The 71,541-nt window shown below is 37.2% G+C and overlaps 6 protein-coding genes and 1 non-coding gene across 22 annotated transcripts in view; 4 read left to right on the top strand and 3 right to left on the bottom strand.

The window, feature by feature from the left end:
• The window catches only part of LOC103948497, a 1,841-nt gene extending 1,309 nt beyond the window's left edge, over positions 1-532 (bottom strand). The window contains exon 1 of one of the 2 annotated variants that reach the window (XM_048566461.1): positions 1-532. This exon is cut by the window's left edge and continues 857 nt beyond it. The gene's annotated coding sequence lies outside the window, so the exon portion shown is untranslated. The other variant, XM_048566460.1, reaches the window with a different exon arrangement.
• A 5,298-nt stretch (positions 533-5,830) lies between these two features.
• On the bottom strand, positions 5,831-10,249 carry LOC103948496 (armadillo repeat-containing protein 7). 14 transcript variants are annotated; one of them, XR_007251613.1, is made up of 10 exons: positions 10,105-10,243; positions 9,299-9,593; positions 9,145-9,184; positions 8,709-8,782; positions 8,481-8,574; positions 8,258-8,340; positions 7,714-7,921; positions 7,270-7,339; positions 6,653-6,731; positions 6,100-6,162 (listed from the first exon to the last, which is right to left on the bottom strand). XR_007251613.1 is itself a non-coding variant. In XM_048566403.1 (8 exons), the coding sequence occupies exons 2-8, from the start codon at positions 9,368-9,370 to the stop codon at positions 6,106-6,108; spliced, it is 537 nt and encodes a 178-aa protein (XP_048422360.1). In that variant the 5' UTR covers positions 9,371-9,593; positions 10,105-10,249; the 3' UTR covers positions 5,831-6,105. The 14 variants fall into 14 exon arrangements, 7 of the variants coding, with proteins under 7 accessions (XP_048422360.1, XP_048422362.1, XP_048422361.1 ...); XR_007251618.1 differs by lacking the exon at positions 7,270-7,339 and having other exon boundaries at positions 5,831-6,162; positions 7,805-7,921; positions 10,105-10,247; XR_007251617.1 differs by lacking the exon at positions 6,653-6,731 and having other exon boundaries at positions 5,831-6,162; positions 7,805-7,921; positions 10,105-10,247.
• Positions 10,250-10,339: 90 nt separating this feature from the next.
• LOC103948498 lies at positions 10,340-16,130 on the top strand. Its single transcript, XR_007251611.1, has 10 exons — positions 10,340-10,579; positions 11,527-11,622; positions 13,860-13,944; positions 14,463-14,585; positions 14,711-14,735; positions 14,828-14,911; positions 15,033-15,062; positions 15,155-15,260; positions 15,386-15,450; positions 15,891-16,130. It is a non-coding gene; the product is annotated as an uncharacterized LOC103948498 (transcript).
• Positions 16,131-26,225: 10,095 nt separating this feature from the next.
• Positions 26,226-30,266, top strand: LOC103948500 (mannose-6-phosphate isomerase 1). The gene is given in 6 exon segments (XM_009359535.3): positions 26,226-26,879; positions 27,025-27,192; positions 29,069-29,281; positions 29,370-29,636; positions 29,749-30,003; positions 30,005-30,266. Coding segments are annotated over 6 exon segments (1,329 nt in total). The 5' UTR covers positions 26,226-26,516; the 3' UTR covers positions 30,068-30,266.
• A 749-nt stretch (positions 30,267-31,015) lies between these two features.
• LOC103948499 (protein ABA DEFICIENT 4, chloroplastic) lies at positions 31,016-34,062 on the bottom strand. Of its 2 annotated transcripts, XM_009359534.3 has the most exons (7): positions 33,988-34,062; positions 33,812-33,878; positions 32,918-33,146; positions 32,372-32,472; positions 32,107-32,235; positions 31,919-32,007; positions 31,016-31,813 (listed from the first exon to the last, which is right to left on the bottom strand). In XM_009359534.3, the coding sequence occupies exons 2-7, from the start codon at positions 33,854-33,856 to the stop codon at positions 31,660-31,662; spliced, it is 747 nt and encodes a 248-aa protein (XP_009357809.2). In that variant the 5' UTR covers positions 33,857-33,878; positions 33,988-34,062; the 3' UTR covers positions 31,016-31,659. The 2 variants fall into 2 exon arrangements, with proteins under 2 accessions (XP_009357809.2, XP_009357808.2); XM_009359533.3 differs by lacking the exon at positions 33,988-34,062 and having other exon boundaries at positions 33,812-33,968.
• Positions 34,063-57,396: 23,334 nt separating this feature from the next.
• LOC103948503 (ribulose bisphosphate carboxylase small subunit, chloroplastic-like) lies at positions 57,397-61,101 on the top strand. Its single transcript, XM_048566368.1, has 3 exons — positions 57,397-57,616; positions 60,453-60,584; positions 60,688-61,101. Exons 1-3 carry the CDS (start codon positions 57,437-57,439, stop codon positions 60,907-60,909), a joined length of 534 nt encoding a protein of 177 aa, XP_048422325.1. The 5' UTR covers positions 57,397-57,436; the 3' UTR covers positions 60,910-61,101.
• Positions 61,102-69,669: 8,568 nt separating this feature from the next.
• Positions 69,670-71,277, top strand: LOC103948502 (ribulose bisphosphate carboxylase small subunit, chloroplastic). Its single transcript, XM_009359537.3, is given in 4 exon segments — positions 69,670-69,868; positions 69,871-69,923; positions 70,541-70,675; positions 70,781-71,277. Coding segments are annotated over 4 exon segments (549 nt in total). The 5' UTR covers positions 69,670-69,738; the 3' UTR covers positions 71,012-71,277.
• The last annotated feature ends 264 nt before the right edge of the window (positions 71,278-71,541 follow it).

Genomic DNA, 71,541 nt, shown 5'->3' on the forward strand with positions numbered 1-71,541 from the left:
GAAAATCACTCAGAGAGAACTTAGGATAAGAAAAACCAAGAAAACATGTTGGTTTTGAGGGTTAAAACTTCAAACATGGACATGTCTGGATTTTATAGAACGGGGAATTCAATTCAACCACAGAAAGAGTGATGAATTTAAGATTGTTTTTTGTTGTTGATGGAACCAATGAAGAAGAGAAGCAAGTGATTTGGAGAATAGTGAAGAGAAGAGTGAACTGAAAGACCAAGTCGGTTGGTTGAGAGTTTCAGAGGGAGATAAAAGCAAGCAACCAAGTTAGGCCGGTCTCGTTGGAAGTAGTTGAGGGACTGAAATAATTCTGCTGCTGTCTCAAACAGGTAGGCCATGTTTTTTATTACGTGGGAAAAGGCGTTGATCAATTAGCAATTGTATGCTTACCTAATTTTCTCTTTTTCATTTTATTTTAATTTGTTTATTAACAAGAAAAATCATTTTTTTTTTTTTTTCCAAATCTTAATTGATGAAATAATCATATTTTAAGTATTATGTTGATATCTTATCGCTATTTATTAATGTTTGATCGATATGTCGTAAAAATTTAATTTTGATCAGTTCAGCAATTGAAATTCAATATATAAATCATTTTAGGCATTTTTATGGTAATTTTGGCAAAATTTTGAAGGTCTATATTTGAATTATCACGTTTCAAGAACCATTTTCAATAGGGATAGTGAGCGGAATTTACAGGTTGAGGGATCACGAGTGATTACTTTTAGAAAAAGTTTTGGAATACTAAAGAATTGAGAGAAGCTTTTATTTTAATTGATATAGAATTAAAAGATAACTTAAATATAATTTCAAAAGTTGTTTAAATAGCGCCACAACCCTATAACAACAAAAAGAAATAAAACAAGAAAGTACGTCCGAAAAATATTAAAATATGTTTTTGACCCATTAAATGATCACAAACGTTTGAAATTCATCTTAGGTCGTAGCAAAGCAATGAGTTTGATTCATCTTGTCGTTTCTTTTATAGAAAGAATCGTGGATAGAAAACAAGCTGCAAAAACTCTTAAAACACAATTTATGCTGGAATTCGCCAATCTGAGCTGCAGTCCTAGTCCTGCGTCAGATATGTTGAAATGTTATTTACTAACTATAATCCGTTCGTAAAATAGGAGGCACATAAAACATTATTTATGCAAAGATGTGTACATTGTATACATGGACGGAGGCAGAATATATGCCCACTGCACTCTAACTGTTTTTTTCTATGAAAAATGCTCTATTTAAAACTATAAATTACTTATGTACTTAGAAGTGAAGTCTCAGCCCAAACACTCAAATCAAAATACACTTTTATGTTATATACTTTTCCTACTCTTTCACCCTTCTAAGCCATGTAATTTTTCATTAGCTAATGATTTACAATTTTATTGTTCTAAATACCACTTACCCAAAATCATGTGGTTTGACAATAAGCTAATAGCATTGTACCAAAATTTACTTTAATTTTATCATTTGAAGTTGCCCCCACTAAAAAATGTTTTTGGTTCCGTCACATGTGTATGTGACAAAATTGCTTATTTTAATTCAAAATATATGAAGAAAAAAAAAATATTTCACAAGAACATGTATATATAAGTTTATGATAGTCCAACTTACTAACAAGAATGAGTATGTACATTTCATGGTTTTCATTACCTTAAATGTGGCTTAACTTTGCAGTACGCATGCACGTAAACTACAAGAGCTGCTGTAACCAAAGGCAATTTTTATGGGCAGGGCTCTAACTTCTGGTTTCCCTCATATTATCACGCCAAGAAAAGGACTGGTGACCCTAATCTCAAGCAGCAAAGATGATAATTGGATTTATCAATGTTGTTGACATGACACACATGCAATGATATTACAATCATGCAAGTCACTTACTGCCTACTTTAATTCTCCCTTAGTTTCCCCTTAACATGTTTGAGAAAGCAAGTAACACTACAACATGGGTCTCCATTTCTTTCCTAATGATTTTTTTTGGGTCAACTTCTCAAGACACATTACCAACTATTATCTAATATCAAGGTTCTAAAAGACGTTTGACACTACTCGATCGGCGGACTAGGCTTTAACTCCTAGACGACTAAGCGGGACCTAGACAAACTAGGTGGATTTAAGTAAATTTATTATATAATCGTATAAATGAGTGTTTGTTTATACTTAAAAAATACATAAGTACATTGGGATACATAAATTGCAAAATAAAATGGCATAGATTACAAAGTTTTAGAATATAATGAAACCATGGGGAACCAGTATATACTATGTATTCATCTAAGTATTCAACAAGTTTTTTACAATTTTAAAAATAATACATGCAAAATGAAAGTCAATAATATTCTGTCTAAGTGAGAATTGCAACTTAGGCGGGGGTTTAGGCGGTTCTAAGCGGGCTGGGAAGGTTAGGTGGGCGCCTGGACCATCTTAATTTTCAAATGCCTAAAGATTAATCTGGATGGTGGCTAGCCGCCTAGCGCTTAGACGGGGACTAGCCCGCTCTAGGTAGGGACTTTCAGAACAGTGTCCAATATGCAAAAACTAAAACTATATTCGTTGTACATGATCTCAAAGCGGGTTTTTTTTTTTTACTAGGCTTGAATTGGATTTTTATTTTGTTTTGCCCGAATTATCGTGTTCACTACATTGCCTAGATTTTGTGCTTGAATGATTGATGTCACCTGTGATCCACTTTTTGGTGGTTTCACATGAGGGAGCATGTTGAAGAATACCAAATTTTCATATCAAAAAATTAAATTACAACATATATTGAGTGGTTCCACTTCTAATAGGCAATATTAGGGTTTTTATCACAAATGGTCTTTGGAATTTACACTCACCATCAAGATGGTCCCTGAAATTGAAAATCAACTAATGTAGTCCCTGAAAATAGGTGTCTCAAATCAATGTAATCCTTCCGTCATAATGTTGTTAAAAATTTCGTTAAGTGCTGATGTGGCACATAAATGGGCCTCACAAGATTTACGGGTTTTTATCACAAATGGTCACTGAAATTGACTCATAACATCAAGATGGTCCTTCAAATTGATCCACACCATTAAGATGGTCTCTAATATTGAAAATCGATGAATGTAGTCCTTGAAAATAGGTGTCGCAAATCAATATGATATTTCCGACACAATTCTGTAAAAAAATTTGTTATGTGTTGATGTAGGTTTAATAATTAATTAAAAAGTTGTTTAAATACCTTTTTGCGCAATAGAATTTTTTTTTCTTTCTTATAGTAGAACCTACTCCGAATAGAGTGTTGAAATGTGTCGAAGTGTGTCGATCTAGGTTGCACAATGAAATTGACCCTCACCGAAAGTGATCTCGATCTAAGTTCAATTCAGTGAAGGGTGTTAAAGTGTGTAAAAATGAGTGTATTGAGATTTTTTTTTTTTTAGAGAATAGGCTACGAAGGAAGTAGAGGAATGTGGACTGGGATCGAAGGTGATTGCAGAACTGGGTTTTGGCTTCATAACTTTTTATTAACTATTAAATTATTAAACCTATTTATAATTTTTTTTAATTTAATTAGACTTGTATGATCCATTTATGTGTCACATCAGCACATAATAGAAATTTTAACAGAATTGTGACGGAATAACTACATTAATTTGGGACACGTACTTAAGGGACTACATTGATCAATTTTCAATTTCAATGACTATTTTGGACACCGCAGGTCAATTTTAGGGACTATTTTGATGTCACGGATCAATTTCAAGGGTCATTTGTGAGAAAAAAAAATTACTTATGGGACCCATTTATATGCCACATCAATACTTAGCGGAATTTTTAGCAGAATTGTGATGGAAGAACTACATTGATTTGCGACACCTATTTTCAAGAACTACATTAATTGATTTTCAATTTCAAAGACTATATTGATGATGATAGTCAATTTCAAGAATCATAAAAATCTGACAATATTATTCAAGTCGGTGGCAAGACGCAAGTTAAAAGAACCGCAATTGTGTGGCTAATGGTAAGCCGTTGTACCATCTTTGTAAAACCATTGACATATTTCAGTGACGGTGCCCCATCTTCTTGAGTGTTGCTGCTGAGCTCTAAAGAAACTGCATGTAAAGTCAAAGTAATATAATTATACCGCTTGACTATATTACTTCAATAATATTACTTGACATAAAACGCAAAATATATTTTATTTTGGTAAATACAATAGTGATTGTATTTTATTAAAAACAGTACAATCAACTGGAAGAACATCACCAGAACAAACGCAAAAATATATAATTAAAAAATAATATAATGTCACGCGGTCAAATTTCTCAAGCAAGAAAATTCAGATTTATTTCTTAATCCGTTATCTTTCTATTCTTCTACTTAGGAAAACCTTCACTTGGTTATACGGGTTCATCGACACAGAATTCACATTGTACAAAAAATGAAGACTATACATTATGTAATGGAACAATTATTAGGGAAATGATTTCTGTATCATATCAACTTTTATACGAACAATTATGTTTACATTTGTTCTTCGATTCTTCTTGAATTTATTCAATTATTATTTATTATGTAGTGGAACAATTATTAGGAAAATGATTTCCGTATCATATCAACTTTTTTGTGAACAATTATGTTTATATTTGTCCATTGTTTTTTTTTTTTAATTTATTCAATTTAAATGTCAGAAATAAACAAACACGTAAAAGGAAAAAGTGGGAAAAGGGTGTGCATAATTTCCTAACTATTTTACTCACTCTTATACATGAGATGAGATAAGATGGTTAGCATTTTTCTTCTACCCTTTTTTCTACACGATAAATTCCTGGACATAATCATCAACCCTATGATAACAGTCGGAAGTTAGATTTATCACCTCTTAGATACTCTACTTCACCTACAATTTTAATGTTTAAAATTTCAAATAGAGATCTCAAACACGTTTTTGAATTATTCAACAAATATTGCTTACAGTTTTGTTGCCTTCACTACAAGAAAGTGGACATTTAGATTTAGTCATAATATTTGGTAACGACGTGAAAGTTTTTTTGTAACTAAATGTATATTAGTGACAGTTCGTTACTAAACGTTATTTAGTTTTAATAATGTGTTTGTGGCTGTAACTGAAATAATTTTTAAAAATATTAATAAAAAGGTCGTAATGAACTATCTAAGATATAGTCACGATCATTTACTTGTCATGACCACTTTTTCTTTGGTTTGTTGCTTCTTTTAGCGTTTGCTCACATGGCAGGTGGCTAAAATTAGAAAGTAAATTAAAGATAAACAAATAATTAAAGCCATTTTCTCTCTTGTCACAAAGACAAGGCATTTTATCTTCTTTTTTCTTGATGTTTCTTGCTTGAATAACAAAGCAACTGAAAAGTATGAAGGTGGTTGTTGAGCTAACTCACCTCATTGACCCTACCTTTCGCTGGACCATGACCCACAAAGAGGTGATTAGAATTTGGGGTTTGGTTTTTCTGTCATGTCCAAGAATATAGTATGTATCAGAGTTTTAGACCGTTTATTTTTAATTTTATCTGCTTGGTTATTTGTTTACATGTTCTTATTTTTCCAACAAAATTCATCGTGTGACATACCAACCCAGCACCTAAAACACTGCACTCTTCAATTCTCTATGAAAATCTCTCGGTTACCAGTCACCGAATTTCAATAATTCTGTCCACTCCGTCCATCTCATCCTCGAAGAGAGACATAGCGTGCCGGAAGTTCTCCGATTGCTCTTCGAATTCAAGAAATCTCTAAACACAGATGTACATGGAAAAGCTCAGACTAGCTAACTCTTTACTAAATGCTAATGTTGTATTATCGATAGGCTTTGATATATACGGCAAAAACTAGAACTGTCGATATATACTTATATAGTACTTGTTGTCAATGACACAAATTTGTATTGGTGTCCCAAATAACCAAACAAAAATCACACGAACATGTAAAAATATACAATCTACGATGCTAGTGATATTTCTCGAGATATTCAAAATCATAAGTTAACATCAATGCATGGTTATCGAGCAATTCATCATCACTTCAACTCAAATTTTGTGTTTGTCTCTCTGTATGATTGAATCATTGTTTACCCCTAATCTTCTTTTGGTCCTATTTTCCTTCTTCTCTTCTTATTGGTGGAATCGTTGTTGTATGTGTTCCGAGAACCTGTAGCAAGAAAAGGGCAATCAACTGCATTTGACTTTGCATTTCATTAGATTATAACCAAGAACAATGGTAGAAACAACCAAAGCAATAACACTACCTGACGCAACACAAGAATGAAGAACCATGTGTGAAGTTTTTATAAGAAAATATCAAAACGAAAAAAGAAACCAATCCCAAGCTTCGAACTACAATTTCCTCTTTTGGGGCGTCTAATCTTAAACGTTGGGTGCTTCAGGGCTTTGGACTGCAAAAGAAAAAATCGAAAAACTACTTGGGGTTGACAAAATTCTACCTATTTCGATGGAATTTCAAACCCTAAATTTCCACAATTTCCCCCCTCATCGAATCAGTCATTTCTTGCTCGATATACCTAACAGAGTAAATTGGAGTGTCTCATTCCTCAAATACCAAAAGTTATAATCACTATGTCACATACAATAAGAAAGGTTGATTGGGCACTTAAGAATATCGTCAAAGAAATTAAACGAACCTTGTTTCTTGCATCTTCATATGTTAACTCCACAATGACGACACAACCCTCACCTCAAGCCTTCTATCTAGTCAATATTCTTCAAAGACACTAAAAGTCAGGATAAGAATGGACTACTCGAAGAAGATTAAGTAATTTGGAATGCTGCTCTTGCAAATTTGGATCCACAACTAACCTCAGTAAAGTATTTCTTGTGATGAAACACAAACATTTGGAATAAGAAACAATTGATTCCCAAAACGAATAACCAACAGGGCTCAGAATAAACCAGTCACCCTCACGAAATGTGACTTTTTTTTTTGTCCTCATGATACAAAAATTGTCCTTAATATCTACCATGTTTTTCAATTGAAAAAAAAAAAGAAGAGTTTTGTGAGGGACTTTTTATTAGTTCTATCTTGGAAAAAGGACAGAGTAGGGCAGGGAAAAAAATTAAGAACAATCAGACCAAAAGCATATAAATCAAGCATAATCAATCACAATAACAAACAAAAAAAACAAAAATACAGAGAACCGAATATAAGGATAAACACATCAAACCCTAGAAGAAATCAAACGAGAAAGGAGGAGAATGAAAAATGGAAACTATTAGAAATTAGACTCTAGATTAAACTTACTAAGTCCAGTGGATCCTAAAGAGAGTGGAAGAATATCTTGTCCTGGCCTTCGTCGTCAACAGTGGGATTCCTGATTTGGATGAGAGGAACAAAGTGAAGAACAAAATGAACATCTTCCACTCATCCAAATCTCTATTTGGACAAAATGAACAAATACAAATTCTTTATTGTGCACTCTCCTCAGAAACATTTTTAAAAACAAAACGAACATCTTCCGCGAAAGAGTAAATAAACTCATGAACCGTTTCAGACATGGCGACATGGCTAAAGTTCAAGGGGGTATTGCTTAATACGTTCCACAGTAAAAAAACATACAAGTCCTTAGATAAAGATGCTGAAACCAACTACGCAAAAACAAAAGTAAACAGTTTTCAGGACGACACAAAAAAAACAAAAAAAAAGAAAGAAATGTTAACAAAGACCAATAATCAACATGCATTATACCTTAATCAAATAACAAAAACTACTTAGCCTTCAAGTTGTTTTCAGAAACATGTTTGTCCAAAAATGCCTTGGCTAGATTACTGAAACTGACATTTACTGCTCCAGCTGCAGCATATCTCTTCATGACATCAACCACCTCTGGCTTTATAATCTCCTTCTTGTTAGATGCGTTGCATAGATAATATAGGGATCCAATTGCATAATTCACCTAACAATCAATTCAATTTTCAATATAATGTATCAAAAACTGAGTTTCCTTATAAAACACTAATAACCATGTTGATTGACCTAAACATTGGTGCCGTATAATAGTTTGACCAGCACGGATCACTTTAAACCAGTACAATTAGGAAAAAATACAAGTACAGAATCCCAAGTCACATTGGCATAATTCGATATTCCTCCATTTCTATAAGAATCAATAAGCTCCAACTTAATTGTGTTAGTGTTCCTGTTCTATAAGACTTGATCAGGTCCAACTTTCAAATCACATTCTCAGAACAGAAAATTCACAAACGCGCACAAATTTCAAGCAGCTACTTACAGTGTTTCTGACTGGACTTGATAAACATTGAATAACAAGAGAGATTCCTCCACACTGAGCGATAATTGCAGCATTTGCCGGATCTGCATCTTAAAAAATTTAGTTACAAAACACAAAACTCACACACACTATCGATAGATGCTTCCTAGATGGTTGTCTTAAAAACTAATAGCAGCAGACCAATTATACAGGATCACCATAGGGATTAGATAGGTAGACTTACCAGCACAACAATTGCATATCCCTCCTACACCAAATTCCACCAGCTTCTCATTTGGTTCAGTTATGCAGTCCACAAACAATTCCAACACATTGAGCTGTTTGTAATCATAAAATCCTTATCAGGCCAAAACCGTCATGGAAACATCAGTTAAATTGTCTTTTGTAGACAAATCAACTCAACATCAAAACGGTAACAAAAATCAAAATCAATATCGAATTATTTGTATACCTGGCGCAAAAAGGCATAGTTGTAAGGATCATAAGCAAAGTTTGCCAAATTAGCAACAATTTTCTCTTTTGCCTCTGTAAAGAATTGAACAGATGATAGTTGATAAAATAACCATGAGATGAATCAAATGTCATTGACTCATCAGAAGAATTCTAAAATATAGCCTTGTACTCTTCCTACTAATAACAAATTACTAACAAGCCTAAACAAATATTTCCATGCCAACAACAAAAATTCTACTGCTAGCGTTATCACTTATGAGGATCCACAAACATCCGAGAAGGCACATAAATTATCACTGAAGAAAGTGTGGCGCAACTCAAGAGAACCTAAAGAAAACAAACGCCAATGTATCCAAACTAGAGAGCTAGAAAAAGCATGATAAAGCCTCAAACCATAGGCAAACATGAATTACGAGCAGCAAAGCGTAGCGTACCTTCATCATCAGTTGTACTCTGAAATCGAGTCACCAACTCCTGGAACAAAAAGGAATGAGAGACCTTATGAATGGAGTAAAAAGAACAATAACTAATGCATACACAATTAGATGGGACCATTTCCTTTTAAACAAAGGATTAGTGTTGTTGTACCTGAAGGTATTGCAGCCTTGGAGTTCCAGATCTTCCAGTTCGCTCTTCTTGCCTCCGATCATTCGTAAACATTATAACCCGAGTTTGTTTGTGGTGTGGTACTCAATGGAATGGGAATATAAAGTCCCTGTGTTTTTGAAGGTGACTTGCTAAGTCGTCTAGTGGAACGAGGTACAAGAACCTTGCCACACTGCTGCCGTACCAATATTCGTCCTTGCAGACGAATTCAAAACACTGGAAATCGATTTATCTCAAGGCCTTGAAATTGCAGTTTAATCGAAGGAGATGAATCGGACTAGTGACGGGAAGTCAAGAAAGCAAATGATGAACGAAGATGCCGTTAGAGTTTCATGAATTCACATTCACATCAACAAACCAGAACCTCAAATTGAATACTACTAATAAACTGAATGACATTAGACCTCAAAGCAGCCACAACGCCTAGTCTCCTTCCAACACTCCATCACTCTCATTGAGACACATTTTGTGAGGTCATTTCGTAATATATTTAACAATCAAACAGTCTAAGATCATGGCTACCAAAAATCATCCAAGTCCGAAACCATATGAGTATTAGATTAAAGAGTAATTTTTTAGTGTCTCTGAGCAAAACCGTATTTGTCTATTTTCTTCGGTACTAATGAATGTCTTAATATTTTAAATTTGTCTTATAGTTCAGATTTACGGCGCAAGATTTATGCAATCAGAATCTGAAAGCATGTGACAATAGAACAAAATAAATAAATAAAAAGTGTAATTTGCAGAATACTAGAAGCTCTGGAAACTGGGCGGATATAAAGACGTACCAGGGTGGTTCCGGGACCGTCCGGCGACCTGGAAACTGGCTTGGGAAGTCCTCCGGGGACCCCTCGAACTCGAAGCTCTGGTATAATGGCTGCAGAGGAGGGTTGCGGCGGGCCACGCGGCTGTGGAAAGTAGGGAAGAAGAAGACACGGTTCTTTTACATAAGATAAGTGCTGTACACGCGCTGTACGTCTTTCTACCAATGAGAACATACCAACTGTAGTCTCTGTATATATTAAAATATTGGGATGTAAAAAGGGAAGGGACAAAACAGCCACCTTTATTGTCAACCAAAAAGAAGGACCTTTTCTGCCCGAACGTTCGACTCCCAGCCAACGCTCATCTGAGATTTCTGGGTAGCTGGTTCGGAAGTCTTGGATTTGAAGAATGCCGAATTGGGAGCTGAAGAGCTGTTGCAAGCATGACCAGGTCGTCTTCTTGGCCACCATTGGAGTCTTCACCGTTGTCATCCTCGCGGTAATCGCTCTCTACTTTCTCTTTGTTTTTTCAATTCACACAAACTAAAATTGTAGAAACAAGGCTTACGATTGGTCTTTCCGGTGTATTTGTTATGGTTTCTTGAACTTCAAAGTTAAGCGGGTTGAGTCGACTTGTTGACCAGATTGTTGAATCGGGATTTTGAAAAAAGAGGGAAAAGTTGAGGTCAAAGATATCATTTGTTCTTTTGCTTCTTCTTTTTTTTTTCTGAGCAATTTGTTGTTAGTTTTAATGGTTTTGGACTAATTAAGTTGATTTCCGAAACCCCAATTTTATTTTCCACCGGTGTTTATGCTAACTAGCTTAGAAATATATGAATGAAGCTATGTGTTGGATTAGAATATAGCTTAATAACCATTTGGTTAGGATTTGATGGTAGCTTCCAAAATAAGACATTATTTGTTTTAGAGTAATATTGTTAACATGTTACAAGATTTGTTCTTTTCCTTTCCCTGCAAACCAAATGTCACTTTGGAAATAACATTTTGTGACAAGTTTCTATTTTTTTTCATTAAATGGTCAAACAAGAGCAGAAATATATCTACTTTATATTAGAATCAATGTGTAAATGAGGGATTGGTAATCAGGGAAAGATGAAAACATGCAACCAAGATGGTTTGGTCATGTGTAACTAGAGGCTCTCGTCGATAAAATCATTAGCAATCCACCTAGTGGATTTGGGAAAATTCAGAGTGCTGTTTGAGGTTGTATGAAGAGATTTGATGAATTGGGGAAGGATATAAATATAGCAGAATAACATGGACTCACTTATATGATCTGTAGAAAGGCCATGTTATGTTGGCTAGATATATCTTGCATGATTTTTTGATTTTTTAATTTTAATTTTTAATCAATCTCATTGTTAGTTTGGCACTGACTCGATCCAGTTAGCCTTTTGATCTAAATGTTTGTTCTTACTGTTAAAGCTTTGGAGGACAATATTACTCACGCCTTTTAAGCTCATCACGGTCTTCTTGCATGAAGCAAGCCATGCAATTGCTTGCATACTCACATGTGGCAAGGTAAGAAGAAAGTATTTTTTATCTTCTATTCCTTTCTTGTTTCAGTGATGTGGTCAGATCTGAAAAGGAAAGAATTGTTGCTTTCTTATACAAATATCTATTTTCAAGGACTCCAGTTCATCATTTATATTTCTTTCTTGGTGATAGTTTATACACAAGTGCACAGATATAAAATGTAATTGGTTCACTTGTTCACAACTTCAAGCTAGGTAATAGGGATCTTTAACCGACACAGTATCATGTTGTGACGCCAGTATCCTAGTCAAGGATCCAAGGGCAATCATTTTTTCTGTTTACTTTGTGGAGTTTTCATTAGATCAAAAGAAACTAATCTTCTATAGAAGGTTTCCTTATTGTATTAGGGCTGGAGGATTTTCCGCATGACCCTACTTTGTAGAGAAGCTATGGACAAAGTTTGGACAATCAAATAAGATTTAGTGTTCATTTTCTTTAGCCTTGGTGTTATTTCCTCATTGAATTTCTTTGTGTTGTTCAATGTACCAGGCCTTCTGTTGTTTTATTGAATGACTGGTGGTTCAATGTACCAGGCCTTACATTATATAGTGTTTTCACTGAATTTCTTTATGCAGTTTTGGAGTACTCACTCTCGCTGAGTGAACTCAGCTTTGCTAACCATTAATTTAGAACTCAGATCTTGTAGTTCTTTGACCAGTCCTTGTCCTCTTCATAAAAACCATCATTATGTATCATCACCACAGTCCTCATAAGTCAGGACATCCATTTTAACTTCAAGTGATCAAGTCAGCATCCTTCAATCTGAGACCCAATTTCATTATTCAATAGAATACAGGGTATTAGCCTGTTCTGTTTACTTTGATCGCTGATGCTCTCGGTTGTGATAGAAGTAGAGCATTCAATCCAAACCAATTAGCAACATTTGGAGGGGCCAAAGATCTTATACATTGCTATGCTAGGTTTTAAATTTCTGATGTTGAATTATTACACCATATTTTAGGATATCTTACGTAAATATGTCTACTTTTCCAAGTAAATATGTCTACACCAGCGTATTTTGTTGTTCTCTCCCTATTTTTCTGTGCCCTGTTTTGTCCTTGGGCTCAATTCGCTCATGTGTGTGGAACCATGATAACAAAGCCTTGATGAGGGAGCTGGCCGAAGGAAGTTATAATTTGAAAACATTAGGGCAATGAATGAGTTTGGGGATGGTTAAAAGAGCCCAAGGAAAATCAGATATGATCATAATCTCACAAATTGTTAGACAATGTTGTTGGTCACTAGGCTTTAACAGAGCTTCTCAGCTAAAACGGCATTCAAAAATATCATTTCACACAATCCTTTTCAAGTTCAAAGTTTTCTTAGTCTTCAAGCTTGCAAGGTTCTCACTCATTTTCTGTTATTTTCAAACTTTTTCCAAAGTTGTTTGCTTGTTATGTAAGAATTCACGTCTCATGTTGCATGAGTTTGAGTTTAAACACATGTTCACAATTACACTGAATTCTGTTTTATCAAGTCCTTAATTCATCATGGGATTGAAAAGATCCTTAGCTGAAAATGTTCCTCGCTTGTCTTACAATATTCTCTTTAGAAGGTTGATCAATGGCTCGCAATTTACTTTTCTAGACAAGCTTATCAGCGGACTAAAGCTTGTTCTGCTTTGGCCCAGTCTGTTTGAATCAGCAACAGTTTGAAGCAAAGAATTTTGCTATATCTAGTTTATTTTGAATGTCAGATCATGACTCAGTTGTTTAAATAGTGTAAGAGAAAATTAACAGCTCTAAATTGTTGACAAGGAACATACGATTTATGCTACTCTACAAGTGAGAAAGTCCAAATGTATGTGTCTTGTTGCACTAGCTATTCATTGTCAAAGCTTATAGCAAGTTGGAATGTTGCATGTCTTTAATAGTATTCACTCTCGCTATTACTATTGTTGCTAATATTATTTTAATTCTTATCATCATAATTATTGATTATTATTATTATGCTTTTGTTTTATCATTTTCTTACGGTTTCCTGTATATTTCCTGTGCCTTGGCATCTCATAGGTTTTCTAAATGGTTATACTCTCAATAGTTGAAGCTTTCTGATAGTGAATGTTAAGCACAGCTTACTAAGTGTTTCTGTTTTTGAAGACTGACATACACAAAAACACATGTTGCTAACTTGCTACCACCTACCCCTACATTAAATGCCCTTAGCTTCTATGGCAGTTCCCATGTCACTTAATGGATTTTATAGTTTGAATCAATTTGTAGGTGGAGGGCATCCAGGTTCATGCGAATGAGGGTGGGGTGACACAAACACGTGGTGGTATATATTGGTTGATCTTGCCTGCAGGATGTACTACACCTTGTTCCCTAAACTTTATTTTTCATTGCAATGTATCCTTATTTTTATACTTTACGAGACATAAATAATGGGCTTTGAAATGCAATTTTTGACGTTTTTTAGCATGATATGAGTATCCTTCTGGATTTGAGCATACATAGCTCCTCAGTATAAGTTTCTCACTTTCTCACACTTGCATTTGTCGTTCAGAAACTTTTGTCCCTCCTCAGTTTGTCACTTTGTACTTTGTCTTCATCTTCAATATTTGCATGTCTAAGATGTGTCTCAGTTTATGACACAAGCCGAATTGTGTGTGCTGACACTGAACATGGCATCTGATGCTAAAGTAGGACTGTTTCTCATGGGTTCATATTTCATGCATCCCAGTGTTACATGAAAACCATACTGGCTTCAAAAATATGTATTTTTCTTTTTGGTCTTAATTAAAATTGGCTTTGTAGTAAACTAAATAGTTATGAGTTGTATCCAGATCTCGGTTCTCATTGTTTCGTATTTCTTTCTGCATCCAGATCTGGGTTCATCATTTTGGGGAATGGCTTTAATACTTGCATCGACAAATCTCGTAACTGCATCGAATTGCTGCTGGTTGTCTTGGCGTTGCCCTGCTAGTTGTGCTTTTTGTGGCAAAAAATGTAAGAGAGCTCAGTAAAGTTACGCAGACAATAATGTTTTAGCTCCATTCTCATATTCTTTGATTAGAGCTTTCAGGATCTTAGTTTCTTCACTCTTGCGTTCTAAATTCTATTGTTTTATACAGTGGACACTTCGAGGACTTTGTATTGGTGAGTAGCTTCACATGCGTGCAATATGTATTAGTTTTATATTATTCACATACTTCCAGATGTTACTGATCCTTACTGATGAGTCTTTTCAGGATTTATTGTATTCCTTGCTATAGTATGGGTTCTCCAAGAATTAACTAAAGTCCGTATTCTTCGCTACGTCATTCTCTTTATTGGTATGTTCTTATCTTTTCAAATCTTTACTTTCTGAGATGAAGTTCTTCTTAGTTCTGCATCATTGTCACTTCTCATGTGTGCAAAATAAAATGTTGCTTACATTTTACATTGAAATTGCAGGTGTGATGAACAGTTTGTTCTCAGTTTATGGTAATTCTCAGTGATCATTCGTAACATCTATATGTTAGCTATTCTGAACATTAAATTGCAGATTTTATATCACTTGACTGTAATTGTCGCAGATATATATGATGATTTAATATCTAGGAGGGTCAACTCCAGTGATGCTGAAAAATTTGCAGAAATTTGCCCGTGCCCCTGTACTGGGGTTGGATGGGGAGTGATATGGTAAGCCATATAGCATGACAAGCTCAAAGCAGAAACATGAAATTCCTTATCAAAAAATACGTAATTGTACTGATGATAAAGAATTGACGTTTTTTTTTTCATAACATAATAATCTTTATTTGCAGGGGATTGATATCGTTTATATTTCTTTCTGCATCGGTGTATCTAGGGCTTGTCATTCTATCGTGAGGTACAGTCTCCTTCTTCACGGAATTGATTTTACATGTGTATATTTGAGGAGATTTATTTTATACATAATGAAGGTACAAAGTCATGCATTAGAATTTACACCGAAACAAATCAGGAATAACAAAGGCATTCTTCTCCTTGTAGATTTATATGTATAAACACATAAGAAATAAAAATTAAAAAATAAAAAATAAAAAAGAATTCCGTCATTAGTTTAACGATAAACATAGAAGATAATCCTATTCTAACAAACATTTAGAGAAGCCAACAGCAGACCCCGAAGACAATGGAATGGAGTTCTTTGTGGAAAGCTGCATATGTATGTGCGTATGTGATATTTTTAACAGAGGGCTAGATGAATCGTAGGGAAACATGTTCGTAGACGAATTGTAATTAGAAGGTAGATTTTTTCCAACATCTCTACTGCTCTACAATTTTCAGGTCCTGGAGATTTTGTATCAGTCGTCCCATATCCCCCCGGAGAGTCAGCTCTCACTTATTTTTTTCCACTCTTCCTTGATGAGTAGTTGGTTTCATGGCATTTTAGCCACACCTGATTCTTTCAACCCTGTTATTGTGGGTTACTCTTATACTCTAATAGTTGTTGTAAAGTTTGTACTGGTGTTTTACACTCATAACAAAGATTTAAACATATTGATGTGAAGTTTTTATACCTCTAAACATATAGACCGTCATTTTTTTTTTTGAAATTGGTTTGTTCCAACCCATCTCTTTTTTTTTTTTTTTTGAAATTGGTTTGGCCAATGCTTGATGTTGGAGAATCATTGAAATGGTAAAAAAAAGTTTAGATTTATTGACAACATGATAACCGCCTTTCTTGTACAAATGAGTCTCAAATTAAGGTTGATGTGACGGACTGAATCCCCCGTTCCAAGTACTAGTGAATGACATTAATTAAACAAATTACAGTGAACATGTCTAATCAATTGAGCCATTGGATATCTAATCGGTTCTCCAAGAATTCCAATAATTATATTGGTCATCCCTTTACAAGCCTTTCGATTACTCCGAGATGCTCTCTACCAACTAGTGTAGTTGACCTTGCAAGTGGAGCATAATTGGGTTAACTGCTTTGGATAAAACTGGCCACTAGCAAGTTGACTTTATTGCCATATTTTTACTTTACAGTATGTGAGAGTTTTATTGAATTTAAAAATAAAATAAAATAAAAACCTACGGTTGTTTAGAGGATTCATAAATTAAAAGTGTAAGACAAACTTGTAAACAAAATGCACATATCCAAAATTGGAGCCAAGCAGACCAGGAAAATCCAAGAGCAAAGAAGCTGGAACCGTCTGCAAAAGGGAGCCATGCCACACCAAATTTAAGGAAAACAAGCCATTTTAGATAAATGTAAGAGCAAAAAAAAGTTATCTTGCATATAAGAGCCAAACAAATAAACCCTTGTGTATAAAAAGGTCATGGAGGAACAAAGGCATCAGAATGGACACAAGCAAAAATACTAGAAGAATATGTTCGACAAGGAGCCTTGCCATCCAAGGAAACTGTTCCTTCTTAGGTTTAGGAGTTATTATTATATCCTATTTATGATTGTATACTTGTGTTCTTGTATTCTTATATCCCAACCAAAGTGTTACGCCAACATGAACGCGCCAAAGGATTTAACTAGCGACATTGCTTGGCTCCTCATGTTACATCCCGCCCCGGGGCGGATCACTTCCCGGGCCCGCTCCACCACCGTAGCACGATATTGTCCGCTTTGGGCTTACCATTCCCTCACGGTTTTGTTTTTGGGAACTCACGAGCAACTTCCCAGTGGGTCACCCATCATGGGATTGCTCAAGCCCCCTTCTCGCTTAACTTCGGAGTTCCTACGGAACCCGAAGCCAGTGAGCTCCCAAAAGGCCTCGTGCTAGGTAGGGATGGAAATATACATTTAAGGATCACTACCCTGGGCGATGTGGGATGTCACACCTCACATAGAAGAAGTTATTTCTCATAATGACGATGGATCCTTTTACCATACAACATACATAATACAACTATCGTCTCTACAAAAGTTCATTTAATTTCAAAATTGTTGAACTTTTAATATGAATCAAACAAATTGACTATTCATCATAAATATGTTATCTATTGCCATAGTAGTGAACTTTTATTTCACACGTAAAATTATCTCAAAAAAATCTAACTCATTATTTTTCAAACGACACAAGCACAATACATTATAATTTTCGATGTATCTGTAATCTCTCTATCGATCCCCTCTTTATGGATTACAATCACACGCTGCTCTACAACTGGCTGCATAGAATTAAAAGCACTAAAAGGTGATCATGAACTAAATTCATATCAAATCAAAACTCTGTACATTACGAATATTTAGTGCATTTGATTATCTTCTCTTCAGTAGTCGAATGAATACCCATTTGGATGTAAAGGGGGTGGGACAACATAGGGGACTCTTAAGTGGGATATATAGGGTGTCTCGGATTGGATTCGATAATTCATTATATTCAAGGTGTGTTGAAGGAAAAAATGAAAAAATTATCTTCAATTTGAAGGTAGAAACTGAGTTACTTCATTCCAATCCCCAAAATGGTAAGATTAGAACGAATAAATTCCTTTCATCTATAATGCCCTTCCGATCCCCTCAATATAAAATCATTCACCTACTTTCAAGTTTGATCTACACCAATTTAAAGAATCAATATAACAAAAGCAAGTGCCTTGTATTGACTTTTCATAATGTTTCTTCCTAGGTTTAGTATCTTTAGGCCTCATTTGGAAGCTTGTATAAAAAACCGGATAGTACTAATAATCCGAAGCTAATTGTTTGGTGCGTTTATGTACTAAATAGTCATCGGATAATTAATCTGGACCCACCAGTTTTATACGGCATACGCTTGCTTATCTATCCTCTCCACAACCTTGGTATTATTAGTTGGGTTTTTTATTTTTTGTCCAACAATCTCTCGCTCGTTGTGCATCGTCGTGAGGCCATCTCCAACCGAAGGGTCCAGAGGGTCAGAGGGTCGAAAATAGCCCGAAAAACGTCTCCAATCAAGGGCTAGGCCAGAGGCCTGTGGAATCTAAGAGGGCCCCACAGAATCGGAGAGGACTAGAGGGTTGGAGGGCTGGTTGCAAGTAGCCAGCTAGCCAGCCCAGGGCTGGCCAGAAAATACAGCATTCATGTCGGTTATAACCAACAGGAATATATGTATATTAAAAATTAAATGTATTCTTGTCGGTTATAACCGACAAGATTGCTGGAAAAAAAAAATTTGAATACAACGGCTAGTCAGCTAGCCGTTTTATTCAATTTTTTTTTTTTTTAAATTCTTAAAAATTTTAATTTTTTTTCCTATAAATACCTAAACCATTCATTAAATTGAAGTTCTAATTTTTTTGGTTTTTTGGGCCAGTTATCGGTGTAGTTTTTAAATTTAAGTTGTTGGATTTTAATTTAAGTTGTTGTAGTTTTTAAATTTAAATAATAAATTATGTTTGGCCCTATGACCCTTTAGCCCTCGGTTGGAGATGGTTTTTCGTGACAGGACTAAAACAAGCCATTTGGCCGTCAGTTGAAGACGGAGACAAATATGGCCTCGTACTATTCATTAAAATATTAATATCTTGGAGAATCTTGGAAGGCCAGAGGGCTAAAACGAGTCAGCCATCGGTTGGAGATGGCCTGACGTCCTCCCCATGGACTAGATCTAATCAAAGGACTAACAAGTGTAGCCATGGAAAAAATAAAGACTGGATTGGCCATCCAAAGATTCCATTGCCACCCTTCTCCTTCGTTTCCTCCACCTCTTTGAATTTGGAACTGAAAGTTATGGCAATGATTTGAGATTTCCACCAGCCTTCTCTCTTCTTCACCTTCTGTCTCAATTTGATTTATTGGATTGGCAAAGTTTTTCTTCGTTCTGTTTGGGATGATCAAAGGGTGCGCTGTCGTTAAGAGTAAAAGCCACCAGAGTAAGGGCCGTCGTGGGTGTCAGGTCCCGATCCTACGGAGGGGGCAACCTGGAAAGGGCAACCTTAACGGGACGTCATGGGCGTCGGGTCTTTCGAAGGATGGTGTGATGTTATGATCCCACATCGGCTTCCCTTGGGCTTGAGTACCTAACATAATTCTTATCAATGAATTAATTCTTAGGAATTGAGATTTCCACCATTGTTATCAATAGTATGGTGGCGGTGGTGATCGTTGGGCGACCTAGGTTTGTTTCTTCTTTTCTCTAGTTTTTTTGGTTGGTGTAATGGATGTTTGATTGATTATTTATTATCTTTTTTTTCTTCATTTTATCTTTTATAATTTTTTGAAATTTGATTTTTTATTTTATCATCAAATTTTCATTTTAACATCAATTATTTTGTTAATTTTTTTTTAAATATTATAGTTTGGGATATTATTCGACATATAGATTAATCTGATACAACACCAAACGCTCGACTAATTTAGTTAGTACTATCTGACGGTTATTTATCATATCCGACTGAAATGGTCGGTACAGTCCAAGCTGCCAAACGAGACCTTATCTTCATCAGTTGAAGGTTAAAACTAAATCATATGAAATTATTTCATGGATTCCAAACATAGGTGGATGAGAAAGCCGCAATTCTCTCCTTTTTATTGTGTTTTTCAGGTCTCTAACTATTTCATTTAATTTGGATTGATTCACATGGGCAAATTAAACAGCATTCCATAGCTGTGTGTGCATGTATACAGAAGAAATTCCCATGACCCTTGGGAGAGGGAATGAGTCGACCTTTATTCTCCAAACAACGAATTTTGACTACAGTGATCTAAAAGAAGTCAGTATCCATGAACTGTCGCGAAGTCAAAGGTGTAAAATTTTGCCTGTTTTATATTTTGTTGAGCTGCAACTATTTGTGATTGAGATTTGATACAGCAGAAAGAAAGAAACCTAGCTAGTTATATATATATATTCGTTAAAGATTGGATTCGATTGTCAGCTTTTAAATTTTCAGAAGCAACTTCAGACTTTTCAGTAATATATAAACCCATGGAGTGAAGGTTTGATGTCGAATGGAAATTAGTGAAGTTGATGAGATTGAGTTTATAGGAGAAGTTTTCAATTTCCCTCAAAGGCTTCCAATATTCCATGTCAATACTGTGTCCGATCAACGTCAAGTATGGGAATGTTGGGGGCCTGCGAGGGACTTTGAAGCATTGCTCCTTCATTTTTGCTGCCTCTTACGTTCCTTTTGCTCTTCCTTTTCTCGGAAAACTCTCGCACTTCTTTTTCCGGTATAAACCCTAAGCCCTAATAGATCTTTCTCATCTCTTGTGATTAACACTTTATTTGAATGTGAAGGTTTCTCTACTTAACTCAACTGCTATGACTGTTCCGACTATCTCAGGTTAGTTATCAGTTTGTTTTTTAACGTGTATGAACTAATAAGGATTAGTATCATAGCCTTAGTTATACAATTGAAACTTAATAAGGTTAACGACCGACATCAAAATCTGCGTGTTTCTGTGTTGTAATCGACTTACAAAACTAGGGTTTTCAGTTTTTGTTTTGAATCTTTCATGTTTATTAAAACTTTTGATTTAATTATATGAACTTGAAGCATTACGTCATGATATATATGTCTATTTGCATAGCTGTTGTCATGTAATATCTTATAATTCTTATTACCTTGCTATACAGTTGCTAGTAGATTGTTTCAGATAATCATGGTTTTTGCACTAAAAATTCAATCAAATCTCTTCTTTTTTTTTTTTCCTTTTTTTTTATTTTCTAATTTCAAAAATAATATAATATCAAATCAACCATTCACGTATGAGTGAATTAATTTAATATGGTTTATTCAAGATTGAATGTGTTTCTTGAAGAAATTAAATCTAATCTTAAATCCATGGTTGCATTTCTTTATCATTCATTGTTTCATATGAAGAATCCATAGCGCATGATGAAGATTCGAGTTGATAAAGTGTTGTGCTTGTGATGAATGAACTGAGTGTTGATGAGAAGAAAGAAGGTTGCATTGTGGTATCAAATTGCTGCTTAGACAGATCTAGGTAATTGAATTTGGCTGAGAATTCCTCGATTGGATGTTTAATTTCTCTTAGTGGATTGCCTGGTTAGATAAGGAACTATGATTTTTATCCACACGCAGTATTGGATGTATGCCCTAAAAATCAATCATAGAGATGATAAAGTTTTAGGACGATATTAGTCCATAAACTAATCATTTGAGCAAGACCACTAATTATAGGATTACCAAATAATCCTAAATATTAGGTCACGGATAACAAATTTATAAACATAAGAAGGAGGTATCCTAAAGGGTTAGGAGAAATCTAAATAAGTTAGATTGTAGAGACCTTGTCCTTTACGTGATTATTCAAAAATTGTTCCCGATTTGTGAGATATATGGAGTGGATATATAAAAATACACAATATATATCCACTCATACCAATCCATCAATGTAGGAACACTAAGACAACTGTGTATGTGCATAAAAAAGATTGAGTACGATGAATGCGATCAAGTTCTTGTATAGAGTTTTACTTACATGTGAAGAGTTAACATTAGTTGCACTAATGAAAGTAATCCTCACACTTGAGATATCACTGTTGTCTGATGAGTAGGTTGGTGACTTTGTGATTCTGCACCATATTCAAAAAGGATTGTTCCATTTATCATCCAGATCACTGTGTTACTTACGAGTAGGTTGGCGGACATGTTAATTTGGCATTTTGATTCGAAATGCTATTTTATGTTGATAGTGCTTACAAAGTGGTGAACGGGTTGAATTTTGTTGGTGCTTCTTCCATTTTGTTAGGCTCTATCCCTAGTATATGGCGAGCAACCTAACCTGGTGTGTGAATGATCTTGGCAAGGTCAAAGTCTGTTTGTAGAAAGTTTGCTCGGATATTCTTCCTACCCAATCGAGCAAATTTAGCGAAGAAAGACGTGGTCGTGGATGATTGTTGTATTTCTGTGACTCCTCTCCCGAGACATGCCGCATGTGCTCAAGGAATGTCCATTTACTAAACACGTCTTTTTCATCTTCCCTTCAAATTAACCCTTATAATTTCCTCATATTTTCCATACAAGATTTGTTGCTCCAGGTTGCTAGTGATGATTGGCCTTATGGATGCTTTGATGATGATTGTCCACTTCATCTAGACTGCTAAAAACTCCTTGTGGGAGGGCAAATATGACAACCTAGCTGATCTTCGTAAAGCTGCCAGCCTTCGTCTGCAATTTTTTTTTTTTTTTTCAATTCCAACCTACCGACAAAACCTAGCATTCATCCTCCCCTACTATCTGGACTCCGCCTAAAAGTGAATGTGGAAGCGAGTGGTAAATAGGGCTTTCCTATTCAACCATTGCATCCCATCTTTAAACCCTTTTCATCCCCTTCGGTGTAGCTTAAAGTAGTAATATCACTTCGTCTCCCTTGATTCTTAATGGCGAGGATGTCAATGTTGGTTTTGCTCATTTGCAACTGGCTGATTGGCCAAGTTGGCTTTGTTCTCTGATCATGAGTTTTTGATTTGAAAAATTCTCATATATTATCCATGATTTTCCCCTTGCTGATTGTAATGCTTTATTTCTCAATTAAATTTGCTATCGTTTGCCCTCAGAAAATTTTATACCATAACATGGTGAGACTCATTTACGCGTAGATGTAGAAGTCACAGTTATACCGTTCAAATCTTCTGCATTCATTTTGTGTGTGATCTCTCTGTTGCATCTATCATTAATTGACACATGTTAATAAGCTTAACTTTTTTTTTTTTAAACTTAATACATGTCAATCAATAATAAAAACCACATAAATACCGTATAAAAATAAATACAGAAGATTTAATCTTGAAAAAAAACCAGTCATATAAAGTTTCGACTCGTCCCTTATCAATAGTTTGTATTCCCAAAAACAACCACCTTTTGAACATAAGTCAACATTTTTTTTGTTAAAATGGACATTCGATTTTTAATTCTTGTTGTTGGTTAGGCCCAATTGGCCTGATAAATGGCCAACCCCAATTAAATTCTAACTTGCCCAATACGACTTCAGAGACAAAGTTCATGCGATTCCCGTTCAAAACGCAACAAGTGGAGCCAAAGTTTGCGACCAAAAAGAAAGGGAGCAATGGTGCCCAACTGCTTTGACGTAGAAACGTGAAAGCACACCACGTGACTATACAACTCACATAACAGAGATCACGGCTTCCTTTTAAAATCTCAGAAAAGAAAATCTCAAGAAAATTAAAAGGAAGTCAAGCTTTTATTCATTTGTGTTTTGATCTAAAAAAATCGTTTGCACAAGAATAAATTACATGATACGAATATACTGTTAAGTAACGCCTCTTATCAATGAAAATGACATAATACATAAACTACACATCCTTTTTATTTCCTTAGCATAAGGCGTCGTTGTGATAATAAACTCGTGTCATGTAATCTTTCTCCATTTATAATGTTGAGGAGTGTTAGAAATCTACGTACTTACCTTTTCATTTCAACCTTCTCAGTTTTACTCTTGTCACGTTTCTTTCACTAGCATGCAAAATTAATTTGAGTGCTAGTGAAGTACATTTGACAAGAAGAGAAATGAGAAGGTTGAAATGAAAAGGTAAGCGAGATGTTTGTTGGCATTACTCTTCTCTATAAATGTTAGCATGCTAGAGAGACCATCTTTTGATGTGGCGGCTGATAATTATACTTCTTCCTAAAATCATTAAAAAATGAGTCTAATCATCAACTGTCATATCAAATTTATTAAATAGTCTTAGAAATGAGAATATTCTTGCTCAGCACCCTTTAGTAACGGTGATGCTCACATTCTATTTATTTCTATTGAATGAGTTTAAATTTCGAAACATGTGTAATGATATACACAAATCTCAAATTTTAAAATTATTCAGTGATAATAAGTAGGATGAGCATTATTACCATTTGAGAATAGTAAACAAAAATGCTGCCTAAAAAATAATCTTTCATTTTTCATACTACATTTATACCATCTTTCTAATATATTTTGGTTGACCATATCTATATTAGAAAGATAGCACAATTATAGTATGAAAAATATATGTGCATAAAAAGGCCACGGGTAACATATGGGTGTTTATCAATCATTGTAAAGCATATTATGACGTGGGGCCCAGTATGTCAACATAGAAATCCACCGACGATTGGCTTCTATAACAATAGAGAATTTTTAGTGTGACCGTCACACGAGGCGGTACATTACGTATTTCTATATAAATTATGAGATATGTATGTTAAAAGATTAATAACTTAAAAATTAAAAATTTTCATTACTTACATAAAAAAAACATGATATACCATTTATATTTCCGTAATAACTAAAATTTTTTCTGCGTTCTTGGTTTCGCAACCGTCCTGCGGGAAGTCCAAGTGCTTTTGTTGTTTTGTCGAAATTGGGGTTGTACGATTTGACGCCCTCAGTTGGAATAGTGGCCGTAAGTTAAATATGTCATCGTATTTAACGTGGCTTTCTGCCTACTCTTTTTTTTTCTCTCATACCGACCATCCACTACCAACCTTAGACGTTATCAAAACTATCAATCACATTCCACCTTCATAAATCTCATCCTAATTTCTTCTTAATATTGATAATGAAAATTCTTTTGTTTGTTACGGCTAAAATAAAGTTGTTAAATTTAATGATCGATTTATTTTTGATTGGTTACACTTCTGTGTTACAAGTTAAAGTTATGACTCTTCGATGGATTTATGTTACATTGGATAGTATGAATGAGAATTGATAATGTTAATATCGAAGGAGAATCGAGAAATCTGATCCGGACAAATTTTGGAATATTCTGATTTTTGTAAAACAAAATATCTTGATATTAACTATTTATTTTGAAAAGACAACACCATTTTGGCAATTTTCCAATGGAGGTATCAAGGTAGTGCTTTACTATAGCAAGATCGTTACTATGTTTGGTACATTGAATGATTTTCGTCACTCTTTACTATAACAAGATCATTACCAATAGCGTTTTATTCTTGCACGCATACTTATTGTATTGTTAAATTTACATTGAATGATTTTCGTCACTCTTTACTATAACAAGATCATTACCAATAGCGTTTTTATTCTTGCACGCATACTTGTTGTATTGTTAAATTTTATCAATTAATCGAATCTTTTTATAAGAAAAAATCTAATGAATATTATACAAAATCATTCTTTTTTACCATATATAAACGCAATATATTCCTCCAACAACATATTCCCATAGATCGCCATCAACACATCTAAAATTCATTAAATAATGATAAATATGGAAATTTCATTGAGACATTGTATTGCAGTACAGAACAGAACAGAACATAATAGTTTTTGCCGTCAAATACGTGTAATTGACAAAAGCCAAATACAACAACTATTTCTTGATCTAAATCAATCCAAAACTGTGTAATTGTTTTAAAAAATAATAAAAACTACTTTTACAAAACAAGTGGATATTTTACATTAAGCATGTTAAATTTCGTTCAAATTATTAAAATAAATTAGTATCAAACTCGATAATAATAAGTGTCGAACTTAATACACCGTTTATACGTAAATAAGTACTATTAAACGAGTGATTGACGGTTAAATATCGTAAGAAAAAAGAAGTGTAGGAAGTTTCCTGCAACTGCACAACGCAACAAGTATTTAATCCGACAGGGAAAGAATGACAGAGTATGGGAGAGGAGAACTGGAAACTTTTTGTGGGCAAAGTCATGAGACTTATGGCAGTGTAGGCCCCACTGCCAATTTCCTCATTGATCTCTTTCTCTTAACTTCCCCTTCACTCTCTCTCTCTCTAAGAAATTTCCCTCTCTCTCTCTTCCCTTTTCAACACTTATAAAAGCAGCAACTTCTTCTTCAAATCCCTCCCTCATGGCCACCACCATCTTATGCGCATCTCATTCCCATTCCATTCACTTCTCTTAGCCTTCATTCACACACTCTGTTTCCCCTTTTTCCCTCTTCTTTATAATAGCCCCGAAGGCCGAGGCGAAACGATAGCAGTTTTATTATAACAACTCGACCGAATTGTCCAATCATTCATGGACTCTGTCGGCAAGAAGTCAATGAAGAACCAAAACCAGAGAGCGGGTTTGATTCAGCGGCTGAGATGCTCCGTTCAAAACTACGATTGGGGGAAGAGGGGTCATGATTCCCAAGTGGCCAGGCTCTCTGCTTTCAACTCTGATTCTGGGATTAACCCAGAAAAATCATATGCTGAATTTTGGATGGGAACCCATGAGTCCGGACCTTCTTTTTTGATTCGGAATTCGGATGAGAATAATGGGTTTTTCCCAATTGGGTCCGAGATTACATCTCTCAAAGATTGGGTTTCCAAAAACCCAAATGTGCTTGGTGAGAAGGTGATCCAAAAATGGGGCTCTGACCTCCCTTTTCTGTTCAAGGTACTCCATTTTTATCCCTTAATTTTTTTTTTTTAAATTTAAATTTTTTTTTTTTTGGGATTGCGTTTGTTCCAAAAATTGGGGGTGTGGACTCTGGTGTGGAGTTTTCTTTGTTTGGTGTTTGTGTGTTTATTGTGGTTTTCAGGTGCTTTCTGTGGGAAAGGCATTGTCAATACAGGCACACCCAGATAAGGATTTGGCCAAGATTTTGCACAAGTTGATGCCAAATGTTTACAAGGATGCTAATCACAAGCCTGAGATGGCCCTTGCTACTACACACTTTGAGGCTCTTTGTGGTTTTATCAATCTTAAGGTAATGATTTTCATGTTTTTTTTATTAATTTCAGGTTTGATTCGTGTTTATTTAATTTCGAAAATGACAAGAATCTGAAGATAGCTTTTAACTAACAAACTCTAACATATAATTGACTGTATATTCCAGTCTTATAATCTCTCTAAACACAAGCTGTCTTATTTGTTTGAGCATGAGCGAATGATGAGAGATACTAATAAGGGATATATCTGGGATACATAATTTCCCAAAACATTGGGTCGGCTTGACTCGTTTGGTCGCTGAGTCTTTTCATGACAATCATTAACACTTTTGAGTTTTGAATGTTTGCGTGCCTCCTTTTGTTGGGTTTATTTTGATATTAAACAAAAGAAATGTTATGAAGGTTAATTTTTAAATCGTATTTTGTAATTCATATAATGGGACGGTTGATTATTAAGCTCTTTTTTCAATAATTTAAAAAAAAAAAAAAGTTAAACCATCAACTATCACATTACGTGATTTACAAAAATAATTTAAAATTTTAATCTCGCTGGCATTGTCGTTAAACAAAACGAGTAGTAATCTTGTATGGGGTCCATTGAATAATTGGCCATTTACCTGGTCAAAATTAGAATTATTGAGGACTATAAGGGCAGAGAGTGATATTGTTCCAAATGAGTTGAAAAATTACCTTTTCTCATTCCAACTGTTTAGGAATCAAACCATTTTCGCCTTAATTGGTAAAAACAATTAACAATATTAGAATCACACTCTTTAATATACAATAAAACTTCTTTAAATCAATAATTTGAGGACTAAAAAATTTATTATTTGAAAGAAGTTATTATTATATTGATAAATAAATAATTTATTAACTTATCGATAAATGAATAATTATTAATTTATAAAGAATTTTATTTTTCTTTTTAGATGCATATTTTGAAGAGGAGCTGGACTAAGAAAATAGAAGTTTTTAAGTAAACGATTTCTAAGTATATATTATGAGTATTATTTTATATATTCCCTGGACATTAAAGAATTTTAAGAGAAATTATTATCTTATGTATTTAGCTAGAGTATTATCTTAATACACTAATTTGTTTTTGAAGTAGAAGGAGAGAGAAGAGGGTGATAGATGGGGAGAGGCTTTACTTTTTATTTTTTTATTTTTTTAAGTTTTAAATTAGAGATATGTTAGAATTACATGTAGATCAGACTTTATTAAAAAAAAAAAAGGCAAAATTTTGGTTGTATGAAATTACATTTATACCCGTATTTCTTGTTCATGTTTCATTTTAATTAAATGGTTAAATTGGTAATTTCATATAATTTTGGTTGACAATGAATGTTTTATTACCACGTAGTTTAGATTCGAGTTGGGATCAAAAGATTTTATTATTTAATTGAGGTTATTATTTTATTGAACATTCATTTATCGAGGTTTTACTGTAAAGGAGCCCGTACTATTATATGTGGACATTATCTATATTAAAGAATATGTCAGCAAATCTAAATAGTCATATTACTAGATATTTGTACACACAAGCGACAAAATTGATACATTTACTGACACACTTTCCGACGCTCGTCAAATAAATTAAACCTTCAAATCATAATGCAACTAAAAATTCCACTGCCATAATATTGGATTCCATCATAGTGGACGTTTTAACTGCTATTTCTTTAATTAAACTTAGATTATATTTAATAATTGAGGTCAAGAGCAGGTGTAGTGTTACTTTCTTCTGCCTTTCAGAATTTCCCGCCAGGATACCTTTTTCTTCCCATTTGTTTATCCTCTAAAGGAATATTGCCTTCTCTGCTGGGATCTCTGTGGCAATACCAACTAATTATAATTAATTATAATTACTTATAATTTACAGGTTTAATTACAATTTTCGTTTTTTGTTTCCAGGAACTCAAAGTTGTGCTTGATAATGTCCCTGAGATTGAAGAACTGGTTGGCAGTGAAGAAGCAAAAAAAGTATCCGGAATCACTGATCTAGACGAGGAGGAGAAAGTAAAGTCTGCTCTGCGTTCACTTTTCACCCACCTCATGTTAGCTAGCAAAGAGATGATAACCACAGTAGTTACGAAAATGAAAGATCGTTTACATGTCGAAAGTCAGGTTGGTCGATGTGTTTTTCTTCAATGTAACTGTCAAATTATGTTTTTAAGGGCAAGTTCTTCTGTAACTGTTTTTGCTTTTTTGGCAGGCGAGGCTTTTGACAGAGAAGGAACAGCTGGTGTTGCAGTTGGTCAAGCAATATCCAACTGATGTGGGTGTTATATCTGCCTTCTTCTTGAACCATGTGAAGCTTAATCCCGGCGAAGCGCTGTACATTGGAGCTAATGAACCTCACGCTTACATATTTGGCGAGTGCGTTGAGTGCATGGCAACCTCGGACAATGTAGTGAGGGCTGGCCTTACTCCGAAGCATATGGATGTTCAAACGCTTTGTTCAATGCTGTCATACAAGCAGGTAAAATACAGCATCCTCGCCGTGGAATTCACTCTTAATGTCTACTTGCTCGGTGCGAAGTTTCCTTGCATTTTGCATATATGTCCGAAATTTGATATATTTTCTTTTGCAGGGGTATCCTGACATCCTGCAAGGAGTTGCAATAGGTCCTTATGTGACAAGGTACCTCCCACCTTTCGATGAATTTGAGGTTGATCGCTGTCAACTTCCGCAGGGAGAATCAGCAGAGTTCCCTGCAGTCCCGGGGCCTTCGATTTTTGTGGTCACGTTCGGGGAGGGAATCATGTATGCAAGCAATGTTCAAGGTGATGTAATTACAGAAGGAGACGTTCTTTTCGCACCAGCAAACACTCGGATTCGCATAACATGGCGCATCCGAGTTGCAGATATACCGAGCGGGTGTGAGCAGCATGTTCTTCCAAGCCTCGTGAATTTCGTTACACAGCTGCACACCTTAGCTTTAGTGCAAAGCACATAATTTATGAATTTTGTATTTTTTGATTTTTTTTACAATAAGCGTATGTAATAAATGTAGTAATAATATTAGCACTGTCATGAGAATGCCTGTGCTGGTGTGCAATGAAATGTAGTAAGAAGTATACGGAATAAAAAATGCATCAATTTGAGTCCTTTTTTTATTTATAAAAAGATCCATTTAAATCGTTTGTGACACAATAGACCAGCCACTAAATAAGTATCAAACTCAGCATAAAATTTAATAGTCTTCGTCATCTATGTGAGTCAAAGCTAAGAACTTTAACTTACAAGTGAAAATAGATACCCTTCAACTGTAGTTATTAGTTGGTTAAAGAGAGAACTATTGAAATCAATATTTTTGTCGGTGAAGGTGTCAATAGCTTTGATGGCTATTAGACCCACAATAATTTATAAACGGGCTAAAAAGAAGAAAGTATACGGCCCAACGCTTTGATCTGGTGGGATCATATTGTTTCTCTACATCCCTATTTAATCGTGCATGTTGTTTCTGTTTTGATTTATCCTATTTGATGCCCGAAATAAAGAGGAATGTGTTAAGAATGTGAATGAGTAAATTCTGGTGGAAAAATGGAGCCTTTACTATTGCTTATGTGGGAAGCACTTTTGCGTTTGCTACAAATATCCAAATAATTTCTAGAAACAGTTCCATGTGCTTCCGGAAGAAATGTGTAGAAGGTGTTTCATAAGAAAGCACTTCTACAAACCATAAGCACTTTCACATAAGTTTGCCAGAGCACTTCCATAAACATTCCAACACCATGTCGTGGGCAACCCCTTCAACACCGATAGGAGGGTAAAACCTGCCTGTCACGTTCAGACCATCACCATCCTGGTACATTAGACAAAAAAAAAAAAAAAAAGAGCAGTTTTGAATTCTTGGGTGAATAAAGAACATCTGCTTTTATCCTTGTTCAACTGAAAAATCATGTCTGCATTGTTTTGAATTCCATGCATCTCCTTGAAAGAGATCCAAAGATGTCATGCAAAATAAAAAAGACAAAATTCTCAAGACCTTGGATTGCTGATCCTGGCTGGCAACAGGCAAAGCATTCCTCATACTTTGGATCTTCGCCATCAGATTGAATTGAAAAACAGCAGACGATCCCACTCTGATACCATACGGAACTTACACGAGGTTCGACAATTGGCATATGTCCTCAGTGGTGCTGGAAACTCTTACTGGTCACTAGAACATCAGTACAATACAACAAACCACATCCATCTACCGAGGAGCATGACATTACAGAGAGAACAATCAACAAAGGCTTCCTCCGACATCTATTTATCGAGGTGCAAGAAAGAAGATGAAGAGGTGCCAGAACTAAATTGCTACAATTAGTGCTCTTGGCTCAATACAATGGTAACAACTAACAACAATCATTAAATAACTTAATCATTCCAATAAGATCAGTGATTTAAAGGAATCTATAAAATTAAGCGACTTCATTCAAGTGAAAGTTGTTTTTTTTTTTTTTTTTTTTTCAACTTCCCTAAATTCTTAGATTGTTTCAGCATAGTTTAGTTGTCAATGTATACTGTGACTGCTTAAGCTTCCACCACTTTTAGTAAGTGCTTTGGTAACGACATGAGTCAGTATTCCAATGGGGCAGAAAAACAGGCAAAGAGAAACTGAATGTCGAGTCTCTATTTGGTTTTGCAGACCATCGCTGAAAACCTGCCTGGATCAATGAACATAAAGTGTTAGAACTGTCTTAGCATGCATGCTCGTGTGTGTGTGAGAGAGAGAGAGAGAGAGAGAGAGAGAGAAAGAGAGAGAGAGAGACCTTGCAGCAAAGAGATCAACAACCAACAAGTGAATCCAGGCAGAAGCTAATGTTATCTCATTGGTGAACATCTTTGCTATACCAGTCAGCTGCACATAGTACATAGGTAGGGGGAAAAACTTGTATAAAATTTCGTAACATATGAGAAAGGATTGTTTAACTTGTATATTGCTAATAACTGTACACACCTCAGGCAGCCAGTATTTACTTCCAAAAATCAACCGAAGCGTTTCAGGAGTCCAAGAGAGGTATAGTAGATAGGCATAAAGAACTCCAAGCAGAACATATGGTATACTACTCTCTGTAAATACTTTTGTCTGCATTTTTTACTTGACTTCAAAGAATTAGGTCCATCAATTTAGGTTGGGCAAATCATGCAAGATTATACTGATATAAAAAATAATAACGATAAGAAGCATTTACGGCATGAAAGCATACATACCAAGAACATACCAGTTGAGCTTTAGGTGCCAGAACCATGAGGGCATAAAATGGGAGAACTGCAGTCGTTGCCAAAGTAAAAACTCTACTAGCAATTTGAGAACTTGCCAACCCTGAGCACAAAAAAGAAAAATACACCAACCTTATTGTTATCGATGGTATTTGAAGCTAAGACGACCCCCAGCCCTCCCATCCTCATTATCACTCATACAATTATGAGATGTAAACAGATAATAAACGAATCATGAACAAGTAATGGCAATAAACCATTCCTTTTAGAGGGAAGAAATAAGATGATTTTGCACTTCGTAAAACTATCAGTCTGTCAAACTTGTGCATCATTATGACACGGCTACTGGTAACCATTTTATAGGAAGGAATTCCAGTAATGAGTACTTCAACATCGTATGAATGATATTCGTGGGCTTTTATTTTCATACGGTCAAATATCCTAACTTTTGCACTTAACAACACATAGCAAGTTTCAAATCAACCACGCAACACTGCAAATGATATCAATTATAAACGAAAAGCATTAAAAGTAGCAGAAAGGATTACATGACATGTATACTCCAGAGCATTTTCGATGTGGAATAGATCTCTCAAGTTTTGGTCTTATAGTAACTGTTGAACCTCCGACAAAACTCCAGTCCTTGTGCATGTGAGATTCCACTGTCACAAGTTGTTGACCTAAGACTTCAGTGTTATAACCTCTCAGCGTAAATGTGAAGCTTTGTGCACTTCTATCGTTGCTCCAATGTCTTATAGTCTTCTTGCCATAGTCAACCTATGAGTAATGAAACTTTAGTTGTAAGAGAAGATTCCCAACTGAGAACAATATATCGCAATACACGTTAATGCTTATGCCAAAACTTAACATTCATGCCTTCATGCCCTCTTTGAGATCTAAATTAATGCTCATACCAAAGGAAAGCTTTACACGAGCATCAAACAAGTTCGCATTATTGCCATAATATATGGGAATGGGATCGATTCTAAGAGTTGGTGAAATGTGTCTTTCCAGATTTTTAACAATATTGCTGCCACAGTAATCATAACGACAATTTGACAACAAAACTACAAGTAAAATGCAATGAACTTTTCAATTCGAAAAGAAGAACAATTATGTATTTTCATGGCCAAGAAAAACAACGTTAGGGTATACAAATTGTAAATCCAAGTAAACTACTCTAGCAAACACCCATTTTGACACCCAGAGAAATGCTTTAACCAGAAGAAGAAATCAACAACGCTCGCGTATGTTGGACAAAATATAACTAATTTCAAACTGCTCCAGATACCCTTCTCCTTCCTTTTAAGATCCTCAATAAAAAATGAAAAACTGCAAGGGAACTGGGTATTATATACTTAATCATTCCCAGAGAAACGTTTTGAACGAGAGAAAAAATGGTGGGAAGAGAAAATGAAGCTAGCAAAACTTAGAAGAAATACCTTGAAGGAGAATGAAGAATGGCAAAAGCAAGAAGAGAAGGCCATCTCTGTTGTGAGACCAGAAACCCTGTAAACAAGTAATAACGGCTGCTCCATAATATGTTTTTACAGTACTGAAATTAGGAATTGGGAAAAAAATGAAGATAAGGAAAGAACTCCAATAATGCAAAAACTACAGTTTCACTGGCAGACAGCAGTACCGACACCGAGCTTAGAGAGAGAGAGAGAGAGAGAGAGAGAGGGGAAGGTTTAGGGTCGAGAGACTTGCCTCATCTGTGACGTATTTGTAGAGCCTAAAATAATCCTAAAAATTCTAAAGGCGGAACGTAGAACTTTTATTCAAGAAGAACAAGATTGTCCCTCAATAAATAGGCAGGCTTCTCAGATGCACCCATGCACAGCTCACATCCCTGAAAGATTCAGTAGCTGAACACAACTGCCCACAGTTCACCTGCCCTTGGCAAGGAATTAAAGATAAGATTAATTATCCAAATCTTATTTTTAATACATTCCTAATTGAAGATTGACTCTAATCAAGTAAGTAATCCTAATTTAATTCAATTAAGGATTATTACCATATTATCTCCTATTAAATATTTTGAGAATATTTAGAGAATATTTTCCATTAAACCCTATATGGCCGGCCCTAGCCCTATAAATACCCCATATTCTACCAAATTGAAGGGGCTTTTGCAATCCTAAAAAGCCTTAAACACTTTACTCACTCAGAGAAACTAACTTAGGCATTGGAGATTCGTTGACCTAACCCCCCACCTCGTGGGTGCGTCAGGCTTAGGTATTTGATCAAAGGTGTTGATTGTTTTGTAGATGCATTTTCGTCAAGACTAAAGACGGCTGAAATTTGCATCCACAAATTGGTGCTTTCATTGAGAGCTGATTCAAAATACTCGAAGAAGCCTCTTGCATTAGTTTCTTGAATTTTCTATTACGTTGAATTTCTCACATGTTGTATTAATTAATTTTTTCTAGAAAAGTTTCTTGATTAATCCCTGGAGAAAGGATACAAAGGTAGGAAATTCAAAAACTACAATGAATGGAACCCCATACGTGGAAGGATTTGGACCGAAGAGTGGAGACGAGGACATGGCCCCACGATGAAGAACCTTAAGGCTTAATGTGATGGCAGGAGGAGCCCTACCGCCACGGAGCACCACCTTTGCCGTGACCCAGCAGCCACGGCAAGGCCACCAGGCCACGACACCATTCCCACCAAACCCTAGGCAAGAGGCCCATGTCCATTTCCAAGCCCTTGGGCAGGAGGCCCCAAGCTTGGCAGCTGCCACAGCAAGCACTGGGTAGGAGGGCCAGCCTAATGCAACAGTAGGCCTTGTTGCACAGTATGCCTGAATCCAAGCCCAGAATTCAGCAGCTGCTACTAGCCAAGCAACCCAATGGCCAAGAGGGCCTACGACTATATAGATCCAAGGCGAGCAGGTGCCTGTCCAACTTATTCCGCGACCCGCTTCGACGACCCGACCTGTGGCCCAACCCATTCTGAGGCCACCTCTAGCGGTCCAGATTCCAACCACAGATCCTACGATAGACTCAGGGTTACTGACGCCCCACTTTTCTGCAGGACTGCCCGCTCTGGGCTCAAGCTTTGTACCTGCAGTTCATTATACTTCCACCACGCATGGAGACACCTATCATCCAGACTCTTTCAATCTAAATGGTGAGCATTACTTGCCTCAGCAGGTCGCCAATTTGACGAACGCCCTTGTGCAGCAGACCACCTTTGTGAACCAACTCCTCAAGCGCATCGAGATGCAGCGTGCCCTAGATGAGGTGTCCCGAAGCAGGACAAAGGCGGAAGAACATGACTCATTCCAACGACGTCCTGGCAAAGAGTTGTTCAGCCCGCCACGAACTGAGCATTTGGGTAGTACTCTCGTTTGGGCCCTCTAGGAAATGTTTTCTCCCGCCTAGATGCGTAGAGAAGCGTTCATTTGGCTCACGAGTCAATGTGCATTCGAGGTTGGGTCTATACTTCGAAGAACACTCAAGACCTTTCGGAAGAAGCGTCTACACAAGGCTAGGCCCATAAAGAGATTCTTCTACGAGGCAACGGAGTAGGCAGTCGCATGACGCACAGAGAAGAGCACGTGAGTAGCCCAGCTCAAGTTCCACTGGCAGTCACCGCCAGGCGCAACAGCGAGCAGCATAATTAGAACCACGTACACCGTGACCGTGGTATAGACGAGCAGGACATGCTGAAGAGCAACATGGACTAGCAGGTTAGCATCGGGGGTAGCTGAAGGCTCCGCTACCCCACCAGCGCATTGACACTACTGACGTTGCCCTCCATAGAATGTGGCCAACCTAAGCAGGTTACCATTTACAAATGAGATCAAGTGGATGGAGCCATCGTGGAAGTTCAACCCACCACATTTCATCTGGTTTAGGGGAGATAAAGATTTGGACAAGCACTTGATGCATTACCGAAGTGCCATGACCTTCTACACCAACAATGATGATCTCATGTGCAAGATCTTTGCCATAACGCTACAAGGCAAGGCACAAGACTGGTTCCACACCCTGTCGCCACATTTAATCCGGAACTTCGATGAACTTTCCCTGGTTTTCACTAAGGAATAATCGTCTTACCGCTCGATCAAGAAGAGGTTTGACCACCTTTTTAGCATGAAAAAGGATCCGAAAGAGTCACTCTGCACTTATGTCAAGAGATTCAAGGCGAAAAAGGCAAAGATCTTCTGATGCAATGATAGCATTGTATGTTTAACTTTCCGAAAATGACTCCCAGCAGATTACCCACTTTTCGAAGAATTGATTATGGGTGAGAACCCGTCCCTGACAAACTCTTATGCTTTGGCACAAAAGCACTCCCTTTGGGATGAAGAAAAGTGCTCCTATAAGCCGCTTGAGAAGCTGCGCAAAGACGCGAAATCGACTCAAAAGAAAGTAAGCAATAAATTTCTTGATAACAAAAGCAAGCCGGGTGACAAACGCAGGGACCAGACCTCAGCTAAGGGGGGCGCAACACCCAAGACATACACCAGGTTCTCAGTCCCAATCAGCAAGATCCTTCGCGACCTCAAGGATAAGCCATGGTTCAAGACGTCCCCACCATCTTTAAAAGGTGACACCTCTAAGATGAACCAGACCAAATACTGCGCATTCCACAAAGGTCTTGGGCACACAACCAATGATTGCACCACATGGAGGAAGTACCTTGAACAACTCGTGAAGGAAGGTAAGTGCGACCAATATGTCGATAGACCAGCTGCCCGGCCAAGGCGAGAAGCAGATGCTGATGCCGAACCCCCACCAAGACAATCCAAATCAACAGAACATTTGCCAAATCCGAGCATCTAGGGGCCACCAATAACTTCAAGAAGAAGAAGATCCAGCAGGCGAGATTGGTCAATCAAGTTCAAGCCATAGATATTATACCTTGACCAATCGTCGGCTTCACCGAGCAAGACGCTGACGGAGTAGACTTTGCCCATAACGACGTCCTGGTAATTTTTGTACAATTGGCCCATGCCATCATTGACAGAGTCATGATGGACAATGGTAACTCAGTCAACTTCCTACAACTGTCAGTCATCTAGAAGATGGGCCTGGAAAGCACGATCCAACGCAAAGAAGAAGTCTTGACTGGATTCAACGGACTCACCTCAACTGCCATTGGCACTATCACACTAGATTTAACCAGCCCACCAATTGTTTCATTACAGACCTTCATGATCGTCAGTGACCTATCTCCCCATAATGGGATATTGGGTCGACCATGGCTAGTGAAGATTGGAGCTGTAACCTTGATCAAGTATTAGAAAATTTGATTTCGCATCCCGGGAGGAACCGTTGGAGAAATCAAAAGTGACTAGGCTATGTTTAGGCGATGCACTGTACAAGTTCTCAAGGAGTCGAAGAAGAAGTCTTTCACCCCTGCAGTAGCAGCTGAAGTGCAGAAAGACGACTCAATTTCTGCCAAATAGCAATTACAGCAGGTAGGTCATGAAGATGGCATCAAAGTCGACAATGCACTGGAAGATGAATCAGGATGGAAACCCGAAGACGACGCTGATGACTTCATTCCTGACCCCTACTAACCGGAAAAGGCGCTAGAATCGGCTCACGTCAGAGCTCAGCAGAGAAGGAAAAACTTATGGCTTTCCTTAGGGAAATCGCGATGTTTTTGCATGGTCACCCTTTGACATGCCCGACATTGATCCAGCGATAGCTTGTCACAAGCTACACATCGATCCTGCTGCCAAACCTGTGATCCAAAAAAGGCTACAGTTCGTACTCGATCGAGTAGCGATTATTGAGGCGGAGATTAACAAGTTACTAGAGGCTGGATTTATTGAGGAAGAGGCACACTCAGCATGGCTGGCTAATGTCGTACTAGTAATGAAAAAAAAAAGGGCAAATGGAGAGTATGCGTGGATTACATCAACCTCAACAAGGCATACCTTAAAGACAACTATTCGGTTTCCCGAATTGACCTGCTCGTTAACTTAACATCTAAGAACCAGTTGCTCAGCTTCTTGGATGCATACTCAGGCTACAACTAGATTGCCATGCACAAGCCTGATAAAGAAAGGATCGCATTTATGATCGAGTGAGGCACATACTACTATAAGGTTATGCCTTTTGGCCTTAAGAACGTAGGAGCAACCTACTAGCGACTCATAAACACAATGTTTAAGAAGCAGATCAGAGTCACCATGGAAGTCTACGTTGACGACATCATGGTGAAGGGCAAGCAGCGGTCAGACCACATTCGCAACTTGGTAGAAACTTTTGCTATTCTCCAAGAATACAACATGAAGCTCAACCCAGCTAAGTGCACATTTGGTGCCTCTTTAGGCCAATTTTTAGGGTATCTTGTAAACCCAACGAGGAATCGAGGCTCATCCAAGGCAGATCAAAGTGATCCTGGACATGAAATCGCTCACAACTCTGAAGGAGATCCAAGGTTTGATCGGACGAGCGGCCAGTACTCAATCGCTTCCTTTCGCAATCTACCGACCGATCTAAGCCTTTTTTTTCATCGCCCGACGGGAAGGCTCTAAAAAGATGGCTCCCATCTGGGAAGGTTCCTACAAAATCAGCCGAGTAGGTGGAATGGGCAGCTACACCCTTACCACTTATGAAGGACAAAGAAATCGACAAGCAGTGGAATGCCTACAACCTGAGAAGGTACTACGTGTGACTTCCCACCATTCTTTGGACCCTGTTTAAGACGAAAAAGTTTGAAGAATTAAGTAGTTCGATGGACAAATACCTTGCATGTTGAGGATTATCAGTTGTTATGACATTATTGTCTATGAGTAAAGTCAATAAGAGCCTCTATTTATCAATGACGATCGAATGAACTATTCGCAAGCCTAGGCCAAATGCATAAACAAACTGACCATTTCTTGCACTAAGCAGAAAACACCCGCTGCCTTGCAGACATGGTATAGGACACCCTTTGCTCGGCGGACATGGTGCAAGACACCCACTGCCCAGCAGACATGGTGTCAAATGGCCACTGCCCGATGGACATGGCATGAGAACCCCCGCTGCCCTGCAGACATGATGTAGAATGCCCTCTGTTATGCATACATGGCATAACCACCGCTGTGACAAGTAGAAAACACCATCTGCATGTTCAGACATAGCGTATCCGGAATATCCAGACGTGGATGGGTAGTACGACTGCTCAGTTTCCTCTGATGTTAGCAACTACCTGAGCCGGACGACTCCCAGAATTGGCCAAAATAGTCATTCCATGAGAATAGACTTAGCCAACTGAAGGATTCAATTCCGCGAGACCCAGGTCTCTAACCAGAAGAGACAATTAAGTGCAGGACCCCTGCCCATAAAAGATGTCATGTGAACAAGATGGTTTGTCCTCGATGTGCATATCTTCATGAAGTGGCTTAATTTTAAAGTGTTGCAATACTAGTTAAGCGACTTGTGGAATCAAAGCTGCGACTTGGAAGGATATGGTCTCTGAGGAACGACTTTGCCTACACCTCACGCCAAAAACGCCTCCAAGAGCCAAGGATAACGCTTGAAGTGGTCACGCGGGACATCTACTTCTGTAAGTAAGATGCCTAGTCGATGACCATATGGCTACAAGCCCAAGGTAGCCCGTAAGCCAAAACCTACACCTACTATGACTATGCGAACTTGCCTGCTTACTTGCAAGTAGCACTTCCAGCTGACAGTCTATGGTTTAAGTTTTGTTGGGACAAAGTCGAGTGTCACTACTATAGTAGCTACGCGGACCTCTTCTACTTCCAAAGAGAAACACGAGTCTGGCCGACGGCTCTATAAGTAAAAAATCTCACAACATGCACTTGGAGGGCCAAAGCTCATAAAGCCATAAAGTCAAGTGTCATAACTATAGTAGCTATGCGAACCTCCTTTGCTTCCAAAGAGAAGCACGAGTCCGGCTGATGGCTTTATAAGTAAAAATCTCGCAATATGCCCTGGGAGGGCTAAGGCTCAAGAAGCCACAAAGTCGAGTGTCACAACTATAGTAGCTACACAGACCTCTTATACTTCCAAAAAGAAGCACAAGTCCAGCCGACAGCTTTATAAGTAAAAAATCTTGCAACATGCCCCGAGAGGCTAAAGCTCATGAAGCCACAAAGTCGAGTGCCATGACTATAAGCAGCTACGCAAACCTCCTCTACTTCCTACGAGAGGCATGAGTCGACCGACGGCTTTATAAGTAAAAAATCTCGCAACATGCCCTAGGAGGCTAAAGCTTATGAAGCCACAAAGTCGAGTGTCTACGCGGACCTCCTCTGCTTCCTACGAAAGGCACGAGTTCGCCCGACGGCTCTATAAGTAAAAAATCTCGCAATATGCCCCGGGAAGGCTAGAAGCTCAATAAGCCACTAAAGTCAAGTGTCACAACTATAACAGCTATGTGGACCTCCTCTGTTTCCTACGAGAAGCACAAGTCCTGACCGACGGCTTTATAACTTAAAAATCTTGCAACATGCCCCAGGAGGGTTAAAGCTCATAAAGCTACCTAAAGCCAAGATTCATAGCGATAGTAGCTACGTGAACTCGCTTACCTTACACGAAGACAACGAGCTTAGCCACCGACTTTATAAGTTGGAAATCCTGCATTTCTTCCTTTTGCAAGTAAAGCTCTAGAAGCCCCAAAGCCAAAATTGAAGCCTAAAGTGACCGTGCGAGTCAATTGCTCCATCAGAGTAGCCTACTCTGATGCCCATCCTACGACAAAGTTTTGCAAGACACCTCAAGTAGGCAAGGCTCCTAAAGCCCCGAAGCCCCAAAGCCGAAACTAAAACCTAAGTGACGACGTGGGATGAACTGCTTCATTGAACTAAGTTCACCCAATCGCTCGTCCTACGGTAAAGTTTTGCAAAAGACATGGCGAAATAGGAGGATGAAACAAAAACAAGGAAAGCTGTTTATTAAATTTCTAACAAATTGATAAACCAGCTCGAAGACTAACAAAGTCTAAGCAAAACAAAAAGGAAAATAAGAAAACTCCGAAGTCTAAGCAGAAAGACTACTCCTTGGCAGCCTGTGCAACCACTGGTTCCTAGCAACTAAAGCTTCTATCAGCTTATCCTCAACCGCCCATGCTTGGATTGCCTGACCTTCAACTGCTCCACCAAAGACAACCTCAAATGAGAAATCAAGCAGATCAACTACAGAAATGGAGAAAGTCTTGAAGTTCTTCTCGAAAACTTATAATCCGACGGCCTGCCCTGAAGATGGTTTACATAGCCAAGCTTGTAGAAATTGGCCTGACAAGAAGCAAGCACCACTTCGCGACCAACTTTCTCATTCTTTAGCTGCGCATTCTCCTTAACAAGCCCAGTATGAGCACCCTGCAGCTTATCTGGCACATTTTTCAAGTTCACGCTAGTAGATAGCACACATTGCAGATCCATTTCCTTGGACTCAAGCTTACTGCAATCTTCTTGAAATGAGACACTTCAGCATGTATGAAGATAAGCTCCTCCGCCTTAGCAAAACAAGCAGATCGTAGCTCTGAATTGACACGCTCAAGGTCCTCGACCACCTGAGAAACACGACTGATTTCCTTATCTGCAGCTTCCAACATCGCTTGAGTCGCACTAAGCCTAGCATTCAAATGGGTGGCCTCCTCACGAGCAATCTCCAACTGCAAAGAAGTAGGGGCAGAGACATCAGACTCTTTCAAAACAACGAGTTCAGATTTGAGCTTCTCGATCTTTTCAGCAGCTGAGCGAAGCTGAGCCATCAACGCCACTTCGGCCTCCTTAGCACACTGGACATCATCCTGATCAACGCATATAGACTAAGCTGCCAAGATCAAAGTCTAAGTCAAACCTCTTTCGCATCTACAACAAGATAAGTCTTTCTCTGACTTAGATCCTAGTATCCCTATGGATTTTTTTTATTGGGAGTTTTAACGAAACACTTCCAATACTGTTCACTTTTAACGAAAATCATATTTGTACCTTTCCTGGTACTATTATTTACTACACATTTATTTGTCATTTTTTTTATATTAAAACTAAGCTTTTTTGGACTTTTTGTTAGGATTTTTTTTTTTCAACTCGATTGCATGGTGATGGTAATCTAATATTGGCTCATTGGTTTAGATCGACCGACTACCTCTTAATTTCAAGGTGTTGGACCATGATGGACTCTCGTAAACCAAGGTGTTGGACCATCCCTATAATCGTGGCTCGGACATAGACTATGAATTTAGGTCTTGTTAAGAGCTTTTCTTAAACCGGGTTCTTGATTAGTATTCCTCATCACGTGTTTCTTTAGTCAATCGTTAACTAATGGACAAGACAACATTGGGTTAAAACTAATTACTTAGAGAGCGTCAAACGTTCCCTAATTAAATGAATCATCATCAAGCTCATGTCCATTATTATATAAAGACATGTTCATTCCCCCAAAAAAAAATGTAACTATTCTTTAGCCAAAGAACTCATAGCTTGTGATTCATCTTGCTCATTTTAGTCTAACTTAGGTATCCGAGGGGCTTTAATTCATACCACACCCGTATGACAAGGTCTTAATTGTCTGTCATATTGGTTGCAAAGACACCAAAATAATTCTACGCTTATGTAGAATTCGTTTCGCACAATAATAACGGTTATTAAAAAAATTCTAAAATGACAACAAAAACAACAGTTTCGTATCACAACTTTGTTAAAGAATGCCATTCCACATCGAAAAAGTAATAGAATAAATTTTAACACTTGTTGGGCAGACAAGTTGTCATATCCCGACCCGGGCTCCACCATATCCTGGGCTTGACTCCGCTGTAGCACGATATTGTCCACTTTGGGCCCTGACCATGCCTTCACGGTTTTGTTTCTGGGAACTCACACAAGAACTTCCTAGTGGGTCACCTATCCTGGGATTGCTCTTGTGCGAACTCGCTTAACTTCAGAGTTCCGATGAACTACGAAGCCAGTGAACTCTTAAAAGACCTCGTGCTATTTGGAGGTGGGCATGTACATATAAGGCATAGAGGATCCTCTTCCCTAGGCGATGTGGGATTTAACAATCCGTATAATATCCCAGAAAATAATATTATATACGTATATAAAATCATGCTCAAGAGCGGGAAAATTAAGAATATGCCATGTCAAGTATCTCAGCAGTAAATATGCAAGCCAGGTGATATAAATCAATGTAAAAATGATATGCCAGCTGGAGTCACCTAATGTGACATGTATGGCTGAACCTATTGCTCATCAATCCACCTAGAGTCACCTAATGTGACTTGTATGACTCTAAACCTGCACATGAGTCGGAACCACCTCAAGTGCTACGATCACGTGAAGGCTATGCGAATAATCGTGGGTCACCTACGAGTCGGAACCACCTATTGTGGTCTGTACGACAGGGCTATGCACCAAACTTGGATCCAAGGTGAATGTGCAGTGTGGGAGGTGAACATCACGTGAAGGACTGTGCCCTGGCCACTGGACGGGAGCACTAACACCGGGGTTTAGGATAATGAGCACTAAATGCATCCAGACATAATCATATACATCACAACCACTAACATCATAATGTATTCACCTGTAGCTTACCTGGGCCTCCACAACATCATGCAACGTTATGCATGACTACACTAAAGCATATACTAAAATATAACGCAAGTATGACATGACACTTCAATCACATTTCATTTAAAACAATTTCTGGGAAAAACGTAAAGCATATATACGTATATATATAGAAAACCAAAAGCCCACTCACATTTTCTGTTTTGCGCCCCTACAGGTTTTAGCTGCTGAATGATGCGATGTAAAACAAGCACACAAATTAAAACCCTTTTTTGACAATTGTAGTATCTGTATAAGTAGGGATCGTTCTAAATCGAGGATTAGGAGGGATTGCTAATCTAAACTAAACTGACCTAAAAACATAAAAACTAGACTCTAAAACTCTAACTAAGGATATATGACTCAAACAACCATAAAAGACTCAAAATAGCTTCAAACAATCAAATTGATAGACACTAGGAATGACTATGAACGAAAATTGATTTGATTATGACTCAAGACATTCAAAAACACAAAATAACTCAGATTCTAACCTAATTGACACTTAAAACAAAGGGGGGTTTTGGTTTTGATGAATTTGAACTAAAACAAGACAGAAACTAAACTAGACAAAGTTTGGTACGAATTTGGATTTCTAGATGGTTTGTGGGCTTAGCTAGAGGTTCCTTATCCACACATAACTTATATGAACATTAATCGATTTCCAGTTACTCTTTTGTTGAATTATGAACGACAATGCCCCAGATTAACCATGTCAATCACTAATTAATCTTCAAATTTTCCTTTAGTTATTGCATTGGATGACATCATTCGACAACCCGAAGCATTCTTCAAAAGTTCCCTACATGACATCATAATAGAGATACAATCAAAGATCAGTATGTTCTATGAAAATCATAAGCATTGACAAAGCATTCGTAACTATGACATCATGATACTCATGCTAGGAATTTAACTTAACGCGATCATGACTAGTAACCTTCACTACTTGTGAATATAAGTTCCTAACTATTATGTGAAATTCCTTTATATTCTAGCATCAAATTCATGCATGCAAACTAAGTGTGCACCCTTAATCAATATACAACAATAAGTTCTGAATAAAATAGTTAAGCAAATTGCATTCACGATTCACAAATTCTTAACTAGATTTAATCAATTCATATTGCATATAAAATCATGGCTTCAAAATCTCACCTAGCTAAAACAAGTTTAGCCTCTCATGTTCACAGCAAAAGAAACAAAATTGAATTGAAACGTTGAAAACCAAAGATTGATTACACCTAAAACGCCCAATGAATCAACTTGGATGCCCTGCATGTTCAAGCTTCTCTCTTTTCTTCTCCTTGCTGCGGCACAGAAGTTAAGGGATGATTTTGGATGTGTTTCTGGGTTAGGAATGGATTTGGGTTGGTAAGGGGGTGCGGCAAAGAAGAGGAATGGTGTGTGGATGTGTGGTTGAAGGTATGAATGTATGGGAATAGTGGAGAATAAATGTAGGATGTGGCAGAGTAGTGGGACAAATTAGGGGTGTGTACCGATGATGTATGGTGTCATTCTCCTTTAAAGGGTGCGGCAAAGGTTTGTTAATTAGCCAAGTATCTAAAACCCTAGGGAAATAAGGTAAAGGTGTAGCAAGAATCCAATGAGAAAAGGAAATAAAGTTTTATTAATGTCAAAGGATTGTTATTCTAAAACTACTAGGAAAAAGACTAAGTCAAAGTCAGAAATTAAAAGGAAAGGGAATATAGGGTGCAGCAAAGGCAAAGGGAAAGAGGAAAGGTGGTGAATTAAAAAGGGAATGTGATTTGGTGCAGAAAATAGGAAAGGGAAGGTCTCATTTGTGCGGCAAGGAAGGAGAATGGAAGGGGAAAGGGAAAGGTGGTGCGGCAAGACTAGAATGGTGCAAGGAACCTTTGGTTGTTGTCCTAGAATGCATAGGAAACCTTCAATGTTGCTGGAACTTAGGGACATTTAGGATTAGGAAAGGTCAAACCAAAATAGGAAACCTTGGCTTAACTTTCCTACTTCAAGTAAGAATCCTTATTTGAGTAGGAATCCTTCTTTGATTAGGACTCCTTCTTTGATTAGGACTCCTTATCTCTTCAAGTCTTCAATTTCGTCCATTCCTTTTGCTCCATACATATGCTATCCATTCCAAGCCCAATTTTGCTCCAAAAGGCTCCAAAATGCACCTTATTGCTTCATAAGGCCTATGGACCTACAAACACACAAAAATAGCTTAAAATACTAAAATAGCTAAGAACTAATTAAGTAAATGCAAGGAAACAAGCTAATTAAGTCACATAAATATGCTCTTATCAAACTCCCCCACACTTAGCTTTTGCTAGTGCTCGAGCAAAAATGAAGCAATCAAAAGAAACAAAACACAACTAGACCTTCCAACATTTACCTCAGGGATTTCCAATGCACATGACATGTTAAAAATCACTACTCACATAGATTTTAATCATCCTTACCCTCGAGCACACACTTAATCACAGTCACCACTTACTAGCTCGCATTTAATCAAATTAAAACATGGTTTTGAATGTAGTAACATGCCTTAGAGAATTCACTCAATTCCTTACCAGGTGCTCTCTTATTTTCACATAAGAATTTCTGACTACACTCCCTACACTAGGTATATGTGAGAAGATTGATGTAAACATGAAAACTAATACTCACATATGTTATAACAAAGAAAGCACTTTTCTGGAATTATTAATGCATGTATATATATATGATCTCATGAATGGAATGCCACTACATAGATGCGAGAACCAGGGATACCATATGCTCATACCAATTCCAAACTCCACATATTGAAATACACAACACTAATGATAGAAGTTGAGGGTTGTAACGGGGCTAAGGGTATTGGCTAGCAAAGAAAGGTAAGGATAAACAAACATTCTTAAATCAATAGTAAGCAAAGTAATGAAGTTGACACTTAGAATTCACTTTTGAATGCAAAAATCAACTCTTAAACACAAGGGAAGATTCAAGCAACACTTAGGGTCAAATTCGAACTTTTGGACCCTTTCTTCAACAACCAACACATGTGAGTTTATTCTCACTTATTTTTCAACACTTTTTCATTCTTTTCTACAACTTTTTTTCTTTTCTTTTTCTTTTTCCACTAATTTTTCTTTTTCAACACTTTTTCATTTTTTTCTTCACAAACACACAAACTTTGAAAACCCTTCCCCCACACTTGTTTTTTTGCAAAATCAAAAGGAATTCCCTCTAAGTCATGCTTTACTATGCTTTAAGAACAAGGGTATGGGAAGTCCTAATCTAGGCTAGGTCGAGGTAATGTGGGTCAACAAAGAACATAGGCTAAACAATGGCTCAATGGGGTTTAAACCTACAAAACATGTGAATAGGGTCGGCTTTTTGGCTCTGGTTCACTAAACAACTTCATCTTGTTATGTGTTATGCAAATCAATGTTAAGCTTTGAATGAAACGGATATGAGATTTGGAACTAAGTGATAAAATGCCTTCTAAGTAGTAACCAAGCAAAGAATAATGAGATCATGCAACGACTTTAGAAAACAAAAACATCACAGATTAATAACTCTCCAAAGAACGTTTTAGGCTCAAGTCTCTCAGGGATGTAGCGTTAGTTTGAGTTCCTTCCTTTAAGCATGTTACAAAAACTGATTTTTCCTTTATGATTACATGTGAATTCGTAAACTATAACTATAACCAAGCATAAACCAAAGAGTATATCAAACATCCATCCATGTTTGTAACTTTTTTTAACAGTCATGTAATTAAAAACCAAATCCTCATCATTGTGTTGGAAGGTACCCTAAGACATAAACAAACACACAAAAACAACTCTTTTTGGTATTTTTCAAAACTTTTGTCGATTTTTTTCTTTCTTTTTTAGTTATATGACACAAAAACACTTCAAAACATACTAAAAACACTTAAAAACAGTGAGTAACAACATTAGAAGTGATAGGTGAATAAATTCCATGAAAATCATGCAAAAAAATAGCTTATTTACCCCCCTCCCCCCCCCCACACACACACTTAAACCAAACATTGTCCTCAATGTTGCAAGCATAGACTCACACAAAATCAAACAAACAAACAACTAACAAAGCATGGAAAAAGAAAACAGTAAAGAGAAGGGTTTAGGAACGCAAATTTGGTTTTGGAGTGAGAAGTCCATTGTTCCTAGTGGAATGCATGGGTTGCTTTCCCAAGAAGCACTTGCTTTAACGTCTTGCAGCCGGATGAAACTTCCTTCTAGGCTTTGATAGGGCCCACGACAGTGAGTGGGATTTCTTCCACAATCTGCCCTACGCCACTCTCATATTATGGCTTCAAACGATGCCTGTTCACCTTGAATTCGTCGCCGTTCCTTAAGCTTTTAACTTGGACTGCACCATGGGGAAAAACATTAATAACAACAAACGGCCTAATCCACTTAGAACGTAACTTACCAGGGAACAAAAGTAGACGAGAATTAAAGAGCAACACTTTCTGCCCAATGGTGAATATCTTGCCATGAATCATCCTATCATGAAATGCCTTAGTTTTCTCCTTGTAGATTCGAGCATTCTCATATGCATCATTCCGGATTTCCTCACGTTTATGTAATTGGAGCTTTCTATGAATTCTAGCTGCATCAATGTCCATAATGAATGTCTTGATAGCCTAATGTGCCTTGTGCTCTAATTCTACAGTGAGATGACAAGGTTTCCCATAGACGAACCAAAATGGGGACATCCCAAGTGGTGTTTTATAGGCCGTTCTATATGCCCACAGTGCATCCTCTAAACGTAGGCTCCAGTCCCTCCTTGTTGGTCCAACGATCTTTTCCAAAATTTGTTTGATTTCTTTATTTGAAACTTCGACTTGGCCACTAGTTTGAGGATGGTAAGGCGTGGAAACCTTATGCTTGACATTGTACTTTTTAAATAGCGCCTTAATGGTCTGATTGCAAAAATGGGAGCCTCCATCGCTTATGAATACCCTCGGCATGCCAAATTTGGAAAAGATGTTAGCCTTGATAAAATCTGCAACCACTCTAGAATCGTTACTATGGGTGACTTTGGCTTCCACCAATTTCGACACATAATCAACGTCTAGCAAAATATATGTAAAGCCATATGAGGGTAGAAAGGGTCCCGTAAAATCACTACCCCATACGTCAAAGATCTCCACATTAAGGATGGGAACCTGCGGCATTTGATCATTTGCACTAATGTTTCCTGTTCTTTGACATCTATCACATGTTAAGCAAAACATTCGAACATCCTTAAACAATGTAGGCCAATAAAAACCACTCTCTAAAACCTTAAGGGCCGTCCTTTGGGTGCCAAAATGACCCCCATATGCATAACTATGGCAGAATGCAAGAATTGAATTAAACTCAGAATTGTGCACACATCTACGAATAATCTGGTCAGGGCAATAGTTCCACAAATATGGATCATCCTACACATAAAATCATGCATCATTCCTAAGTTTGTCACGTTGGGGTTTAGTGAAAGTGGTTGGAAATCGTTTAGTAACCAAATAGTTCACCAAATCGGTATACCAAGGTTCACTTACCTCAATGGACAACAATTGCTCATCCGGGAATGTCTCTGAAATAGGGAGAGAGTCCTCTTCATGCATCATACGGCTTAGGTGGTCAGCCATGTTTTCACTCCCTTTCTTGTCCCGAATTTCAATGTCGAACTCTTGGAGAAGAAGCATCCAGTGGATAAGTCTTAGTTTGGCCTATTTCTTTATAAGCAAGTATTTCAAGGCCGCATGATTAGAATAGACAATCACTTTAGTGCCAATTAAATATGAACGAAATTTATCTAAAGCAAAGACAACAGCAAGAAGTTTTTTTTTTCCGTTGTGGAATAGTTCAATTGAGCATCATTTAAGGTGCGAGATGCATAATAAATGATGTGTGGCTGTTTGTTCTTCCTTTGGCCTAAAACAGCTCCAATTGCATAATCAGAGGCATTGTACATGAGCTCGAAAGGAAGGCTTCAATTTGGTGGAGTGATGATGGGGGCCGAGGTTAGTGATTCCTTGAGACGTTTGAATGCCGTTTCACATGCCTCGTTGAACTCAAAGGCCACCTCCTTTGAAGTAATCGACATAGGGGTTGTGCAATCTTCGAAAATTCCTTGATGAATCGCCTATAAAACCCTGCGTGGCCAAGAAAAAAACGTATCTCTCTAACCGAAGTAGGAGAGGGTAAGTAACGCACAAGATCCACTTTAGACTTATCGACCTCAATGCCTTTTTCAGAGATTATGTGAACCAAAACAATACCTTGTTGAACCATAAAATGACATTTCTCCCAATTTAACACAAGGTTTGTTTCAATGCAACGTTTCAAGATTAAAGTGCGATTATCCAAGCAGTCATCCAATGAAGCACCAAACACACTAAAATCATCCATGAATATCTCAATAATCTTTTCAACATAATCAGAGAATATACTAACCATACACCTTTGAAACGTGGCAGGAGCATTGCATAAATCAAATGGCATGTGTCGATAGGCAAATGTACCAAAGGGGCACGTGAATATGGTCTTTTCTTGGTCATCCGGCGCTATAACAGTCTGATTATACCCATAATATCCATCAAGAAAACAATAAAACACATGACCGGCTAACCTTTCTAACATTTGGTCCGGAAACGACAAAGGAAAGTGATCCTTCCTTGTTGTGGCGTTGATCTTCCTATAATCAATGCACACTTGCCAACCAGTTTGGATTCGGGTGGGCACAAGCCCGTTCTCTTCACTTTTCACAACCGTTACTCCAGATTTCTTAGGAACAACTTGGACCAACAAAACCTAATGGTTATCAGAGATGGGATAGATCACTCCATAATCAAGTAACTTGATTATCTCCTTCTTCACAACTTCCATCATAGGAGGGTTGAGTCGGCGTTAAGCCTCTTGAGATGGTTTAGCCCCCTCCTCTAGAAGTATGCGGTTCATGCAAGTGGTAGGACTTATTCCCTTAATGTTAACCAAGGTCCATCCAATTGCAGTTTTGTGCTCCCGTAACACCCTCACCAATATGTCCTCTTCTTGTACCGTGAGTATGCTTGAGATGATGACGGGCAACGTCTCATTATCTCCCAAGAAGACATACTTTAAGTGACTTGGTAACGGTTTAAGTTCTAAGGAAGGTGGCTGCACCACTGAGGGAAGTAACTTATTAGTAGAAACTAAATTGGAAATTGGGATTGAAAGCTTACCAAATTGTAGTGGTAGTGACTCAAGGGCAGCAACCATCTCGACCACCTCCATACTAGGATGCACGACAAGGTCTTCTTCACCAAAATCAGCAGGGAAGATCAAGTGATTGACCTGCACCAAAACATCCTCCAACACTCCCTTTGGATAGGCTTTAGATCTATCAGCTAATTGAATAATTACACCATCATTTTTTAGCTCACCTAAGTTCATGGATGCATAAATTGAATAGGGCATGATATTTATTGATGCACCTAAGTCTAACATGGCATGTTCGAACTTGGTATTTCCAATAACACAAGGGATAGTAAAGCTACCTGGGTCCTTGCATTTAGGTGGCAGTTTGCGTTGCAAAACAGTGGACACATTCTCACTTACCCTTACTACTTCTTTGTTCAACATTCTCCTCTTGGTTGTGCACAACTCCTTCAAGAACTTAGCATACTTTGGGACTTGTTTGATAGCGTCAAGGAGCGGGATGTTCACTTGCACTTTCCTAAAAGTGTCCAAAATGTCCTTGTTGCTTTCCTCATTTTTTGTTTGCATGAATATGCAAGGAAATGGTGCATCGGGTGGAATAGGGTTAGAATTAACACAATTTGAACCCAACTTACCTGTGGAATTTAGGGGTGCTAGGAGTGCACGGCAAGGTTGTTTCCTTCCTTGCTGTGGGTATATGTTGGACATCCTCCTTTTGTTGCAGCTTCTCGTCCTCCTTTTGGGCAGATTTTGATGGTTGGGGGTCCCGTTCCAATTTCTTTTCCACTTCTTAACGTAATGGCCTTGGCGGATTCAAATCCTCCCCTTGGATTCATAACGGTTGTGCTAGGTAATTTGCCTTGCTCTTTGAATTGCCCCATGAACTCCGCCATTTGGCCCATTTGTTTCTTCAACTCATCCACCTCCTTAACTTGATTGAGCATTGTTTTGGTTTGATTTTGCTGCCCCTGCACCAAAGAGGTTAGTAATTGAACAATTTGATCATTATCCATGGATGTACCTAAATTGGTTTGAGTAGGTTGTGATTGAGGTTGCGTTGATACGTAGGGCTTTGGGTATATCCCAGGGGGTGGTGGCCGAATTCCTTGAGGTTGTTGAGACTCATTCCATTTGAAATTTGGGTGATCACGCCATCCCGGATTGTAAGTGTTGGCATATGGATCATATCGGGGCTGATTCGGGCTTTGGTAGCCAATGGTGTTTGCACTTTCCCATTCACCATTCTCAATCAATTAAGGACACTTCTTAGATAGGTGGCCTTGAATGGAGCATACACCACACACACTTGGGGAAATTTGTTGCGTTTTGCATTATTCCATAAACTGTGAAAACATAGAAGTAAGGTTAGTTATTTGAGATTGCAAATTAGAAACGGAACTTACCAGGCATCTAACATTTGACGTTCAATGGGAAGAAGTCTTTCGTAAAAGTATTGAATGAGCAATTTTTCCTTCATTTGGTGTTGAGGACATGAAGCAACAAGACCTTTAAAACGTTTATAGTTCATAGTATGCAGGGAATGACACTCCTTGATTTTGCTGAATACCACTAATTATTTTGCGTAGAAGAATGACTCAAGAAGTTGGGAAAAACTTCTCCAAGAACTCCCGTTTCATGCTCTCCCAAGATGTGGCAGTTCCGGGAGCTAATTCATATAACCAATCCTTGGCCTTTTCCATGAGAGAAGAGGGAAAAGCCTTCACTTTTAGAATGCTCCCATCAACATTCACAGGGGTCATGCTTGAACGAACAACCTCAAACTCTTTCAAATGTTTATTAGGATCTTCCATGGACAGCCCATGGAACTTAGGAATATGGTGCAATAGGCTAGACTTTAATTCAAACTCGTCAATCTTGTCTTGGGCCTGCCCTTGGATATTGAATGCATAAAGGCACGACATTATCTAATCCTGAGGCCAAGGGTTCCTTGATTGTTCGGTTATCGGCTACCATGATTGGTTGTTCCTCAACAACCTTTTCTGCCGTGGGTTCCCCTTCTTCCTTAACTACAACTTCTTCTTCAATCTCGAGACCAGGGTTAAGTGGATTGGTCTCTTGCTGATTTCTCTTCCTTTTCAAACCCCGCTCAAAATCGTTGTCAAAGTTAAGGATGCTCTCAGGAATGGATTGAGAACTACAAGTCATAAACTACTACCTGAAACAAGAAAACAAAATAGAATCAGAAACTGAAACAAAACAAAACACACGAAAATAAAATAAAAAGAAACAACGGGGGATTAGCAAAGTTGCTAATCCCCGGCAACGGCGCCAAAAATTTGATGCGATGTAAAACAAGCACACAAATTAAAACCTTTTTTGACAATTGTAGTATGTGTATAAGTAGGCATCGTTCTAAACCGGGGATTAGGAGGGATTGCTAATCTAAACTAAATTGACCTAATAACATAAAAACTAGACTCTAAAACTCTAACTAAAGTTATATGACTCAAACAACCATAAAAGACTCAAAATAGCTTCAAACAATCAAATTGACTCAAGACACTCAAAATGACTTTGAACGAAAATTGATTTGATTATGACTCAAGACACTCAGAAACACAAAATAACTCAGATTCTAACCTAATTGACACTTAAAACAAGGGGGGGGGGGTTTTGGTTTTGACGAATTTGAACTAAAACAAGACAAAAACTAAACTAGACAAAGTTTGGTAAGAATTTGGATTTCTAGATGGTTTGTGGGCTTAGCTAGAGGTTCCTTATCCACACATAACTTATATGAACATGAATCGATTTCCAGTTACTCTTTTGTTGAATTATGAACGACAGTGCCCTAGATTAACCGTGTCAATCACTAATTAATTTTCAAATTTTCCTTTAGTTATTGCATTGGATGACATCATTCGACAGCCCAAAGCATTCTTCAAAAGTTCCCTACATGACATCATAATAGAGATACAATCAAAGATCAGTACGTTCTATGAAAATCATAAGCATTGACAAAGCATTCGTAACTATGACATCATGATACTCATGCAGGAATTTAACTTAACTGCGATCGTGACTAGCAACCTTCACTACTTGTGAATATAAGTTCCTAACTATTATGTAAAATTCCTTATATTCTAGCATCAAATTCATACATACAAACTAAGTGTGCACCCTTAATCAACATACAAGAATAGGTTCTGAATAAAATAGTTAAGCAAATTGCATTCACGATTCACAAATTCATAACTGGATTTAATCAATTCATATTGCATATAAAATCATGGCTTCAAAGTTTCCCTAGCTAAAACAAGTTTAGCCTCTCATGTTCACAACAAAAGAAACAAAATTGAATTTAAACATTGAAATCCAAAGATTGATTACACCTAAAACGCCCAACGAATCAACTTGGATGCCCTGCACGTTCAAGCTCCTTTCCTTTCTTCTCCTTGCTACGGCATATAGGTTAAGGGATGATTTGGATGTGTTTCTGGGTTAGGAATGGATTTGGATTGGTAAGGGGGTGTGGCAAAGTAGAGGAATGGTGTGTGGATGTGTGGTTGAAGGTATGAATGTATGGAAATGGTGGAGAATGAATGTAGGATGCGGTAGAGTAGTGGGACGAATTAGGGGTGTGTACTGATGGTGTATGGTGTCATTCTCCTTTAAAGGGTGCGGACAAAGGTTTATTAATTAGCCAAGTATCTAAAACCCTAGGGAAATAAGGTAAAGGTGCAGCAAGAATCCAATGAGAAAAGGAAATAAAGTTTTATTAATGTCAAAGGATTGTTATTCTAAAACTACTAGGAAAAAGACTAAGTCAAAGTCAGAAATTAAAAGGAAAGGGAATATAGGGTGCGGCAAAGGCAAAGGGAAAGAGGAAATGCTGGTGAATTAAAAAGGGAATGTGATTTGGTGTAGAAAATATGAAAGGGAAGGTCTCTCTTGTGCGGCAAGGAAGGAGAATGGAAGGGGAAAGGGAACGGTGGTGCGGCAAGCCTAGAATGGTGCAAGGAACTTTTGGTTGTTGTCCTAGAATGCATAGGAAACCTTCAATGTTGCTGGAACTTAGGGACATTTAGGATTAGGAAAAGTCAAACCAAAATAGGACACCTTGGCTTAACTTTCCTACTTCAAGTAAGAATCCTCATTTGAGTAGGAATCTTTCTTTGATTAGGACTCTTTCTTTGATTAGGACTCCTTATCTCTTCAAGTCTTCAATTTCGTCCATTCCTTTTGCTCCATAAATATGCTATCCATTCCAAGCCCAATTTTGCTCCAAAAGGCTCCAAAATGCACCTTATTGCTTCATAAGGCATATGGACCTACAAACGCACGAAAATAGCTTAAAATACTAAAATAGCTAAGAACTAATTAAGTAAATGCAAGGAAACAAGCTAATTAAGTCACATAAATATGCTCCTATCAAACTCCCCCACACTTAGCTTTTGCTAGTCCTCGAGCAAAAAGGAAACAATCAAAAGAAACAAAACACAACTAGACCTTCCAACATTTGCCTCAGGGATTTCCAATGCACATGACATGTTAAAAATCACTATTCACATAGATTTTAATCATCCTTACCCTCAAGCACACACTTAATCACAGTTACCACTTACTAGCTCGCATTTAATCAAATTAAAACATGGTTTTGAATGTAGTAATATGCCTTAGAGAATTCACTCAATTCCTTACCAGGTGCTCTCTTATTTTCACATAAGAATTTCTGACTACACTCCCTACACTAGGTATATGTGAGAAGATTGATGTAAACATGAAAACTAATACTCACATATGTTATAACAAAGAAAGCACTTTTCTGAAATTATTAATGCATGTATATATATATGATCTTATGAATGGAATGTCATTACTTAGATGTGAGAACCATATGCCCTAAACCCTACAAACACACGAAAATAGCTTAAAATACTAAAATAGCTAAGAACTAATTAAGTAAATGGAAGGAAACAAGCTAATGAAGTCGCATAAATATGCTTCTATCACTGAACATTTGTATCGACGAGGATTCTAGGCAAATCTCAATATAGGTGGCTATCTCTGAGGGTATAATCCTTAGCCACTCTATTGTACTTTACTTATGCTCTGACATCAAGTGTGGAATGGGTTTATACCGGCTCCCCAGCGCACTCTTATATTTAGGCACTTTTTAGGTTTAAATTCACTCACATTTTCCACATCACTACACTTTATGGCTTTGTCACCTTCTAGGTGTCGGCCAACACAGCTCGATTCAGAGTCCTAGTGGACATTTTGGGTCAGGGTGTGTCACGGGTGGTTAAGTTGGGATAGGTAGTGGTGGAGTCGCTCATTGGCCCGACTTTGAAATGTTGATATTGTGTCAAAGTGGGTTCCCTAAAAACTGATTGTTTCAAATGTGAACAAGATCCTGAACTGGTGAAGAATATTATGATGCTTGAGAAAAAAAAAGGGGCCATCGAAGTAGAATTAGTTGCACATACGACCTACTAAAGTTTAGTCACACATGATAGGAAGGTGAAGAATCTCACATTGGACTTCATATAACAAATTAAAACTTATATAAATAGAATAAGTCACACTAAATGTGGTCCCACTTGCAGGCATTTTGTTATAAATTTCAAAGCATGATGAACTGTGTAAGTGGTTAAATTGAGACAAGATGTAATTAATAATACACAACTTACTTGACTCTTAAAACTTGACAAACTTTGTCATAAACCATAATCAACTACAAAGTAAAGAAGTACATTCTTACCTTCTGTGTACATATTCAATTTCTTCATTGACACCCTAATCAACCTTAGCCTACCGTTATTAGAAATTTGGTCTCCGTAGCATTATCCATAATCATAAACATTAGCTAGCCTAAACCATTATGGTTATAATGCGACCTAAAATACACTTCTTGTTTGTTCCATTGCTAAAGAAGAAGCATTTGTGCTAAAAGGTTTGCTATAACAAGTGAAAATTTACCCATATCTACATGTAAGTATTTCCAAAGGACGAAATGGGTTATGCTTAAAGACAAGATACTAGGATGAGGGGGCATGGTATGAAAAGTAACCGCCGGGAAGAGACTGACCAAAAATAAGAGGCGAACCACCATCACACATTCACCTTTGACTTGCCTTGGATTAGATAAGATAATGGAACTTCTTCCACGTGTCAAGGTCATAGTGGTGCCTAGTGATAAGGCTTGCATTCAAATTGGTCCTCTGCTTCATGTGGTCTATATGCTCTAATGTCATCATTTACATCATCTAGTGATATGACATTGCTAGTTGGAGCACTATTTATAGGAAGGGAGAATATGAGTTATGCATCTTTCAACCAAGATAAGTAAAGCACTCTAGCAAAGAAGAGAAAGCATAGAAAGAGAGAGAGAGAGAGCAATGGCTTCCTCCATGATTTCCTCTGCTACTGTGTCTACAGTTTATGCCGGCCGTGCTGCCCCGACTCAAGCCAGCATGGTTGCTCCTGGCCTCAAGTCGTCCTCAGCTTTCCCTATCACCAGAAAGAACAACGATATTACCTCTATTGCAAGCAATGGAGGAAGAGTGCAATGCATAGTGGTATGAATTAATAGATGCTACTAAATTACTAATTCCATACAATTGTGTTAGTGTTATAAAAGAACTCTAAAAAATAAACCCAATTATATTATTTGGATTGAGAGAAATAGAAGTATATGAATTGAGTGAAATTAAAAAAGATTCAATAATCAGTAATTAGTAATCGGATGATTCAAGAATCGTTCATTCAAATTAGATCTCAGGATTGGACAAATTATTCATTAACAGAAAAAAAAAAATGCAAGATCTGACTGATAGAATAAACACAATCATAAATCAAATAGAAAAAAAATTACAAAAGACAATAAAAAGGGATTTATAACTTCAGATAGAAATTTGAGTTCTAACAAAATAAGTTATGATGATAAAAGATTTAAACTTGCTATTTAAGTGTGATTATATAAATCCTAAATTAGATTTTATTCTAGTTATTCTTCTCTATTAGGATTTGTATTCCTTAGAGGAGAAGGATAGGGGTGGGCACAGGCCGGATAGAGTGATTTTGAGTTTTGGAAGCGGACCTAACACCCAACCCATTTAAAATGGGGCAATTAGGGGTGGGTCCACGGGTCCAACTCTTTTTCTTTTTTTTTCTTTTTTTTTCTTTTTTGTTTTTAACTGCATAGCAACACAGACATGTTTTAGAAAATTACAAGACTTGTTTCACAAGCTTTTGTACACAGAAGCTGTTTATGAAAATTGAGGATGCATTGCACATCAATTCTTATATATACACAGATACACATATTAATAATAGCCATTGACCATATCTAGTAATGAGCAGTGATAGAGATCCTAAATTCTTGTGTTCCTTACATACCTGAGAATCGAGAAATGTACAGCTAGCCAGAGCAACTTCTAAAGCCCTAAACTCAAAGGGCAAGTAATCAGGTTAAATGGTTTGCATCACCTTCGGGTGTCGGCCTTCACATGGCCATCTCGATGTCCCTCGGACATCGGGATCGGGGCATGTCAATATCATTTATCTTGAAGAACAAGATAGATTATTTCTAAGAACCAACTACTTCCGTCAAAGAAAAACTAAGCATGATGTACCAACTATGAGCACAACTCACCTTTGCTCATTTGAGATGGCAGGTCTGGATGGAAATTCAACTTTTCGAGCTTCAATAATTGTGTCCTCCTGTAGTATTCGTTCCTGGGTCTGATCATGCCCAAAAGGGCGTCTTCCAAATAGCATTTGGTATAACATAATACTTGCTAACCAGACGTCAACCTGCTTTCCAAGAGAGACCGTGTTAAAAAAAAAAGGAGTTTTAACAAAAAGTCCACGATACTGTTCACTTTAACGAAAAACCACATTTTTACACTAAAAGTCAATTCTGGTACTATTCACTTTACCCTTTATTTTGTCCTTATCAATAAAACTCAAAGTTTTCAAGCCCTTTTCATTAGTTTTCCTTAAAAAAAACCTTGGGACCCAAGTTTAGGAGAATAAATGTCAGAGGAGAAACAATTTGGCTTTCTGATAAGTTCTTTTCCAAATAATAAGATTATGGGGACACTAATTGTATTTGTAGTCTAGTACGCGAAGAAATTTACATGCCCAGACTAGGCTATAGGAAAATTGATATAAAACAGAAAATTTATCTATAAGGTACAAATTTATTAAAGTCACAAACCTTCGATGATGTAAGAGGTGTCTTGCTGAGCTCGAAGCATTTAGGAGGTAAATACCTGCAATAAGGAATTATTAAATATTCTGCTACTTAAACCAAATGTACAAAAATGTCAAGGAGAAGAACCTAGGAATTGAGAATCCATAACAGAATCTACAAATCCTTAAAAAACCCTAAATCCCTAAACCGGAAATTCACATAAGTAAAAAACCCTAATTCATAATTTCCTAAATGTTAGTAGGATGATGATTGCTGGCAGTGTTCTCGACGGCAGTGATGTGTTGTTGGTGGTCGTGATGGCAGTGAGGTCGTCATGGTTATGGTACCTAGGTTCTTTGGGATGTCATACATGAGGAGAGATAGGTGGTGCCTTTGTGGTGGTTGAGACGGCGGTGAGAAGAGTACGTAGTCGGAGTCGGAGTCGAAGTCGCAAGGGTTGATGTCGTCAAGAAGGATATGACAAGAGTTGATGGTCTGGACTGGAGACTCTGGATTCTAAGAGAGATGGAGCAACAGAAGAGTCCATTTGATCCATTATATGTAGAACAGGTCGGTTTAAGGCCCCGTTATTCTAAAAAATAGGACTTGGCTCGCCCCTAAAATACACACGGCCCGCTTATTCTCTAAAGAAATTGGACTCACCCCGTACCCACCTTGTTGTCTACCCGGCCCAACCCCTCGAGAAGGATTTCTTCTCTCCCTTATTACTATAAATAAAGGCACCACATAGGGGAATAACACATTCTCTCACAACCGTACAAACACATCTCTCTCTCTCTCTCTCTCTCTCTCTATATTTTCTCTGTGTAGCCGGCCCCCTCTCCTTGTCAGTTAAATATAGGCCACAACAGTTAGTACATTTATTTTACATTTGAAAACAATAGTAACCAAATACATTTTCAATAATTAATTAGTACAAAAGTTATTACATTATCTGTCGGTATATAATAAATTATTATTAACAGTTTAATAAATTAACATATCAAACTAATAAATATGCTTGCAAATATATATGTATAGTTTGATAACTTCGGGTCATATCCTTTGCAAATTATAGAATTTATTTCCAAATTACTTATATGTATTTTTGTTTAACTTGGCCGAAATAATACTAATGTTTGTGTTATTGTTTTGGCCAACAAAAAGGTACTCACCGAAGTACAATGAATTTATCAAATATATTTTGATGAAAACAGGTGCAGTCTCCAGTTGGATTGAAGAAGTTCGAGACCCTCAACCTTCCTCCTCTCTCTCCCGAGTCCTTGGCCAAGGAGGTTGACTACCTCCTCCGCAACAACTGGGTTCCCTGCTTGGAATTTGAGTTGGAGGTTAATAACTTCTAACACTATATATACATTTATATTGTAATTTGTTAAGTTAATTGTTTCCTAACTTAATCTTATTGAACAAAATTGTGGTATGTATATATAGACTGGATTTGTGTACCGTGAGAACCACAAATCCCCAGGATACTATGATGGAAGCTACTGGAAGCTGCCCATATTGGGATGCACCGACTCTTCTCAGGTGTTGAAGAAGCTGGAGGAGGCCAAGAAGGCCTATCCCAACTCCTTCATCCGTATCATCGGATTCGACAACGTGCGCCAAGTGCAGTGCATCAGTTTCCTCGCCTACAAGCCTCCAGGCTACTAAGTTGTTGTTGAAGTTTCATCATGTTTCTGTTAGGAGTATTAAGATCCTATGGCTATGGAATTGACATGTGTCAAGAGATTAGAAAGTTAGTTAAGTTTGTTGTGATTGTAGCTTAGAGTGCAAGCTAATATAGCAATTATATATAGCTTGTAATAAACAGTTGTAACTAATGATAAGGATCAATAAATTTCCTCAGATTCCTTCTCTCTCTAAACCCTCTCAATCTTGTAATATATATAGCTTGAAATAAACAATTGTAACTAATGATAAAGATCAATACATTTCCACAGATTCCTTCTCTCTCTAAACCCTCTCAATCTTCTTCTTTTGTCTCTGCATAACATTTCTTATCGAATCCTTAAATGGTTTACATGGTATCATCGCCGGAACAAGCATAAAAGCTTGACGGTTATTTGATCTTGGTTTCATTTGCTTCCGTTGCATCTCCCATTTCTTTTGTACTACTGTGATTCTTTCTGGTAAATTTGGGTGCTTCGTCTTCACCCTTTCTTCTAATTCTACGTTCTACAAAGTGTACACACCAAGTGTTTGTGGTTTGTCCTTTGTCAACATTACTTCAAGATTTCGTCACAATATGCAACAATGGTGACAGCGTCTTAATTACAGATTCTCCAATCTCCAATCACTTCATTGATTTCATGTGTTTCCAGTTAGTCAACATGAAATTGGATGATACAAATTATTTAGCCTGGCATTTCCAGATGCAATTACTTCTAGAAGGCCATAGCATCATTGAGTTTATTGATGGTTTAACACTCTGTCCAGCTCAGTTTAGTCAAGAATCTTCTGATAACTCTGTAGTCTTATCTGGTGATTCCTCCAAAAAGGTACCATCAGATGAATACAAGATTTGAAAGATGCATGATAAAGCATTAATGCAGTTAATCACTGCAACTCTATCTCTTGCTGTAATTTCCTGTGCCATTGGCAATACCAGATCCAAAGATTTGTGGACTTAGCTTAAAGAGCTGTTTTCTGCAGTTACAAGAACAAGCATTTTTCAACTCAAATCCGAGCTTCAAACTATAAAGAAAGGTAATGATTCAATCACACTATATTTGCAAAAAATTAAAGAATCAAGAGATTTATTGACTGCTCCTGGTGTTTTCTTTGAGGATGATGATATTGTGATTCTTACACTAAATGGTTTGCCTACTAAATTCAATACAATAAGATCTGTGATTAGGGGTTGTGAAACTGTGATATCATTGAAAGATCTTCGATCTCAACTACTTGCTGAAGAAACATTGCTTGAAATTGTGTCTACATCACCTGTGTTATCTGCACACATGGCACAAAACAATGGTTTTACTTCCACGAATCAATCTTTCTCCAACTCTGGTGGCAACCATGTTAGTCCCAACTTTAATGCATACAAGTCTTTCAACAACAACAACAAAGTCATAAATCGGTTCAATTTCAACTTCAATTTGACGTTTGGCAACAACAAGAATTTTCATTGAAGTCCTACTCCTGGAATTCTTGGTACATCACCACCAGGATCACAAAACTATGGCTTTCAGGCTCAAACTTGCCAAATTTATGGAAAAAACAATCATCTGGCATCTACTTGTCGATTCAGGAATACAAATCCATCACAGGGATATCAAATTTATGGCAAGAACAATCATCTTGTTGATATTTGCAGATATAGAAATACAGTTGTTTCTTCAGGTTGTCAAATATGTAGGAATCCCTATCACAATGCAAAAACATGTTTTTAGAACACTTATACTTCTCTAATGAATGTCATGCATGTTACCACACCTAATGGTCATTACTCTCAATTCTCAGTGCCATCTGCACCACCACAGCAACATGTTTGGTTTATTGATTCAGGTGCCAATAATCACATGACTTCAAAATTGAGTAATCTCTCATTGGCAACCCCATATCCATCAAATGAGACAATCCAAATAGCTAATGGTGAAGGTTTAGCTATCTCTCACATTGGTTTAACTCTCCTCACAACTCCAATAAAGCCTAATAAGCTTAATTCTATTCTTTATGTCCCAAAACTGTCTCAAAACCTATTGTCTGTGCATAAGATCTATTTGGATAATAACTGTTGGTTGATTTTCGATGCATTTTCATTTTGGATTCAGGACAAAGCCACATGGAGGATACTCTACAAAGGGCTGTGTAACAATGGATTGTACCCCATCATCTCACCAAGTTCTCATGCAGTCATCAATAAAGGGCAATCTGCAATTTTTCTTGGAAAACAAGTTACAACCAGTATTTGGCATAAGAGACTAGGTCATCCTTCTAATTCAATAGTCTTTCAAGTTTTAAGAACTTCAAATGTCTCTTGTGTTGCTTATAGTATACCTTCACAGTGCCAAACATGTTTAAAGGGTAAATTTAGTAAACTACCATTTTCTCTTTCAGTTGCAAAGTGTGTAAAACCTTTTGATATTATACATAGTGATGTGTGGGGCCATGCTCCTTGTGTGTCTTTAGAAGGATTCAAATACTATGTGACCTTCATTGACCATTGTACCACATATTATTGGATTTCCCCATATGCAATAAAAGTGATGTTTCATCAACGTTTGTTTCCTTTTACAATTTCATTTAAAACTAATTTCATACATCCATAAAAACTCTCCAAAGTGATGGTGGTGGTGAATATATAAGTAAAGCATTTCAAAAGTTTGTTTCTGATAAAGGAGTGAGCCATCAAATGTCATGTCCTCATACACTAGAATTGAATGGGGTAGTAGAGAGAAAACACAAACATATTATTGAAACATCCATCACTTTGTTACAATCTACTTCATTACCATCCTTGTTTTGGTCATTTGCTTGTCAAACCTTAGTAGACTTAATCAACAAAGTGTCATCCCCTACATTAGACAATAAATTACCATTTGAATTGTTGCATAATTCAATACCTAAGATTCAGCATTTGAAAGTATTTGGTTGTTCTTGTTACCTTTGGTTAAGACCATACAATAGCACCAAATTAGAACCCAGAACAACAAAGTGTGTCTTTTTGGGGTATGCATCCAAGTATAAAGGGTATCTTTGCTATGATGTATCTAGAAAGAAAATTGATATCTCTAGACATGTGATATTTGATGAGATAGAGTTTCCTTACCAATCTTTGGTTCCCAAACATCACTCTGTCACTACTACACTACTACCATCACTTATACAAACATCAATTCCAATACTAGACCACAATAATGTCCTTGTTTTGCCAGAACCACAAAATCACTCCACATTAAGTTCCTGACCAGGTCTTACACAAATAGGTTCAGCTTCTATACCTAGTCTCATGCCAAATACTGTCATCAATCCAACTTCAGAAGATTCCACTATAATTCCAGTTACATTTTCAAGTTCAAATTCAGAAGAATCAACTTCCAGACAATCCATTGTTGCACAAAAAACACGACCTTTGTCTCCTACACTCTCTGTGGTACCTGAATAACTGCACGTGGTTCTATCTATTCCTCTAATCAATCTTCACCCTATGGAGACAAGGTCAAAGAGTGGCATCTCAAAGAAAATTGCTCTACTTGCTGCTATACATGAACATGAAGGAGTAAATTTGAGTCAAGTTGAACCTGCAACATATAAGTCTGCATTAAAATCCCCAGTATGGCATGAGGCTATGAAAAATGAGATTTCAGCTTTACACAACCAAGGTACATGGTGTTTGGTTCCTCTACCACAACACAAGAATTTAGTAGGTTGTAAATAGGTCTTTAAGATCAAGAAGAATGTTGATGGTTCAATTGGGAGATATAAAGCACGACTGGTGGCTAAAGGGTTTAATCAATAAGAAGGTATTGACTATAGATAGACTTTTAGCCCAATTGTTAAACCTATAACAATGAGATTAATTCTAGCTTTATCTACACACTTTGGCTGGACTTTGAGATAATTGGATGTGAAAAATGCCTTTCTACATGATATCTTGTGAGAAGAGGTGTACATGGCACAACCACCTGGATTTGTTAATACCAAACATGGAGACTATGTTTGCAGATTACATAAATCCTTATATGGATCTTTGGAGTTCAAATCCACATATGCAAATTCATCATTGTTTGTGAAAAGTGTTGGTAGTTCTGTGGTGATCTTGCTATTATATGTTGATGACATCATTATAAAGCAATCACTGAGGTTATCTAGTCTCTCACTCCGGAATTTGATATAAAAGACTTGAGACCACTTCACTACTTTTTGGGGATCCAAATTATGCATAAGAAGGATGGCTTATTACCATCTCAGGACAAGTATGTCACCAATTTTATAACCAAGTCTGAATTATTGCTGTCTAAACCATGTGCCTCCATGCTTGCCCTACAACAGATTGATTAAATATGATGGAAGGCCTTATAACAACCTTGCACTATATAGGAGTTTGGTTGGTGCCCTCCAATACTTAACATTCACTAGGCCAGACATTGCTTTTGTAGTGCATCAGGTATGTCAATTCATATAAAACCCTATGGAGTCACATTTCATGGTTGTTAAAAGAATTCTTAGATACTTAAGAGCTACTCAAGGTTGTGGTATTCATTATGTCAATGGTTCATTAGATGTCACTGCATATAGTGATGTAGATTAGACAGGGGACCCTAATTATGAAACATCAACCACTGGAATGGTTGTGTTTTTGGGGTCTATTCCCATTTCATGGTCATCTAAGAAACAAAACATTGTTTCTTGTTCATCAACTAAAGCTGAATATTGGGCTTTGTCAACTACAGCAGCTGAAATCGATTGGGTAAAACAACTATTGGTTTTTCTGCAGGTTCCATTTTCTGATAAACCACTCCTATTTTGTGACAACTTATCTGCAATAGCCCTTACTTGCAATCCAATTCAGCATCAACGCACTAAGCACATTGAGGTTGATGTGCATTTTGTTCAAGAGAGGTAGCAAAACAGTAACTGCAAGTGTATTTCGTGTCTTCGAATGAACAATTTGCTGATAACTTACAAAAGGACTCTCTGCACCACTATTTCATACACATTGTGCCAATCTCAAGCTTAATTTCTCTGTTCCTGAGTTTAAGGGGGGATGTTAGGAGCACCAAGATCCTACGGCTATGGAATTGACAGGTGTCAAGAGATTAGGAAGTTAGTTAAGTTTGTTGTGATTGTAGTTTAGAGTGCAAGCTACTATAGCTATTATATATAGCTTGTAATAAACAGTTGTAACTAATGATAAAGATCAATACATTTCCACATAATCCTTCTTTCTCTAAACCCTCTCAATCTTCTTGTTCTCTCTCTGCATAACATTTCTTATCAAATCCTTAAATGGTTACAACTTCTTCGTCGTAATTAATATTGTTGTTGTATGTACCATTGTGACTCTTAGCCAAGGGTTTCGGTGGTTTGTTTAAGTTTGTACTTGATTAGGGTTTCAAGACCTTCGTCAATTTGTTTCTTTAATTTTCTTTCCCTTTTAATTTCGAGGCAATCTCTTTTGTTTTCGAATTTGGTTTTTAACGGATGCAGAATGATGTTTGTTGAGAAATTCATGAAATACATGATATCCGTATTTTATTTTTATTCGTAGAAATAATGTATTTATATATTGATCACATCTCGCATAAGATTGAAATTCATGCACACACTAACATGTATTTAAGAAGATTGTTTAGTAATGTGATTCGTAAATAATATACAATTTTTTTTATTGTTTTACTATTAGCATTTTCTTCGAGTCTTATTGTTTTACTATTACAAAGTACAAATTCAAACGTTTTTTAAAACACATTAAAATTTTTAGCCTCTGTTTCCGAGATTTAGACATTTGGTCACTCGAGACTATTGTAAAATGCTTGAATACCACTCGAGGAACTAAGTAGTGTAAACAAACTCATCAAGTGGTTAAAACCCAAAGTTTGAAGAAATAAAATAGGCTGAAAGACACATGACAGAAATTTGGCTGCTTTCAAAATTTTCCTCCGAGATTGGCTTAATCACTCGAATAAATAGCTTGATAATGCAATGTGCCAATCGGCTTTTTTTGTGCTAATTAAATTCATTTGAACATACATTTATGCTACGAAGTTATTCAAATTTTTTTTCTTCTAATTTTTCAACTGGTTGGGAAGGAAAAATACATAAGAGAAATATGTGAGGTTGTAAAACAGTCCCTTTGTAGATAGTTTAATTAAGAGCCACAAATCCTATAGCATATCTCCATCATTTGATAGCTACACTTATGGACATGCATTTGTTGAGATAACAAACGGATAAGCTGCTTTTTTTCAAAGTTGCAGCAGTAAAAACTAAGTGAATTCATATTCCTGCAGTTAATTGCTCAAGGGCTGAAAGCACTTTTGGGTCGCTGTTTGAGTGCTTTTGTAGTATTACTCTTGTCCACAAGCAAAAGAAATTATGCTACGGATTAGTTAGTGAGGCTAGCTTCCAACGGTTTTTTGGTTTCTCTATAACTAACATGGCTGGATATAATTACGGTAATAGCTAGGGAGACTAAACTTTATAAACTAAAAGATATGGAAGTTGATGATAAATTATTACTTAAGTGTTGATTAACGTGCTCATTTCTAATTGGTGATACATTATTTAGTTTACAAATTTAGTCTTTCTAGCATTACTCTTATAATTATATTTCGCTTAGTCATATGCCATAATCATTGATGCTATTAAGAATCCTTTATCTAACCATCACGAGGTGGCGAGTGGTTAAGGATGAATTCCAAGTCCGTATTTCACATGACACGTCTTGGATTTGATTCCTAGTGCCAATGACTCACGCAATGGTGGTTAGAGAGAGGCTAGGAATGCCTTTATGAGCCTTCTGGGTCCCTGAAAAAAAGTAGACTACCGTGACAAAGCCATCACTTGATCCTTTTTTAGTATTAAAAAAAAAAAAATTTAAAACTAAGGATCTACTTGTCTTGGAGATCTTAAATAGTCTTCATCGTCACGTCTCCCCAAGTCAAGCGATTAACTTAGAGGGCAGGATAACAAGTTCCACCCCAACCGATAAAGAGCACACTATGCGGCAACTATCATACTCAAACCCTATTGGTACAAAGAGACCTGGTAACCATTCCTTGCTAGGAAACCCTAAAATCTTGAATTCTTATTCATCTCCTAAACCTAACTTAAGATTAAATCTCGGAAACTTTGTATGGGAAGCTTTTGGCTCACACCACGTTCGGATAAAAAATGTCTAGCCGATCTTGGCTGTAGAAATAGCAAAGTATTTCTACAGCTTGAGTAACCAACGATCAAACATATTTGAGGAGATTAAAATATACGATCAATCAAACCAACAAATGAAAAATAAGCTCTACGTGTGAGTAAGAAGTACTAGGTTCAACTATCATGGATAACAAATTCGACATAAATCATAGCAAGCACATTGAAAAATAGGCATTTGCGAAATGCTTTTCTTAGATACAGGCAAGACCAAGATAAAGCATAGCCGGCAAATACGGAAGTACCGATGATTACCAGAAAACATTTATCTCCAAAAATAAAACCAAAATACATTTACAGATTAATAGACCAAACTAAATCACCATTAAGCTTTTGTACACTCTTCCTGGTGATTGCCAGAAAAATTATAACCCATCTTACATTAAAACAGAGCAAAGGCTTTAGACATATACAAACCCTTTCTCCATAACACAAGGTTTGACAGTTCGACACTCTTTTAGTGATGTTCCCATCAAACTACTTGCAGATATTAGCAACTGAGATGATCATCGACAACAGCATACGCTATATACAGTACTAGTAGATCTCAATTTCTCCAAAAATTGTCAAAATTCACTCTTCTTGTTAAGTCACTCTTCTTGTTAAGTCCGCTGTACTTGTGAGCTGTGGTGGCATTTACCTTTCCTTCTTATATGTACACTTACTTCGATGAAGTTTAGGCAAATGCTGTGATGCGGGAACTTTGGCGATCCCTATTGAGACGGTCAAATCCCTCTACTCTAACTGTAGCTGGTTTAAGCCCATACTTCATTCTAACACAACTTGCTTTGCGTGGCGATGATAAAGTTGATGGAGATGGAACAGGCAATGCTGAAACAGGAGTGAGCTTCTCAGCTCCAAATCGGGCATCTAGAATTAGGAAGATTTAACAAAACAAAACACTCCCGGTATTGTTCACTTTTAACGAAAACATTTTCCTAGTACTATTCACTATACCTTTAAAAAGGGCTTTTCATTAAAGAGAAGTTTTTTTGGACTTTTCGTTAGTTTCCCTCTTGAATTAATGGGTTAGCTGCCCTACTAGGAGGAGAAACGCAAAAAATATGGGGCCGATAAGGTAACCTCGTTAGAAAATTTACCCACATCTGCTTGTAAGTATTTCCAAAGGAGGAAAATAATAGAAAACCTGGAAGAAGGGGAAGAAAGAAATCATGAATGCTCCAGCTTGAACATAAGTTGCCTTCCTCACCTCACCCCCATTTGGGGGCATGGTATGAAAAGCGACCGCCGGGAAGAGACTGACCAAAATAAGAGGCGAATCACCATCACACACACATTCACCTTCGACCTCCCTTGGATTAGATAATGAGCTCCTTCCACGTGTCAGGGTCATAGTGGTGCCTAGTGATAAGGCTTGCATTCAAATTGTTCCTTTGCTTCATGTGGTCTATATGCTGTAATGTCATCATTTACACCATCTAACAGCCCGTGTTTGCTGGTAAAATGTTCATGGAATCAGGACCGTATGATATGACATTGCTAGTCGGAGCACTATTTATAGGAAGGAAGAATAGGAGTTGTGCATCTTTCAACCAAGAGAAGTAAACCACTCTAGCAAATAAGAGAAAGTACAGAGAGAGAGCAATGGCTTCCTCCATGATTTCCTCCGCTACCGTGTCTACAGTTTACTCCGACTGTGCCGCCCCGGCTCAAGCCAGCATGGTTGCTCCATTCACTGGCCTCAAGTCGTCCTCAGCTTTCCCTGTCACCAGAAGAGCAACGACATTACCTCTATTGCAAGCAATGGAGGAAGAGTGCAATGTATGCAGGTAAGAATTAATAGATGCTACTAAATTACTAATTCCATAAAATTGTGTCAGTGTTATAAACTTCTTATTTAAGTGTGATTGTGTAAATCCTAAATTAGATTTGATTGTAGTTATTCTTCTCTATTAGGACTTGTATTCCTTGGAGATAAAGATTTCTTCTCTCCCTTGTTACTATAAATAAGGGGGAATAACAGATCCTCTACATAACCCTACAAACACATCTCTCTCTATATTTTCTCTGTACCACCGGCCCCTTTTCATTGTCAGTTAAATATAGGCCACAACAGTTAGTACATTTATTTTATATTTGAAAACAGTAGTAACGAAATACATTTTCAATAATTAATTAGTACAAAAGTTATTACATTATTTGTCGATATATAATAAATTATTATTAACAGTTTAATAAATTAACATATCAAACTAATAAATATGCTTGCAAATATATATGTATACTTTGATAACTTACCTTCGGGTCATATCCTTTGCAAATTATAGAATTTATTTCCAAATTACTTATATGTATTTTTGTTTAACTTGGCCGAAATAATACTAATATTTGTGTTGGCCAACAAAAAAGTACAATGAATTTATCAAATATATTTTGATGAAAACAGGTGTGGCCTCCACTTGGATTGAAGAAGTTCGAGACCCTCTCTTACCTTCCTCCTCTCTCTCCAGAGTCCTTGGCCAAGGAAGTTGACTACCTCCTCCGCAAAAACTGGGTTCCCTGCTTGGAATTTGAGTTGGAGGTTAATAACGTCTAACATTCTATATATACATTTATATTGTAATTTGTTAAGTTAATTGTTTTCTAACTTAATCCTGTTGAACAAAATTGTGGTATGTATATATAGACTGGATTTGTGTACCGTGAGAACCACAAATCCCCAGGATACTATGATGGAAGGTACTGGACAATGTGGAAGCTGCCCATGTTCGGATGCACCGACTCTTCTCAGGTGTTGAAGGAGCTGGAGGAGAACAAGAAGGCTTATCCCAACGCCTTCATCCGTATCATCGGATTCGACAACGTCCGCCAAGTGCAGTGCATCAGTTTCATCGCCTACAAGCCTCCAGGCTACTAATTTGTTGTGTTGTTCAAGTTTCATCATGTTTCTTCGTCGTAATTAATATTGTTGTTGTACGTACCATTGTGGCTCTTAGACAAGGGTCTCAGTGGCTTGTTTAAGTTTGTACTTGACTAGGGTTTCTAGACCTTTGTCAATTTGTTTCTTTAATTTTCTTTCCGTTTTTCGAGGCAATCTCTTTTGTTTTTGAATTTGGTGTTTTAAGAATGATGTTTGTTGAGAAATTCATGAAATGAATGATATCCGTATTTTATTTTTATTCATAGAGATAATGTATTTATATATTGATCACATCTCTTATAAGATTGAAATACATGCACACATTAACATGTATATAAATCTTCCTATTTAAGAAGATTGTTTAGCAGTGTGATTCGTAATAATAAACAATTTTTTTTATTACTGTTCTAAAAATCTCCTCCTAGCGCTGCTTAAACGCTAGGCGATTGGTCACCGCCCCGATTAATGTCCAAGCGTTTGAAAGTTAAGAAAGGGCGCCTAGACCGCCTAGACCCGCCTAGCCCTCA

This window comes from the organism of the source record quoted next, unplaced genomic scaffold (assembly GCF_019419815.1).
Source record: "Pyrus x bretschneideri cultivar Hongxiangsu unplaced genomic scaffold, Pyrus_bretschneideri_v1 Contig41, whole genome shotgun sequence".
NCBI lineage: Eukaryota > Viridiplantae > Streptophyta > Magnoliopsida > Rosales > Rosaceae > Pyrus > Pyrus x bretschneideri.

Coding starts and splice junctions, on each gene's coding strand:
- LOC103948496 (XM_048566400.1), bottom strand. CDS start 9,370: ATGTTTACGAATGATCGGAGGCAAGAAGAGCGAACTGGAAGATCTGGA. Junction 8,783..9,144: donor GAGTACAACTGATGATGAAG/GTACGCTACGCT, acceptor AATTCTTTACAG/AGGCAAAAGAGAAAATTGTT. Junction 8,341..8,480: donor GATATGCAATTGTTGTGCTG/GTAAGTCTACCT, acceptor TTTAAGATGCAG/ATCCGGCAAATGCTGCAATT.
- LOC103948499 (XM_009359533.3), bottom strand. CDS start 33,907: ATGGAGCAGCCGTTATTACTTGTTTACAGGGTTTCTGGTCTCACAACA. Junction 32,236..32,371: donor TGGCACCTAAAGCTCAACTG/GTATGTTCTTGG, acceptor TAAAAAATGCAG/ACAAAAGTATTTACAGAGAG. Junction 32,008..32,106: donor GTAAATACTGGCTGCCTGAG/GTGTGTACAGTT, acceptor TACTATGTGCAG/CTGACTGGTATAGCAAAGAT.
- LOC103948503 (XM_048566368.1), top strand. CDS start 57,437: ATGGCTTCCTCCATGATTTCCTCTGCTACTGTGTCTACAGTTTATGCC. Junction 57,617..60,452: donor GAAGAGTGCAATGCATAGTG/GTATGAATTAAT, acceptor TGATGAAAACAG/GTGCAGTCTCCAGTTGGATT. Junction 60,585..60,687: donor GCTTGGAATTTGAGTTGGAG/GTTAATAACTTC, acceptor ATGTATATATAG/ACTGGATTTGTGTACCGTGA.